Consider the following 60,948-nt stretch of genomic DNA (forward strand, 5'->3'; position numbering starts at 1 on the left):
GATTGGCTAGAGACAGAGAAATTGAGGGGGAGGGAGGTAGAGGGGGAAAGACAAATCGAGAGGGTAGGGGAGATAGAGACAGAGACACCTGCAGCCCTGCTTCACCACCCGTGAGGCTTTCCCCCTGCAGGTGGGGACCAGGGGCTTGAACCCAGGCCCTTACTGTAATGTGCCAAGAGAGCTCTACTTCACTAGGTAGACTGGATAGCAAATATCAAATATATCAAGTCCTAACCCCTGGAATATGTGTTTCCTTAGATGAGGAAACTGGGGCCAGGCGGTGGCGTACCTGCTGAGTGCACATGTTACAATGCTCAAGGATCCAGGTTCAAACCCCCAGCCCTCTCCTGCAGGCGAGGCGGAAAGCTTCATGAGTGATCAAGCAGGGCTGCAGGTGTCTCTCTTGCTCTTTTTTTTTTTTTTTTTTTTTTCAAACCAGAGCACTGTTCAGCTCTGGCTTATGGGGATGCAGGAGATCAAACCTAGAACTTCAGAGACAGGCATGAGAGTGTTTGCATAGCTATTATGCTATCTACCCTTCACCCCTTCTCGCCTCTATTTCCACTTCCCTCTGGATTTCTCTGTCTCTATCCAATAAAATAAATAAATTCTCCTAATGTGATTTTTTTTTTTTTTTGGACTCCAGGAAATTGAGATGGAAGAGGGAGAGAGAGGGAGTGATAAAAAAAAATACCAGCAGCCCTGCTTCACCACTTGTGAAGCTTCCCCCCTGCAGGTGGGGACCAGATGCTTGAACCTGGTTGCTGTAATGTGTGCTCTACTGGCTGTGACACTGACCAGCCCCTCTATCTCTCTATTTGAAGAACTTAAAGAACAGAAAGGTTGAGTGTTGTATGCTTTACATTGGGTTCTAGTTCTCCCCCGCCAAGAGAATTAGATCAGTCCAGTTAATTTCGCGGCCCGCTTGGCCCCGCCCCGAAGGAAACCCGCCAGAGTTCGAGAGTTCCAGAGTAAGAGAGAGAGTGCTTGCGCCGCCGCAAAGAGACAGCAGAGTTCTGTTTGGTGATTAGTTTGCCTTAGTTTATGAATCGTTGTTCCTGAATAAAGAAATACAGCTGCCCTGCCCAGCCGTTGTCTCCGCGTCTCTGTTACCCGCCCGTGAAGCTAGACCCGCCCGGCAAGAGCCGCAAAATTTTAACAACAGTTGAGGTTCCTGCAGTAGAGCAGCGGGTTAAGCGCAGGTGGCACAAAGCGTAAAGACCAGCGTAAGGATCCCAGTTCGAGCCCCCGACTCCCCACCTGCAGGGGAGTCGCTTCACAGGCGGTGAAGCAGGTCTGCAGGTGTCTGTCTTTCTCTCCCCCTCTCTGTCTTCCCCTTCCTCTCTCCATTTCTCTCCGTCCTATCCAACAATGAACGACGTCAACAACAACAATAATAACCACAACAAGGCTACAACAACAAGGGCAACAAAAAGGGGGGGAAAAATGGCCTCCAGGAGCAGTGGATTCATGGTGCAGGCAGTGAGTCCCAGCAGTAACCTTGGAGGAAAAAAAAAAAAAACAGAATAGAAAGGTTGGGCCAGGAGCAGTGGAATCATGAATGCTGGAGCCCCAGCATTAAGAGGAGGAAAGGAGAAGAGGGAAGAGAAGGAAAAAGAAGAGGAGGGGATGGAGGAAGGGAGGAAGGAAAAAGAAAGAAGGAAGGGGGGCCGGGTGGTAGCACACCTGGTTAAACGCACACGTTACAATGTACAAGGTCCTGGGTTCAAGCCCCTGGTCCCCACCTGCAAGGGGGGGAGGGGGAGCTTCCCAAGTGGAGAAGCTGGGGTGCAGGTGTCTCTCTGTCTTTAGCCCTCTTTATCTCCCCCTTTCCTCTCAATTTCTCTCTGCCTCTATGCAATAACAAATATTTAAAATAAAAAGAAATTAATACTTCCAAAAACCTTTTACAGTGACCCAGGAGGTGGCAGAATGGATAAAGCATTGAACTCTCAAGCGTGGGTCCCTGAGTTTGATCCCCAGCATGACATGACAGAGTGATACTGGGTTTCTCCTTTCTCGCCACCTCCTCTTCCCATCCTACCTCCACCCCAAGATTTAGTCTGTGGCTAGATTTCATTTTACCTTCTGCCACACCATCTTCCCTTTCTTTCTTTCTCTCTTTCTTTCTCTCTTTCTTCCCTTTTGTTGCCCTTGTTGTTTTATTATTGTAGTTATTATTGTTGTCGTCGTTGTTGGATAGGACAGAGAGGAAGGGGAGAGAAAGATAGACACCTGCAGACCTGCTTCATTGCCTGTGAAGCGACTCCCCTGCAGGTGGAGAGCTGGAGGCTGGAACCAGGATCCTTACTCCGGTCCTTGTGCTTTGCACCACCTGTGCTTAACCCGCTACATTACTGCCTGACTCCCCATTTTCTTTTTCTAAAAAAAAAAAAAAAAAAAACAACCCAGAAGGTGGGCAGCCAGGGAGACAGCTGACTCAGCAGTAGCGCTCACTGAGTGAATCTGCAGCCTCAAGCCCCAGCACCGAATGAGAGCAACGCCCACTGGCACAGGGAGAAGCACTACAGACTGTGAAGCGCTGTGGTGTCTCTTCCTGCCTCTCACCCTCTCCATCTGCACAGATCTGAAAATGTTAAATCAACAGGTGGGGCAGGGGAGCCATCAGCCCAGAGGAGATGGAATCCGATATGAGGCCCAGCATGGAAGACATCAGCAACAAAAACGGGGGTTAGGGTTTGGGAATAAACAGGACAGCGTGGAGTTCTCTGGCATTCTGGATCAAGGCAGGCTTCCCTTCCTTTGTCTGTCTGTCTGTCTGTCTTCTGTCCGAAGTGTAAAAGGCAAGCTGGAGCAAGGGTAGGTCTGAGGAGAGACCTCCAGGACTCCTGGCCTTCTGTATCCTGGTGGGCTAAACAGAATGCTAGAGTTGTTATCTTTTGCCTAGAGCCATCCACAGGGCCCTCTGCAATGCCCTGTCCCCACCCCTCCCCCATCAAGATGGCCCAGCCTTCCAGAACTTGCACTCCCTTGCACCGGCTACACTTGGCTAAGCCATAAATCTGCGTACATCCTGTTCTTTGCTCTGTTGGGTGGCAAGAGAAACTACCCTCTGCCCTTCTTAAGTTGGACAAGTCAACAGACCTCAAAAAGACAGGTTTTGTTTGTTTGTTTTTTTTTTTTTAACAAGGGAAGGGAATTCCGTTAGTGCCAAGTGCGCCCTCTGTGCTCACGGGAGAGACTCAGAAGGTCTGGGTGACTTCCTGGCACGCTCTGAGCTGGGAGAAAAGTGAGCAAGGAATGGGGGCATCGGTTAGGGGCTTCTCCAGAGCAAGATAAGTGAAAAGAACATGAACTCAAGAGAACAGATACGAGGGTTACATCACCCTCTGTAACATGGGAGAGACTCCCTTACAGTGAATCCTTTTTCTTTTTTGTTTTCATTCGGTTCTGTTGGGTAGGATACAGAAAAATTGTGAGGGGAGACGTAGCAAGAGAGAGAGAGAGAGAGAGATCTGCAGAGTTGCTTGCCTGCTCATGAAGCTTTCCCCATGAGGGTAGAGAGCAGGAGTTTGAACCTGGATCCCTTGCATGGTCATACCTGCACTCTACCAGGTGCACCACCACCCAGCCCCGCTTTTTCTAATATTATTTTTATATTTATTTATTTTTATATTTATATTTATTTATTTATCTTCTTGGATAGAGACAGAGAGAAATTAAGATGGAAGAAGGAGAGGGAGAAAGATGCCTGCAGCCCTGCTTCACCACTCATGAAGCTTTCCTCCCCTGCAGATGGGGACGGGGTAGGAGGGGTGAGGGTCGGGGGCTTGAACCTGGGTCCTTGCACATGATAACATGTGCATTCGACCAGGTGCACCACTATCAGTTCCAATGCTTCCTTGTGTTTCTGAGCCTCTGCTTTCTCCTTCCACATTCTTGGAGAATTGTGTTTCTCTTTATTTCTTTGTTATTTTATTTTTGCCACCAGGGTTATTGCTGGGACTTCATGCCTGCACTACAAATTCACTGCTCCTGGAGGCTAATTTTTCCCTTTTGTTGCCCTTGTTGTTTATTGTTGTTGTGGTTATTATTATTATTGTTATTGCTGTCATTGTTGGATAGGACAGAGAGAAATGGAGAGAGGAGGGGAAGACAGAGGGGGGAGAGAAAGACAGACACCTGCAGACCTGCTTCACCGCCTGTGAAGCCACCCCCCCCCAACCCTGCAGGTTGGGAACCGGGGGCTCGAACCGGGATCTTTACGCTGGTCCTTGCCCTTGGTACCACATGCACTTAACACACTGTGCTACCACCCGGCCCCCATTTCTCTTTATTTCAAGGAACAAATCAAAAGAGAGTTTATGGCAGCTCTAAACGGCTTATCAGAAATGCAAACTACAGGCTCTCTGATGACCTCCCCTGCTCCAGAATGGTTATGACCTAGTGGTAATGTTGACAGCAAGTGGAGCAAGCGGAAGGCTTCTGCCTTGTTTCCTGGAGTGAGACTGATAGGTCACGCTGGGAAAACATAGGAGTGTATTCACGAAAGGTGGAGCTGCCTAGCTGGTGGCACAGTGAGTTCACTCTTAGATGTTCCTATAAAGCACATTCCCAGAAGCTCGCAGGAGCACAATTCTAACAGATAACAGCTGGAAGCCGCCCAGAAGCCCATCAACAATAGAACAGGGTCAGAGGAACAACAAAGAGACAGAAAGAGAGAAGAGAGAAAACAGTAGAATGATCTACTATAGTCATATAATGGAGTATTAGCAGTGTGAATCATTTCACTACTGCTGTACACAACAGCACAGATGAAACTCAAAAGAGACTAATAATAATAATAATAATGGTATTTATGAAAAAGAAATTAAAAACGGGGCCAAAGACTTCTCACTCAGTAGAGCAGGTGTCTTATCAAGCACTAAACCTCAGTTCTGAGCCCCAACACCATGTGAGGACACCACAGGCCCAGGGGAAGCTCTGTGCATGGTGGATTGGTGATATGATGCCTCTCTTTTCCTGTCTACCTAAGAATTTAAATAAGTGAAAAAGGCAAGGATCCCGGCAGTTGCGCACCTGGTTGAGCACACACATTACAGTGCGCAAGGACCCAGGTCCAAACCCCTGCTCCCCATCTCCAGGGGGAAAGCTTCACAAGTGGTGAAGCAGGGATGCAAGTGTCTTTCTATCTCCTTCCCTCTCTATCTCTCCCACTTCCCTCTCAATTTATGTCTCTATCCGATAATAAATAAATAAAATATTTTAAAAAGACATTCCAGGAGTCGTAGCACTGCACATGTGTGAAGCCCCGCGCCATGCTCCCATGAAAAATAGAAAAAAAAAATTATTTAATTTAAAAAACAACCAGTCTGGGATCCGGGCGATGGTACAGTGGGTTAAGCACACATGGCGCAAAGCCATGTTTAATCCGGGTTCGAGCCCCTGGCTCCCCACCTGCAGGGGAGTCACTTCACAGGCGGTGAAGCAGGTCTGCAGGTGTCTGTCTTTCTCTCCCCCTCTCTGTCTTCCCCTCCTCTCTCCATTTCTTTCTGTCCTATACAACAACGACAGCAACAACAAGAATAACTACAACAGTAAAAAAACAAGGGCAACAGAAGGGAAAATAAGTAAATAAATAAGTAAATAAATAAAATAAACAAAAAACAACAACCAATCACAGCACAGCTGGTGATGGGTAGCAGCTAGAGCCAGACTGGCCATTAGGAGGTCTGGTATTGAATCCTCAGCACCCCAGATGCCGGTGTGATGTCCTGGTTCTTTCTCATTTCTCTCCCTCTTTCCTTCTTTTTCATTAATAATGAATGTCTCTTCAGGGATCCGCAATGATTTTCTGTCTATGAAGTGACTTCCCTGCAGGTGGGGAGCCGGGGGCTCGAACCAGGATCCTTACGCTGGTCCTTGCACTTTGCACCACATGCGCTTAACCCACCTCCGCAATGATTTTCTTCAGTGATTGGACACTTAGTAGAAAATGCCTGTTATTCTGGGAGTCGGGCAGTAGTGCAGTGGGTTAAGCACACGTGGCGCTAAGCATAGGGACCGGTGTAAGAATTCTGGTTTGAGCCCCTGGCTCGCCACCTGCAGGTGTTCGCTTCATAGGCAGTGAAGCAGGTCGGCAGGTGTCTTTCTCTCTGCCTCTGTCTTCCCCTTCTCTCTCCATTTCTCTCTGTCCTGTCCAATAACGACGACTTCAATAACAACAACAATAAAAAAAAGGGGGGGCAACAAAAAGAAAAAAAAAAAGAAAATACCTGTTATAGTTCAAAAGGACCTGACCAGGTTCAAGCCCCCACTCCCCACCTGCAGGGGTAAAGCTTCACAAGCAATGAAGCAGGGCTGCAGGTGTCTCTCTTTCTCTCCCCCTCTCTATCTCCCCCTTCCCTATCGATTTCTCTCCATCTCTATCAAATCCATAAATAAAATATTTTGGAGTATAAATCTTTCCTCATTAATAAATCATTAACACTGTGTTCCAGGAGGTGACGCAGTGGATCAAACATTGGATTCTCAAGCCTGAGGTCCTGAGTTTAATCCCCGCAGCACATGTACCAGAGTGAGGTCTGGTCCTTTCTCTCTTTCTCTCCTATCCCTCTCATTAATAGATATAAAAAAAAAAGTTAAAAAATAAATCTTTAACATTCTCAGGGAGACAGCTCAGCAGGAGAGCACAAGACTTACGTGCATGAGGTCCCAGCTCCAATCCCTGGCAGCATAAATGTTAGAGCTGAGTGGTGCTGACTGCCGTACCTCTCTCTCTCTCTTTCTCTCTCTCTCTCTCTCTCTCTCTCTCTCTCTCACACACACACACACACACACACACACCACACACCTACTGCCAGAGACACAGCATAATGGTCTTGCAAGACTTCCATAATGAATAGAGGACCTAGATTCAATCCCCAGCTAAAGTGGGGTTTGTGGGGAAGAGAAGACAAAGAACGGGAAAGGGAAGAAGAAAAAAATGGAAAAAGTGGGAGGAAGGAAGGGAGGGGAAAAAGACATGAGAGAGTTATAAGGGCAGTCGCACACCAGCACAAAGCGCAAGGACCCACACAGGATCCCGGTTCGAGCCTCCGGCTCCCCACCTGCAAGGGGGTCGCTTCATAAGTAGTGAAGCAGGTCTGCAGGTGTCTTTCTTTTTCCCATGCTATCTTCCCCTCCCCTCTCAATTTCTCTTTGTCCTATTAAAAAAATAAAATAAAATAATGGCCACAAGAGCAGGGGATTCATAGCGTTGGTGCCAAGCCCCAGCAATAACTCTGGAGGCAAATAAATAAATAAATAGATAGATAGATAGATAGATAGATAGATAGATAGATAGATAAAATAAACTACTGAACCCAGGCAGAAAACACTCAGTGTCAGGACTGTGGTGATTTGCACAGGTGAGGTTGCAGCTGGAAAGGGACTGGGTGCTCAGGACTCTGAGGTAACAAACATCGTGTTCCTGGCCTGGGTTCTAATCACTCAGGCAAGCTCACTTTGACAAAACAGAAAGAGCTTAATAATTTGGATTTTTGTACCTTTCCATCTGTGTGTTATACCTCAGGTAAGAGGCTGATACGGGAAAAAAAAAAAAAAAGAAAGAAAGAAAGAAAGAAAGAAAGAAAGAAAGAAAGAAAGAAAGAAAGAAAGAAAAAAAGGCCAGACCAGCAGATCCCTCAGCCACACTGCCCTGCCAGTCCCCTCAGACTCCCTCCTGTGACCTGAGGGGGCCCTTCATGTCCCCATCAGGAGCCTCTCCTGGGCACCTCACAATCACAGTGATTTCCCACTAATGTGAGTTCAACGTGAAAGAGGAACATGGGGCTTGTCTGCTTCACCGACTGCCATGCCCCTGGTATATCTAGAGCAGCGTCCATCAAACCGTAATAAGAGCTTAGTATCTGTGACCCGGGTGAATCACTGATCACATGTCACCTAGTCAGACTTCATAGAGATGGGAACTGAGCCTTAATCACTGTTGTGATAAATGACTTCTCAAATGGAAGAAGACAGACCTGATCTTCCATTCAGATCAGGAATACAAGGCAGGAAATTATGTGTCCTTTCCTTTAAAAAGTGAGAGAGGGGCAGGGGAGACAACACAAGTGATTATGCAAATAGACTTTCATGCCTGAGGCTGTGAGGGAAAGAAAGAAAGAAAGAAAGAAAGAAAGAAAGAAAGAAAGAAAGAAAGAAAGAAAGGGAAAGAAAGAGGAAAAAAAAAAAGAAAGGGAAAGGGGGAGGGGAGGGAGAGGGGAAAGGAGAAAGGAACAAAGAAAGAATGAGGAAGAAAAGAAATGAGAGAGAGGAGGAAAGAGAGCTAGAACATCACTCTGTCACATGCAATGCTGGGGTATGAAGTTGGGACCTCATGATGGAGAATCTTACTTTTAATCCACTGTGCTACCTCCTGGGTCACTATTTTTTTTTTCCACTAAAAAAAATAATAATAATGTCAAAGACCAGAGAAACACTCAGCTCTAGTCAACATTGTGCTGGGGACAGAACCTTGGGCCTCAGGCATGCAGGTCCTGTACACTGCCACTGAGCTAACTGCTCTCTGTACACTGGGTCCACCCCCACACCCTCCAGCGGTAACCACCATACTTCTCCCTAGGTATGGGTGGACTATGTCAGTTTTTTTCCTTTTTTTTTCATTTGCCTCCAGGGTTATCGCTGGGGCTGGGTGCCTACACTACAAATCCACTGCTCCTGGAGGCCATTTTTTTCTCTTGTGTTTATCGTTGTTGTTGTTGTTGGATAGGACAGACAGAAATCGAGAGAGAAGGGGAAGACAGAGAGGGGAGAGAAAGACAGACACCTGCAGACCTGCTTCACCGCAGCAAAGCCACCCCTGCCCCCCCCCTGCACCGCCCCCTCCTGTTAGTGGGGAGCCAGGGGCTCGAACTGGGATCCTTACTCGGTCCTTGCACTTTGCACCATGTGCACCTAACCCACTGCGCCACCACTCGCCCCCCCCACCCTGTTTTTTTCCTTTTTCAACTTGATGTGTTTCAATTCTCTATAATCCGCTAACAAGATCATCCCATAATTGTCCTTCCTTTTTCCTCTTACCTCTGAGATAAATCCAATAGTGACTTGACCTCCTGGGGTGTTCTCCAGAATCTCTATCCTCTCAGTGATGGTGCCAAAACAAACATTCCTGATAACAAGAAATCCGGGATCCAGTGGATCTGGAGTTTGGAGCCCTCTGGTCCTCTTCCCCTAGCATTTCCTTCTCTGAGAGTATGGGCCAAAATTCTTCTTGGAGTCTCCGCCATCTAGTTTTAATCTAAATACTTTATTTCCCCAGGTAAATAATTTCTCCAGGTAAATAATGGATTGAACCTGGGACTTTGGAGCCTCAGGCATGAGAATCCGTTGGTGTAACCATTATGCTGTCTACCCTCTGCCCTCCCCCCCCAAAGATTTTTTTTTTTTTTTTTTAGTAAGGAAGAGCAGATCATCACTCTGGCACATGCAGTGCAAAGGATCAAACTTGGGACTTCATGCTTGAAAGTTCAATGTTTTATCTACTGTGTCACCACCTCCTGGACTGCTTTTCCTTCTCCTTCCCTTCCTTTCTTTAACCAAAGCACTCCTAAGCCCTGCCCTATTGTGGCACAGAGAACTGAGCCTTGTCCTTTGTCCTCAAGCCAAGTTATGAGCTGCCTTTTCTTCCTGTCTTAACAAAACCCACCCATTCAAGAGCAGGAATTACCATAGGTAGAGCACATAGCAGAAATGTCCACAAATCCAAAACACACAGGAAGTTCAAACCTTGAGAGGTAAGACAAACATAGCTGCTCAATGCATTTGTAAGCTCTCTTCCTCTCCAGAGAAAAATTAATGAAACTGCTATGACTCAGAGGAAGCGAAAATCCAACAGATCTGTTGGTTTAATTGTCTGATTTCTGAAACACACAAAACAAACTTGGGAGAGATATGACTCTATCGATAAGGAGAACTTGGGTTATTGATTTCTTGCTTTTATATTTTTTAATCAGAGCATGGCTCCGCTCTGGCTTATGGTGGTGCCAGGGACTGAACCTGGGACCGTAGAGCCTCAGTCAAAAAAAAAGTCTGTTGCATAAACTTCTGTTTTACCCCCCTGCCCCTCTAAGACTTTTTTTTTTTTTTTTTTTTTTTTGTACCAGAGCACTAATCGGTTCTGGCTTATGGTGGTGCCAGGGATTGAACCTGGGACTTTGGAGCCTCAGGTGTAAGAGTCTCTGTACATAACAATTATCCTATCTAACCCCACCCAAGACCTTATCTTTTAAGAGTACTTTTACTTACCTGCATATGATTCTCAAGAAATTATCAGCATTTGAAAGATTCCACCGACCCGTCTTCCTCAAAATGACAACCAGACTCCCGTCATTTTTCTTTTAACTTCAGTTTTTGTTTATTGGTTTTAGCTTATCCATATAGCAGTTATCATTTATGCCACAAAAACATGCCCTGAGGAGGCTGACTGTGACACTTGGGGTTCATATATCTTAGGGAGTTCTGTCCTCTCCCTAAAAAGCAGCAGTATGTCCCCTTCAGAGGGGGCGAGGGACAGTCACAGGGCAAGGGGACACGTGGTGAAGTGGAGCACTGTTACAGGCACACACACACACACACACACACACACACACACACACACGGGTTCCCTCGTGAGCATATTCACGGGAGTGTCAGTCCACTCACACAAGGCAGGTTGTGGAGAAGAGCTAAGCTGTGCTTTTCCAGAGCACTTGCCGTGCAGAGAGGCTTCTGGAGCAACGCACAGAGCACCTGTTATAGACTGTCCCTTTCCCATCACACTGGACTGTGACAAGTCAACCACTTCCTGATAGTCCTGGCTCAGGAAGACTGTTTCATTGAGTGACACTGGGGAGGGGAGTCCCCCCCCCCTTTCTGTTGTTTCTCTTCAAGGAAATGTATAAGCCCCGGAACCACCAGAAGTGACTTTCCCATTCAATGACATGGGAGTTTTTATTCAAGAAGCGGAACTATGGAATAACCAGACTTCCAAGATTAGCTAGAAAGTACTAGTCTATTCCTGTCTCCCAACATAATTATTAATAAATAGTTCAATAACCTTTGTCTCCAACTGCCCCCCACACACAAATGTTCCAGATTACCCACTCCCACTCTCACAGGTGGTCAGACTGGACAAATTCCCCTGCTTTTTCCCCTCACGGCAGAGTCGTGAGTCAGAGCGAGGAGGCTTTCACTGAGAAAAGCAGCAGCTCTGCCCCCCGGTCTGTCTTTGACCCTGCTCCTCCTGCCATCAGTCAGAGTGGTCTTAGAACCCGAGATTGTTAAATATTACTAACAGCTACGAGACTGTCAATCACACTGTCCCCTTCTCTTTGGCTTCCTAAGACAGAAAACAGAGGTAGGGCTTTCAATCAAGGACTATTTCTTTTTCACTTGATTGTGTGAAAGGGGGTCTCTCTCTCTCTCTCTCTCTTTTTCTCTCTCTCTCTCTCTCCATGGAATCTCCTTCCCCATGATCCAAGAAGGATCAGGAAGGACAAGCTGACTCCTACCACATTTCACAAGACAAGGTCCCCCCTCTGCCCAGCTTTTCTTGCTAAGAACCAGCTCTTGTGTTCCATCTGAGAGGACCAGTGGAGGGGCTACCAGGCGCCGTAGCAGAAGACCCCACAGCAGATACACTCACCACACTGCAGGGGCAACCCCTGCCCCCACCCCACTCCATCCTGCACGTCTGCAGGAGTCCCCAGTGGCAGCAGCGGCCTCAGAGCTCCTTCCCATAGATGGCCTTGTGGCGTAAGTACTCCTCGAGGCACTGAATGGCATTGTCGTCCACCTTGGGGTCAAACTTGTTGGCCAGCAGGTGATGGGTCTGCAGCATCCAGTGCAGGTCACCCACCCCGTAGATGCAGACGCCCCGCTGGTGGGCCCCCGAACAGGGTCCATAGGGTGCCCCCTGGCTGATGTCCCCCTCGTGGCCCTGCCACTTGACCAGCCTGGCAATGGCGTTCATGTCTGAATTGTGGAACTTGGGGTGATAGGGGTCAGAGCCAGGCATCCAGGGAGCCCTCTGCAGGGTAGCCCACAGGTGCTCGTCAGGGCTGTAGGTGTCCTTGACCCACTCGATGAACCGCTGGGATCTGGGGTTCTCCAGCACCTGCTGGACGAAGGCCCTGGACACCACAATGTAGGCATTGCCAACGAACATTTGGAGGTTTTCTGGGGGAGGGTCCTTGAGCTTGTCGGTGCCGCGCACAGTGTCTGTCACCTCGTAGTGGTATTTCCAGCGGGACCTCTTGTACTCGGTGGGCACCTCTGACTCCATGCTGTTCTTCCCATTCAGCAACCTGAGGGCCAGCACCATCTCGGCGTTGGTCTTGGTGGGGAAGTCGGTCCCGCAGGTGTTGAGGAAGTACTTCCAGGGGACCGGGCTCCGGAGAAGGTCCTCCATGCAGTTGAGGTCTGCTTGCACCCGGGACCAGGAGGCATACACCACCCGCACCAACTTACTGGCCAGGAAGACATTGGGGAAGCAGGAGATGATGCCCTTGACCGCGTCCTTGAAGGAGTCGGGGGACTTCTGGTCCACGTGCACGCAGTAGATGTTCTGGGGGGCATACACAGCCCGCAGCAGCCGCTCGAAGTTCTCGACCTTCTCATGGACCACCATGGAGTAGGCGAGGGGGAAGGCCAGCTCGGCCCTGCTCAGGGAGAAGGTCAGGAACCTCCTCTGGGTCTTGAAGTGCGCACAGTCCCGGGTCAGGTTGAGGTAGTCAGGGTCTGAGAGGGGCATCCGCTTCTTCTTGTGTTCCAGGTTGTTCAGGAGAGCTCCTCTCACCGCCTCGGGGTCCCCCCGTGTGATGGCAGAACAGTTGATGGAGCTCTTGGCCGGCAGCTTCAGAGAGTGGTAGAGGGTGTCTCTGCAGTGCAGACTCTGCAGGTCCCTGGACTCCAGATCCGGGGAGTCCAGGTCACATCTGGACCGGAGAGAGAGTTTGAAGACAACGACAGCCAGCAGCAGGTAGCAACCCAAGGCCCACAGGTAGTGCTGCCGGCACATCTTCTTCCACCAGTTCATCCTGGGGCACCGGCAGTCAGGAGAACCCAGGCAGAGAGCCACAGGTGGAGGAGAAAGACGAGGTGGAGGAGGGTGGAATCCTTGGACAGAACAAAATGCCTTCAGTTACAAACTGCCCCCAAAACATGCTCCTGGGAATGTCAAGTTCACCTCCAAAGTGATGATGGAAAAAAACAAAGAAAGAAAGAGTATTTTCTCTTTCTGTACAAACCTCATCCACCCGGCTGACAGGAGGAGGTCTCTAACCAGACCTCTGCACAGGTGGGGTTGCCCGGCTCCACCTCCACTTCTACCCTGGGAGAGAGGGAAGCAGAAATGAACACCTGCTGACCCAGAGGTGTGATTCGTATGAGGAAGTCTCCACCCTTCATTCCTCCTTCTGCCCCCACCCTCTGGCAACCTGGTCTTTGCCATGGCTCTTATACAGGATGCAGAAAGTGTGCAGTTCTAGAAAACCAAGGGCCCTTTAAAAAAAAAAAAAAAAGGATGGGTGGGTGGGGGAGGGGAGAAGCATTTCTTACTCTGTATTTAGTAATCTATTTACAAGGATGCTTTTGCCACATGTGAATTCATCAGCTACATGTGGCATCAAACTAGTATTTTTTCTTTCTTTCTTTCTTCCTTCTTTTCTTTCTTGCTTTTTTTTAAAAAATTTTTTTTATTGCTACCAGGGTTATTGCTGGGGCTCAGTGCCAGCACTAGGAATCTACCACTCCCAGTGACCAATTTTTTTTTTCCTTTCTAATTTCCATTAGATAGGACAGACAGAAATTGAGAGAGGACAAGGAAATGGGGAGAGGGAGAGAGAAAGACACCTGCAGATCTGCTTTGCCACTCGTGAAGTAAACTCCCTGCAGGTGGGGAGTGGAGGCTAGAACCTGGGTTCTTGTGCTTGGTAATATGTGTGCTTAACCAGGTGTGCCACCACCCAGTCCCCATATCTAGCCACTCTTAAGCTGCGTCTGGGGCTGGAGGCTGGGGGCTGGGGCTAGGGCTGGGGCTGGGGCTGGGGGCTAGGTGCTAGGTCTTGAGGTAGGGGATTTGGGGTTGTGTTTTTTGGGCTGGGGCTTTGCAAACGATGTTCACACCTGAGGCTCAGAGATCAAACCAGATTGAGGGAAGATTAGAATAACTTTACATTATTTTGAAACTCTTCCTGCATGAAATTGTAAAATGTTTCAAGTAAGTTCCTTGGGAAGTTAGACTTGGAGAGAAAGCTAGCTGGGCCCAGAAGTCTTTCACCAATGTCTGTAAATTCTCTAGTTGGTCATTTACCCTCTTACCATTTTCAAATAACCATAACTCATTTGCAATCTACAAGAATATGTAACTCGGGGTTCTTTTTAGCCTAAATTTCATAAAGGACATTGTTAACTTCTAAAATGCATTGGTTGTTTTATGTTACTTTCTTTCCTTTTTTAAAATTATCTGAATTTATTGGATAGAGACAGTCAGAAATTGAGAAGGTAGAGGAGAGAGACACCTGCAGCCCTGCCTCACCTCTTGTGAAGCTTTCCCCTTCACGTGGGGACCAGGGGCTCAAACCTGGGTCCTTGTGCATGTTGATCGATTACTCTTTCCAGTGGAGGTGAGAAAAAAAATCTAACATGTCTGACACTTTTAAGAGATGTGCTTATTCTGTATTTTGAACCAAGAGACAATGCTTAAAAGGAAGTGGCCACAAGGTTTATTTATGCCAATGATAATAATATATTATACAATAAGAACATAATTTATATGCACTATAATTCAACTACTTTTCAAATCAGTAGCTACTTTTAGGATGAATCAATATTTATGAAAAGTTGGGAAAACAGTTTTGCAACCTTTATCAAACCAAAGGTTCATTGCTAGCCACTCAGGAAACTGCTTAACCAAAAGACAGTAGTTGGTGAGCAGAGAGCAGATTTAGTCAGGTAACAGGCAACCCTCAGAAGATAACAGACCCGCATTTCAAAAAAAAAAAAAAACCCAACTTACTCTGCGACTGGGGTTCATGGCTTATTGGGGAAAAGGGTTTCAAAAAAAAAAAAAAAAGAAGAAAAAGTATGGGGACGATGCAAGGATCCAGGTTCAAGCTCCCAGTCCCCACCTGCAGTAGGAGAGCTTCAAGAGTGGTGAAGCAGTGCTGTAAAGTCTCTCTCTCTCTCCCTCTTCAGCTCCTCTTCCTCTCCATTTCTGTCTTTATCAAGTAAATAAAAGATAATACATTTTTAAAATAAGTACATGAATAGAACTCTTAGCCTACCCAAGGTAGAAAATATATTTATTTCTCAGCAGAGACACACAGAGCTATGCATCTATGGAATGGGTGCTTGCTTGTGTTGGGTCAGAATCACTTCTTTCCAATCTTGGGTCCATACTTCCAGAGGGATAAAGAATAGGGCAGTTTCCAATGAAGGGGATGGGTTAGAGAATCCTGGTGGCGGGAATTATATGGAATTGTACCCCTCTTATTCCATGTTCTTGTCAATCATTGTTAAATCACTAATAAAAAAAGGAAAAAAACTTTTTATTGTCTGATTTAATCTTCACAGTATGCCTGAAATAAGGTCTCACTAGGTCTCTGGTACAGAGAGGAAAACAGACTAACATTTGTTTCCAGATCACCAATTCTCACATACATTGTAGGTAGAAAAACTGGAACTCCTTGGAGCTCCTTCTTCTCCAGTTCGGTTTTGCTTGGTGGTAGTTAGGGGGCTGTTTTGTTTTTTTAATATTTATTTATTTATTCACTTTTGTTACCCTTGTTGTTTTATTGTTGTAGTTATTGTTGTTGTTGATGTCGTTCGTTGTTGGATAGGACAGAGAGAAATGGAGAGAGGAGGGGAAGACAGAGAGGGGGAGAGAAAGATAGACACCTGCAGACCTGCTTCACCGCCTGTGAAGCGACTCCCCTGCAGGTGGGGAACCGGGGGCTCGAACAGGGATCCTTACCCGGTCCTTGCATTTTGCTCCATGTGCGCTTAACCTGTTGCACTACCTCCTGACTCCCCACCCCTTTTTAATGCTTGTCTATACGTCTGTTGATGCTCCAAGCTACAGCCACGTCTTCAATACAGTGCAGGGTCCTGAGGACTTTCAAAGAGAACCAGACATTGCCAGGTGGAGAAATCCCAAGAGAAGATGAGGATCCACCTTCTAGCCATAATTGTGTCTACTTTCTGAAAGTATGATTGCATTCTCTTTTGTAATGACTCTTTGTGGGAATCTAAGGTGGGGGCAAAGAAGAGGAGGAGGAGGAGGAAGAAGAAGGTGAAGAGGACGAGGAGGAGGAAGAGGAAAGAAAAACTCTCACCTTTAGAGGCTTCTTTCTTGCTTAGGGGAGCTCTCACAACAGGATGTGTTCCCAGTTCCAGGGGAAGATTTCTTGGGCTCTGTAAAAAAAAAAAAAAAAAAATGTGGATGACATATTCCCGTGGTCTGGGAGGTGGTGCAGTAGATAAAACATTAGACTGTCAAGCACACGGTCCCAAATTCAATCCCTGGCAGCACATGTACCAGAGACCAGAGTGATGTCTGGTTCTTTCTCTCTCTCTCTCCTATCTTTCTCATGAATAAATAAATAAAATCTTTTTTTTTTAAATGACATTATCTCCCTCCCCTCCATCTTCTTTCAGTCCCTTGAAAATATAATTTCTGCTCATCATGGGACATCCAAGAAAGTGGTCTCAAGTTTCTCCTCCATTTCTGCAAGGTAGAAAGTGGCCGGTAGCTCTCATACCCACTTTTTTGGCTTCTGCTCTCAGAGAAGAGAGCAGGCTCAGATTCATCATTCCTGAGCATTTTCACAAGAACCAGTCATTCTGAGAAGTGAGCGAGGCAAGAGAAACACTGGCAATATATGAGAAGGCAAGCAGGTATTTCAACCAGATCAGCCCAGTTTATGCCCAGACTCTCCTGTCATAGGACCATTGTTCAAAAGAAAAATAAAAGGAAAGAAGCAGCTACTCCAAAAAAAAAAAAAAAAAAGATCCATTTGCCTATCTCTTTTTTTTTCTTTCTTTCTTTCTTTCCTTCTTTCTTTTTTTTGCTTCCAGGTTTATCTCAGTGCTGGCACTTTGAATCCATTGCTTCTGGCAACCATTTTTTACATTTTTACTGAACAGGAGAGAGAGAAATTGAGAGGGGAGATAGAGAAGGAGAGAGAAAGACACCTGCAGACCTGCTTCACTGCTTGCAAACCTTCCCCCTGCTGGTGGGGAACCAGAGATTTGAACCTGGATCCTTTCTCAGGTCCTTGCTTTTTGTACTGTGTGCACTTAACCCAGTGTGCCACCTCCTGGTCCCCTCATGTGCCTATATTTCCATGTCTGCTGCTGACTTACAGGGTGGAAAAGTATCACAGGGTTTCAGAGTGATCATCCTTTGTGCCTGTGAATCTAGGTTCTCAACTTTCTGAAGAATGAGTAACACTGTCAAGAGCCCGAGGTGGTGGTTTTGACAATACAGTGTGGAATTCCTTCTACAAGTGGTTGTCTCTCCCTCTTCTGACCAAACCACCCATTCTTCATAAAAGTAACATAACTTGTATTGGCAAATTTTCATATATCATTTCTTTTTAAAAAAAAAGCTGAACTCAGGATTGTGGACTGAAAATACGAGTCTGGCTGCTATATCTGTGTGGCTCTTCTCATTCAACAACATGGCGTCCACAAAGGGACTCAGAGCAAATTATCCATCTGTCTAAGATCATCAAGGACCTGCCGGGAATACTGTGAGAACCAGGTTGAGCATGGTGAGGTTTTTCCCATTGAAAAATGGGGAACTAAGGAAACTTATCTCCCTGTCAGACTCACTCTTTCTGAGGTTCAGCTTGGGAGACAAATGGACCTCAGTTTTCTGCCTCCCTGTCAGCTTACTCCCTGTCTCCAGAGACCCTGCATTTTTCTGCCTCTAGGGGCTCGGCGTTCCTTAAAACATTAAGCTGGCTCCCCTGCTTCACCCTGCATTCCTTGATACAATGGCCAGCTCTCTTAGTAACTACATATCAATGTTCTGCTTTGTCTAACAAATGACTCAAGGCCTCCTCCCTATTTCCCCACCTATTCTGCTCATTTGATATATTCTTTTTCTAACCTCAAGACCCTCCCTGCCTGCAGGGTATTATTAATCCTACCAGTTAAACCCCTCACAACAGTTGCTAAGGAAATTCCTACCTTTCCCAGCCCCTTTTACCTTTCTCCGCCCCTTTGCTAACCATGTATGTTATTGTCAAGCCACTTCTGCTTCCAACTTGCCACTTCCATTTTCAGGCCTTTAAGAGCTTGGGCATGGGAAGGAATACAGAATTTGAAATGCCTCGCCACCATCAGCTCACTTCCTGGGTCATCTCTCTCGCGTCACTAGCCCAGCAGGAATGAGGGCCTTAGTACCAGCAAGGACACCATGAGGGCTATGTGCTCCTCTGGAACTTTCTAACTGTAGAGTGAGTGATTTATAGTCTTGAAGGTGTCAGCTTGGTAGACAGTCCTTGAGAATTGACTCAGAGAACTGTCTATCAGTTTTTGAAAGATTTTGTTAAATTCCAGGACCTCTATGTTGAAAGGTACTGATGAAAATCAGTTGAAAAAACAGTTTGTTTGTTTTTTTGGTGGGGGGGGGGGCTAATTTTCCTCAGTTGAAAGATTCTGAGAGAATATTGTCCAGTTTTCCTCAGCTGAGAGACACATGACCTCTTGTTCAAAGTGTTGTATTGGAGGCCGGGTGGTGATGCACCTGGTTGAGCACATGTGTTACAATGAACAAGGACCCGGGTTTGATCTGCTCCCCCAATCTCCACCTGCAGGGGAAATCTTCACGAGTGGTAAAGGTAGGCTACAGGTGTCTCTCCATCTCTCTCCCTCTATATCTACCTCCTACTCCCAGTTTCTCACTGTTTCTACCCAATAAATAAAGATAATTAAAATAAATAAATAAATGGGCAGAGGTAGATAGCATAATAATTATGAAAGAGACTCCCATCCTGAGGCTTCAAAGTCCCAGGTTCAGTCCCCTGCACCACCATAAGCCAGAGCTGAGCAGTGCGCTGGTGAAAATAAAACAGGATTGTATGTTAATACTTTGTGAATCTGACCAGGTGCCATCATTGTTAAGCCACTTGGGATACAAATATATAAACAATTGGACCCCAAGTCTAGAGGGAATAGTAAATCGATGGTTTTTATCATGGGGTGGGAGTTTTAACAGAAAGTACTACTGTCTTCCCTGATCCAGCTTTCTGGTCCTTTTTCCAACTATGACACCATCCCCTCAGATAACAACTCACCTGCATATTAGATGTCAGGTGCAGGCAAAAGCTAGTAGGGTCACGGGCACCTTGGAATATACCTAAAATAGACCTACTAGCTTTTTCCAAAATGGAGACCCCAAGTCTTCATCTGTAATATTCCAACCTTTAGGTTCATGATGAGTCAACAATTTGTTCTGCTTTATATCTTAATGCTTTTTCAGCCTCTAGGTTCCAGATGCTACCATGATGCCAACCGGACTTCCCAGGGCAGATGACCCCACCAATGTGTCCTGGAGACCCACTTCCCCAGAGCCCTACCCCACTAGGGAAAGAGAGAGACAGGCTGGGAGTATGAATCTACCTGTCAATGCGCAGACCAGCCAAGAGAGACAGAAAGTGGAGAAAGCGCTATGCGTCTGCCACTTTGACCTGAAAACTGACCTTCAGCCAACCTGAGTTTTTCTGCCCCCTTCCCTGTCCAAGTGAGTTCTTGGAGCAGGTTTAAGGATACAGCCTTGAAAAGGAAAAGTAGGAAATGATTTGACTCCATGGGCAGCATATGCAACTGAACACATCCTATCTTCCTGCTAACAGAAGACATACCGAGAGGGCCTGGAGAAGAGAGCACTTTTGAATTGGTCCGTCTAAATCAGTCTTGGAAATGGAACTACCCTGGAGACAACCATGACAGAGTCCTACAAGACTTTCCAAAGTGAGAGAAAGCTTTAAAAAAAAAAAAAAAAAAAGGATGGGGGGGGGGTCGGGCGGTACAACGCAGCGGGTTAAGCGCAGGTGGCGCAAAACTCAAGGACAGGCCGTGAGGATACCGGTGCGAGCCCCCAGCTCCCCACCTGAAGGGGAGTCGCCTCACAAGCAGTGAAGCAGGTCTGCAGGTGTCTATCTTTCTCTCTCCCTCTCTCCATTTCTCTCTGTCCTATCTAACAACAACGACATCAGTAACAACAATAATAACTACAACAACAATAAAAAGACAATAAGGGCAACAAAAGGGAAAATAAATAAATAATAAAATAAAAAAGGGGGGGTGGTCGGGCGGTAGCGCAGCAGTTTAAGTGAGATGACACAAAGCTTAAGGACCCCCTCCCAGCTCCCCACCTACAGGGGAGTCGCTTCACAAGCAGTGAAGCAGGTCTGCAGGTGTCTATCTTTCTCTCCCCCTCTCTCTCTCCATTTCTCTCTGTCCTGTCCAACAACGACAACATCATCAACAACAACAATAATAACCACAACAATAAAACAAGGGCAAGAGAGAATAAACAAATATTTAAAAAATACAGACCGATAACGAAACTGATCTGAACTTTTGGTTATTAAGTTAGGAATACTCGGAAGGTTGAAAGAAAATAAACGCATATGAAAGGCGAGTAAGGAGAGGAGAAAGAAAATGGGATCCGTTTCCGGATAAGGAAAAACCATGTTTTTTTTTTTCCCCCTCCAGGGTTATCGCTGGGGCTTGGTGCCTGCACTACGAATCCACCGCTCCTGGAGGCTATTTTTTTTTTTTTTTCCATTTTATTCGATAGGACAGAGAGAAGTTGAGAGAGGAGGGTAAGATAGAGAGGAGGCGAGAAAGGCAGACCTTCACTGTTTGTGTGAAGTGACGCCCCTCAAGGTGGGGACCAGGTCGAATGGGGATCTTTGAGCAGGTCCTTGCAGGTACTATCTGTGCTTAACCCAGTGCACTACCTTCTGGCCCCTCTGGATTTTCTTTTTACATAAAGACAGGTAAACAAATTATTCCTACCAAAGTAAAATAATTCTTCCCCAAGTCAAAGATAGGCTCAAGCTGAATGATATGGACATATTTAAAGACTAGAGTCTAGGGTGGAGAAGACAGAATAATGGTTATGCAAAGAGACTCAAGCCTGAAGCTCTGAGGACCCAGGTTCAATCTCCCACAACACCATAAACCAGGGCTGAGCCGTGCTCTGGGAAAAAAAAAAAAAAAGAAAGAAAGAAAGAAAGGAAGAAAAAAAGAAAGAAAGAAAGAAAAGAAAGAAAAGATCTGAGTCTAGATAGAAAGGGAACTCTTTGTGGTCAAGCTGATTAAGATCAAGTGAATTATTATAAGATTTTTTTTAATTTTCTTTATTGGGGGGTTAATGTTTTACAGTTGACAGTAAATACAATCGTTTGTACATGTATGCCACTTCCCAGTTTTCCATATAACAATACAACCCCCAAGAGATCCTCTGACATCCTGTTCCAGGGCCTGTACTCTGCCTCCCCACCCACCCCAGAGTCTTTTACTTTGGTGCAAACACCAACTCCAGTCCAGGTTCTGCTTGTGTTTTCTCTTCTGATCTTGTTTTTCAACTTCTGCCTGTGAGTGAGATCATCCCATATTCATCCCTCTGTTTCTTTTCTTTTTGTTTTTTTACCCTTCTCCCATATTTAATCTTGGCTAGAAATTTTGGGACAAAAAGGACGAGCTTGAGGTGAAGATGTCTGATGAAATAGGAACTGGATGGTTTTTCTCATATGATTTTGGATCCCTCTGTTTCTGACTTATGTCACTTAACATGATTCCTTCCAGCTCCATCCAAGATGGGCTGAAAATGGTGGTCACTTTTTTTTTTTTTTGCCTCTAGGGTTATTGCTGGGGCTCAGTGCCTACACTACGAATCCACTGCTCCTGGAGGCCATTTTCTCCTATTTTGTTACCCTTATTATTATTGATATTATTGCCATTGATGTTGTTGTTGTTGGATAGGACAGAGAGAAATCGAGAGAGGAGGGGAGACAGAGAGAGGAGAGAAAGATAGACACCTGCAGACCTGCTTTATCTCCTGTGAAGTGACACCCCTGCAGGTGGGGAGCTGGGGGTTCAAACCGGGATCCTTACACTGGTCCTCGCGCTTTGTGCTTCATGAAATCACCATTTTTAATAGCTGAGTAGTAGAATTTTTTTTGTAAATATCAACAGTATACTTACATAAAACCAAGCATTAATTTCTCTAATCTGCTAAAAGTACAAAGGTACTTTTGATAATGCCATGAACTATTTAAATAGTAAAGACATTTGTTATCAAATTGATTTCATGTTATCTTTTTTTTTTTTTTTAAGAGAGGAAGAGAGGGAGGGAGAGAGAGAGAGAGAGTGAACACAGCACCAAGACTTCCTTTAGTGCAGTGGAGGCTGGGGCTGGACCTGGGCCGTGCAGATGGCAAAGCAATGTACTACCCGAGTGAGCCTTGGCACGAAGTCTTCCAGATCTTTGAAGAGCTAACTACTATTTGCAAACATGGAAGTCTTTCCTATTTACTTTTGGAATCTGAGTCACTTTGTTCCTAGCAGATGAATCATAGCTGGTGATTGTTACTTTATAGTAATCTGAGGAAGAGTTTTAAACTATCTTGATTGGGGCCACTTGGAAACTATGTTCTTTCGTCAGGTGTGTGACCCTTGACTGCCTTCAAGGAAGTTTTTTTAAACTTTATTTATTTATTTGTTATTGGATAGAGTCACAGAGAAATTGAGAGAGAAGGGGGAGATAGAGAGGAAGAGAGACAGAGAGACACCTGCAGACCTGCTTCACCGCCTGTGAAGTGATTCCCCACAGGTGGGGAGCCGGGGGGGCTTGAACTGGGATCCTTATGCCGGTCCTTGTGCTTTGCACCACGTGTGCTTAACCTGCTGCGCTACCGCCCAACTCCCTGAAGGAAGTTTTCGATGCTTTCATTCTCTCTCTGATTTCTCTGTCTGTTGGAGTAAGTAAATTAAATATTTTGATTTTTTTTTAAATGACAAAACTTCCCAATATAAAATTCTAAAGAAGGGGCCAGGCGGTGGCACACCTGATTAAGTGCACACAGTACAGTGTGCAAGCACCAGGGTTTAAGCCCTTGGTCTCCACTCTTTGTGGTCAAGCTGATTAAGATCAAGTGAATTATTATAAGAATGATTTTTAAATGTCAACGTATACTTACATAAAATCAAGCATTAATTTCTTTAATCTGCTAAAAGTACAAAGGTGCTTTTGATAGTGCCATGAGCTATTTAAATAGTAAAGATATGTGTAATCAAATTGATTTCACACCACAAGTGGCGAAGTAGAACTGCAGGTGTCTGTCTCTCTTCCTCTCTATCTCCCCCCTTTCAATTTCTCTTTCTGCAACAAAAAATAAATTAAATAAAAATAAAAATATTATATATATAGTCTCCAGGGTTATTGCTGGGGCTCTGTGCCTGCACTACGAATCCACTTCTCCTGGAGGCTATTTTATTCTTTTGTTGCCCTTGTTGTTTATCATTGTTATTATTATTGTTGTTGTCGTTGTTGAATAGGACAGAGAAATCGAGAGAGGAAGGGAACACAGAGAGAGGCAGAGAAAGATAGACACCTACAGACTTGCTTCACTGCTTGTGAAGCGACCCCCCTGCAGGTGGGGAGTCAGAGGCCCAAACCGAGATCTTTACACAGGTCCTTGCACTTTGCACCATGTGCGCTTAACTCGCTGCGCTACTGCCCAGCCACCCACAAAATAAAATTCTAAATAAAGTCTTTTTGACTTAGAACTACTATTTTTTGGATTTTTCTAGCATAATCTCTGGTATATCCTCAATGATTTATTTCCTCTCCTTACGAAAAGATAAGTGTTGTATGAATTGAGTGTATTTGATATATTCAGTTCAGTGGAAAGTATGATTGGTGTGATTGTGTCAGAACTAGCGTAAGTGTACTAGAAATCATAGGAACTCCAAATTTCAAATATCCTGATATAATGTCTTTACTAACTTAAAAAAAAATTATGATACAGAGAAAAATAGGGAGGGGGAGAAAGAAGTGAAGACCAGAGGGCTTGAACTCTGGTCCTCGTGCATGGTAACTTGTTTGCTTTTCCTGCTGCACCACTGTCCAGACCCCTTTAATAACGTCTCTGAGCATCCCAGGAGACGGAATAGTGACAGAGATTTGGACTTCCAGGCTTGAGCTCCTGAGTTCAGTTCCCTGTACCACATATGGCAGAATGCTACACTGACTTCTGTTTCTTCTTCCTCCCTATCTCTGTTCCTTAAAATAAAATGAAACTTGAAAAAAAATAACTTATTTTATTTGAAACATTGTTAAAATTGAATTATTTCATTTCCTCTAAGGAAGTGTAAAATGTATTAGCAAAAGAATAGCACAAGGAAATAGAAATGTTATTAAAACACAACTCTAAAAGAAAATGATATTAAGGAGTTGCTGGGTAGTGGCATACGTGTTACAATGCTCAAGGATCTGGGTTCAAGCCCCTGGCCTCTACCTACTGTGGAAAGCTTCTTGAGTAGTGAAACAGTGTCTCTCCAAGTCTCTCTCTCTGTTACTTTTTTAAAAAAATTTAAAAAAATCTTTATTTTTCCTTTTTGTTGCCCTTGTTTTTTTATTGTAGGTATTATTGTTGTTCTTATTGATGTCATCGTTGTTGGATAGGACAGAGAGAAATGGAGAGAGGAGGGGAAGACAGAGAGGGGAAGAGAAAGACAGACACCTGCAGACCTGCTTCATTGCCTGTGAAGCGACTCCTCTGCAGGTGGGGAGCCGGGGGCTGGAACCGGGATCCTCACGCCGGTCCTTGCACTTTGTGCTACATGTGCTTAACCTGCTGCGCTACCGCCCGACTCCCTCTCTCTCTGTTTCCTAAATCCCACCATGGAATAAGACCATCTGGTGTTTGTCCTTCTCTTTCTGGCACATCTCACTTAACATGATTTCTTCAGTTTCTAGCAAAACAGAAGATTGTAGCATTTCTCACTGCTGAGTAGTACTCCACTGCATGTATATACCACAACTTTTTAAGCCACTCATCAGTCCTCGGACATCTGAATTGTTTACAGATTTTGGTTATTACATGTGGAACTGCCATAAACATAGGAATGAGTAGATCTCTTCTGCTAAATGTTTTTGTATTCTTAAGATTAAGATAACCAGGAGAGGAACTGCAATTTTCAACATTTTAAAATGATAAAATATTTTGAGGAATCTCCAGACCATTTTCCCCAGGGTTTGAACCAATGTAAATACCTACCAACAGTACTCTTTCTTTCTTTTTTTCTTCTTTATTGGGGGGATTAATGGTTTATAGTCAACAGTAAAATACAATAGTTTGTACATGCATAAAATTTTCCAGTTTTCCACATAACAATTCAACCCCCAGTAGGTCCTCCTCTGCCATCATGTTCCAGGATCTGAACCCTCCCCTCACTCCAGAGTCTCACTTTGGTGCAATACATAAACTCTAGTCCAAGTTCTACTTTGTGTTTTCCCTTCTGTTCTTGTTTTTCAACTTCTGTCTATGAGTGAGATCATCCCATATTCATCCTTCTGTTTCTGACTTAACTCATTTCACGTGATTCCTTCAAGCTCCATCCAAGATGAGGTGAAGAAGGCGAATTCACCATTTTTAATAGCTGAGTAGTATTCCATTGTGTATATAGACCACAACTTGCTCAGCTGCTCATCTGTTGTTGGACACCTGGGTTGCTTCCAGGTGTTGGCTATTGCAAATTGTGCTGCTATGAACATAAGTGTACACAGATCTTTTTGGATGAGTGTGTTTGATTCCTTAGGATATACCCCCAAGAGAGGAACTGCAGGGTCATAGGGTCGGTCCACTTCTAGCCTTCTGAAAGTTCTCCAGACTGCTCTCCACAGGGCTTGGACCAATTTACATTCCCACCAGCAGTGCAGGAGGGTTCCTTTGTCCCCACAACCTCTCCAGCATTTGCTGCTGCTGCTTTTTCTAATGTATGACATTTTCACAGGAGCGAAGAGTTTGCTCATTGTTATCTCTACTTTCTCTGACAGTCAATGACTTGGAGTATGTTTTCATGTTTCTCGGCCTTTCAGATCTCTTCTGTGGTGAATATTCTGTTCATATCTTCTCCCCATTTTTGGATGGGGTCTTTTTTTTTTGCTGCTGAGTTTGGTGAACTCTTTATATATTTTGATTATTAGCCTCTTGTCTGATGCATGGCATGTAAAGCTCTTCTTCCGTTCTGTATGGGGTCTCTTTGGGTAGTGGCTTCTTTTGTTGTGCAGAAGCTTTTTTTTTTTTAAGGACTTTTAAAAAAATTATTTATTCCCTTTTGATGCCCTTGTTGTTTTATTGTTGTAGTTATTACTGTTGTTAGGATTGATGTGTTGTTATTGGATAGGACAGAGAGAAATGGAGAGAGGAGAGGAAGACAGATAAGGGGAGAGAAAGATAGACACCTGCAGACCTGCTTTACCGCTTGTGAAGCGACTCCCCTGCAGGTGGGGACCCGAGGGGGCTCAAACTGGGATCCTTATGCCAGTCCTTGTGCTGTGCAGAAGCTGTTTAATTTGATGTAGTCCCATTGGTTTATTTTTGATTTAGTCTTCTTTGTAACTGGATTTATATCATTGAAAATATCTTTAAAAATTAGATGGAAAAGAGTTCTGCCAATATTTACCTCTGAGTATTTGATTTTTTTATTTTAACATCTAAGTCCTTGATCCATTTGGAATTTACTTTTGTGTTTGGTGAAGTACAATGGTTCAGTTTCATTCTTCTGCATGTTTCAACATAATTTTTCTAACACCATTTCTTGAAAAGACTCTCCTTTCCCCCATTTAATAGTCTGGGCACCTTTGTCAAAGACAAATGTCTATATGTGTGTTAACTCCTTTCTTAGGAGAAAGTTTTCAGTTTCTCATCACTGAGTATGATGATAGCTGTGGTTTTCTTGTTAACAGCTTTTACTAAGTTAAGAAATGTTCCATCAGTGGTCTGGGAGGTGGAGCAGTGATAAAGCTTTGGACTATTTAATTAATATGAATGAGAGGGGGGAAAATTGATTGTGTGTCTAACAAAGGGACTTTTCAAAGCTAACCCAATGACCAAATAATGTGATGACAACAATAACTATCCATTGTCTTCTCAAACTCTAAGACAGCAGGAACCTCACATCTCCACTATGTTCACAGGTATCCATAAACTAGCGCAAATATATACCTGAAAGCAGTAGTACACTAGAGTTTGCAGTGAGTACCCCCCAACACTTCCTCTCCACTATTCCAACCTTTGGGTCTATGATTCTTCAACAATTTGTTTGGCTTTGTATGTTAACTCTCTTTTCAGCCACTAGGTCCCTAAATTTTTGTAATGTAGTGTTGATTCTGGTTTGCTAAGACTTTGTTCAGGATCTTAGCATCACTGTTTGTGAATATTGTCTTGTAATTTCATTTGTGTGTGTGATGTCCTTGTCAAGTTTTGGCATCAAGTTAGCGTTGGCTTCATAGAAAGTGTTAGGATATTCCTCATCTTCAGTTTTTTAGGGGGTGGGAAGAGTTTGAAATGGATAAGAGGTCCTCTTTAAAAGTTTGCTAAAACAATCTGGTTTTGAACTTTCGTTTCATGGGACATTTTTTACTAGTGTTTCAATTTCCTTGCTCCTAATTGGTTTGTTCATGTTTCCTATTCCCTCCTGATTCAGGAGGCATGTGGCGCCAAGCACAAGGACCAGCATAAGGATTCCGGTTCGAGCCCCCAGCTCCCCACCTACCAGACATCACTCTGGTATATGTGCTGCTGGGGATTGAACTCAGGACCTCATGCTTGAGAGTCCAGTGCTTTATCCACTGAGGAACCTCCTGGACCACTCTGTCTCTCACCTCCCTCTCAATCTCTGGCTGTCTCTATCCAATAAATAAATGAAGATAATTAAAAAATTTAAAAAATTAAAAGGACTGTACCAGTTATTCTTAACCAATCCCATGATTCCAATTTCAAAGGGCTCGTGTTTCTTTATTTTTTAAAAATATTTATTTATTCCCTTTTGTTGCCCTTGGTTTTTTTATTATTATTGTTGTAGTTATTATTTTGTCGTCGTTGTTGGATAGGACAGAGGGAAATGGAGAGAGGAGGGGAAGACGGAGAGGGGGAGAGAAAGATAGAAACCTGCTGACCTGTTTCACCTCCTGTGAAGTGACCCCCCCCCTGCAGGTGGGGAGCCAGGGGCTTGAACTGGGATCCTTATGCCCGGTCCTTGCTCTTTGTGCCATGTGTGCTTAACCTGCTGTGCTACCATCAGACTCCCTAGGGCTCCTGTTTCTAAATGGACTTCTGAAAAAATAACAAGCCTACAGTTGGAAACCCCACCACATTCCCAGGCAGAATCAGACTTGGGTGTTGGACCAAGAGAATGACATAGATGGCATTTGAGGTAGACGGTTACTGAGCCAAGACTCAGGACCTGTGTGATTTATGGATTTATTTTCTAGCATTTTCCTCATACCAGCTCCACAGGCTGTAGCTTATCACAATAATACTCTGCAGTGGGCTTGGTCATACGCTGTTTTTTAAAAAAATGTTTCACATTATTGGGTTTGTGTTCGACTGCTAATGCCAGTCATTGTAGGTTTACCTTGGTGAGTGTCTTCCTGACAGATAACTGACTGAATTTCATACAAAAACCATAGTCACTAAACACCACAAATTCATATAAAAACCATAGTCACTAAACGCCACAAATTCATATAAAAACCATAGTCACTAAACGCCACAAATTCATATAAAAACCATAGTCACTAAACGCCACAAATTCATATAAAAACCATAGTCACTAAACGCCACAAATTCATATAAAAACCATAGTCACTAAACGCCACAAATTCATATAAAAACCATAGTCACTAAACGCCACAAATTCATATAAAAACCATAGTCACTAAACGCCACAAATTCATATAAAAACCATAGTCACTAAACGCCACAAATTCATATAAAAACCATAGTCACTAAACGCCACAAATTCATATAAAAACCATAGTCACTAAACACCACAAATTCATATAAAAACCATAGTCACTAAACACCACAAATTCATATAAAAACCATTCACATCAGACTCCATACTCTCTTGCGGTAAGCATGTCTATGCTTTTAACATTTTGTCTTCTGCACAAAGTAAACATGTCTGTAGCAGTATAACCCCACTAGGTAGATGACTGACTGACATTCTGATAAGTCTCGTCATCCTCTTTACTTTGAGAATCGGTGATTTTGACCACACAAGTCAGATGCTAATCTGATTGTGGGAAAAGAACCAGGCACAACCGGGATCTTTCTAGAACGGATTCAGATGCAGGATTTTCTCACAGGGAGACGTGAACAAGAACATCAACTTGGTTATGATACAAACCTCAAAAGTCAAAGAGATGGGGCTGGGTGGTGGCACACTCAGCTGAGTGCACGTGTTACCACGCTCAAGGCCCTGGGTTCAAGCCCCCAGTCCCCACCTGAGGCGGGTGAGGGAAGCTTCACAAGTGGTGAAACAGTGCTGCAGATGCCTCTTGTTTTCTCTCCCTTTCTGTGTTCCCTTTCTATCACAGTTTCTCTCTGTCTCTATCCTATATCTACTCCTGGAACAACAACAAAATCAGGAGCAAAAGAGTTTTGTTATAAAGATGCCACAAACCAAAGTCAGCCTCCCTTTTGTCATGTTGGGAGTTGCTAGGAGGAAACTGAGAGAAACTACAGCCTTGTCTCCGTGTCCACAAAGACACTCTCTAGGATAGAAATAAATCTTTATGAGCGTCAGTTTGTGTGCCCTTTCCACAGACAGGTGATATCTGACTGCAGAATAAGAGATCACTTTTTGATATTATATATGACATTCCTGCTCTCTCAGGTATCCAGATGTCCCTCTCCTCCCCTCCTTTGTTACAAGAACTGTGTATTTCTTTCTATGCATATAAAAAACTATATTAAGGGAGTCGGGCTGTAGCGCAGCGGGTTAAGCGCAGGTGGCGCAAAGCGCAAGGACCGGCGTAAGGATCCCGGTTCGAGCCCCCGGCTCCCCACCTGCAGGGGGAGTCGCTTCACAGGTGGTGAAGCAGGTCTGCAGGTGTCTGTCTTTCTCTCCCCCTCTCTGTCTTCCCCTCCTCTCTCCATTTCTCTCTGTCCTATCCAACAATGACAACATCAACAACAACAGTGAAAAACAACGGCAACAAAAAGGGAAAATAAATAAATATAAAAAAATAAATAAAACTATATTAAGGGAGTCGGGCGGTAGCGCAGCAGGTTAAGTGTACATGGTGCAAAACGCAAGGACTGGCATAAGGATCCCAGTTCAAGCCCTCGGTTCCCCACCTGCAGGAAGGTCGCTTCACAGGTGGTGAAGCAGGTCTGCAGGTGTCTATCTTTCTCTCCTCCTCTCTGTCTTCTCCTCCTCTCTCCATTTCTCTCTGTCCTATCCAACAACAATGACATCAATAATAACAGCAATAATAATACAACAACAATTTTAAAAAAACCAAGGGCAACAAAAGGGAAAATAAATAATATAAAACAGATAATTAAAACACTATATTAAAAAAAAAACTGTATAACTGTGACCAAGCTTCAAAGGGTGAGACCAGCACTCAGAGAAATCTAACACCCTCTCTCAGCTTAAATCCCCTCAATTTGCTCTGAATCATCTTTCTAATAAACGTCTCTTTGAATTGTTTCACATAGGTGTGACTATTTGGGGGCTGACCGGATAAAGTTGGTAAGTAAGTAACTGAAAAATGGGGAGTGGTTAGATGACATGAAATTATTAGACAAATAGCAATTACCAGAAATACCTACCATCACTAGGTTAGAGGAACAAAGGGAAGATCTAGGCATTATTAAGTTTAGTCTGTTGAGCAGGGGCCAACACGTTGAAACTCAGACCTCTGAGATGAGGACACTACTCAGTCAGTTCTGGGATCTCTGAGCTCAAAAGATGGCCGGCCCCCTGGTGCTGAAATCCAAGTCTGTTAGATCACTGGAATGTCTGTCAAGTTGCTTGTAACTGGATACTGTGAAGTGACATAATGGAACCCTTTCCTAGGCAACACCAGGCTGGTGATAGCCACAGAAGCAGGAAGTAGGTAGCAGCAAGCAGGAAGTCCCATCCCCAGCTTCACGTACCCGCCCTCCAGCACTTTCTGTGGGCAGAATCTAATAGCTCTGACTCAACTGATGAGTTTCCCTTCCTCCAACATCAGGCAGAGTAAAGCTGAGTCTGGGAGGATGGGCTTCATCTGAAGGCAACAGCAGAATCAGGCAGACCCGTCAGAATTGTCTTCTTCTTACAAGAATTGTCTTCCTACAAGAATTGCTTAGGCAGCCCCCAATACAGCAGAGGGAATTTAGGACTTTTCTTCTTCCCTTCAACCCCTTCTGCCATCTATAGATGAAAATAGACCAATGGCAGAAGACAGGGGGTGCTCTGTGCCCCCACTTTGATTGGTCTCACTGACTGTCTTCTTTGGTCATTGGACTTCTAAGTCATCATTGAGCTAGAACAATGTAGAGGCAACATTTGTAGTGTCTCAATCTAGAAAAATCTCTGCAATTTCTTTTCTTTGATCATTCTTTGATTCTTTCATTCTTTGATCATCAATTTCTTTTCTTTGATCATCAGCTCAAAGAGCCACTTTCTTTCCTATAGTCATGTTACAGACTCTCAAGAAATTGGGGGGGGCCTCAGGGCAGGCAGGTGATAACACAGGTAATGGTTGGGCATACATGTCACATTACAATGCTCAAGAACCCAGATTTAAGCAACTGGTTCCCACCTTCAGAGGGAAAGCTTCTCAAGAAGTAAAGCAGTGCTTTGGGCTTCTCTCTCTCCCTCTGTATCTCCCTCTTTCCTCTCAATTTCTGTCTGCATCCAAAATTAATTAATTAATAATTTTAAAAAATATTTATGTACTTTTGTTGCCCTTGTTTTATTGTTGTAGTTATTATTGTTATTGATGTCATTATTGAATAGGATGGAGAGAAATGGAGAGAGAAGGGGAAGACAGAGAGGGGGAGAGAAAGACAGACACCTACAAACCTGCTTCACTGTCTGTGAAGCAATTCTCCTGCAGGTGGGGAGCCAGGGGCTCGAACCAGGATCCTTATGCTGGTCCTTGCACTTTGTGCCACTTGCATTTAACCCGCTGCACTATCGCCCGACTCCCATTTTTAAATTTTTTGAATAAATTTTGAATATTGGTTTGCTTCACTATATTTTTTTTCCTGCCACCTTGTGCATGCCTGCTTCCACTTCTCCCAGTGTATTTCTCTCCTCTTTTATGTTCAGAGAGAAAAAGAGAAAGAGACACCACAGCGACTCTCCACTGTGAGAACGTGGGAGCTCTACCAGGTGAGCTATCTTGTGGTCAGTGGGTGTTTGATTTTTAATTTCACTCTCTTTTATTATCTTTATTTATTGATTGGATAGAGACAGCCAGAAATTGAGAGGAAAGGGGGTGATAGAGAGGGAGAGAAACAGAGAGACCTGCAGGCCTGCTTCACCGCTCTCTCAATTTCTCTCTGTTCTATCAAATTCAAAAAAAAAAAAAAAAATCAGGAGGAAAAATGGCTTCCAGCTCTGGATTCATCATGCAGCAAGCCTCGATAACCAGGTGGCAGTTAAAAAATATACATATATATATATATATATATATATATATATATATATATATACACATATACATATAATCGAACTACCTGAAAAGTTTCCTCCACTTACTACACCACAAAAGCACTTGCTTCCTCACGCCTTGTTATCAGCTGGTGTCATCTTTCCTCTTTGTCTTTTCCACAGCGGAGAGATAAGAAATGACATCTTCTACTTAAGGATCCTGGTTCAAGCCCCCGGCTCCCCACCTGCAGGGGAGTCGCTTCACAGGCGGTGAAGCAGGTCTGCAGGTGTCTGTCTTTCTCTCCCCCTCTCTGTCTTCCCCTCCTCTCTCCGTTTCTCTCTGTCCTATCCAACGATGATAATAATGACTACAACAATAAAACAACAAGGGCAACAAAAGGGAATAAATAAATATCTTTTTTAAAAAAAGAAATGACATCTCACTGCAGTTTTCATCGATACTTCTTCAACGATTAATAAGTCTGAACTTCTGGTCTCCATGTTTTTTTCACCATTCACGTTTGTTCTTCAGTTTCTTTCCTGTTGATTTTTTTTTCTGCCCATTTTTTTTTTTTTTTAGTATTGATCTTTCTTACTCATTTGTAAGAGCTCTTTGAATTTGCCACTGACTTGTCCTTTTGTTGGTTTTATGGATATTTCAGGTGGTATGCCATTTGTCTTTTTACATTATAGGACTTTTTGTTTATTTCCCTAGGGTTCATCCCTTACACGTAGAAATTTGTGGTTATGCGGAATGAATTTTATGTATGCTTCCTTTTCGGTTTTTGAGAATCAACTGATGCTTGGAAAAACCTGTTTTCACTCCAGTCATGAAAACACTTTGAGGAGCAGAGACAGCAGCCCGGTTCACATTCAGGTCTGCTGGAAGCAAACACAGTGCTCTGTGGAGCACACCCGATGGGTAGGAGGCTTGTCCAACAGTGATGGGTCCAGTTTCAACCCTGGGTGGCCAGTGGCTACCAATTTCATTTAGTTTCTTTGTTTCTTAGCTGGGCAGTACCCTCAGATGCCTCCCAACTCTGTCTTAGTTATCGATTTTCAAGTGGTTCCAAAATGTTCCTTATTTCTTGTGAAAGCCAAGATGTTCACTTCCAGGTTCCTAGGCAATCAAGGCGTGGTGCCCTCACTCCAGTGTGAGCCCTAACAACTGCCCCTTCACTAGGTCTGCAGGCTGGGTGCAGAGAACAAGGAGCCACCACTAAGCTCAGGTTGAGAGGGATAGGGAAAAGGGAGAGAGACAGAGAGAGAGAGGGAGAGAGAGAGAGAGGGAGAGGGAGAGGGAGAGGGAGAGGGGCAGGGAGAGGGAGAGGGAGAGGGAGAGGGAGAGGGAGAGGGAGAGGGAGAGGGAGAGGGAGAGGAAAGGAGAGGGAGAGGGAGAGGGAGAGGGGCAGGGAGAGGGAGAGGGAGAGGGAGAGGGAGAGGGAGAAGGAGAGGGAGAGGGAGAGGGAGAGGAAAGGAGAGGGAGAGGGAGAGGGAGAGGGAGAGGGGCAGGGAGAGGGAGAGGGAGAGGGAGAGGGAGAGGGAGAGGGAGAGGGAGAGGGAGAGGGAGAGACAGAGAAACGCCAAGTGGTGGTTAAACGCACATATTACAGTGTGCAAGGACCTGGATTCAAACCCCTGGTCCCCACCTGCAGGCAGAAAGCTTCACAAGTGGCAAGGCAGGGCTGCAGATGTCTCACTCTCTCTCTCTTTCTCCCTCCTCTCTATCTCCCCCACCCTCTCAATTTCTCTTTGTCTCTGTACAATAGTAAATATTTTAAAAGAGAGAAAATGTCCAAGATGTACTGACTCCCCTAAGCCATCGGGTCACTCAGGTCATGGGGCCACTGTCCTCAAGTGATTCGATAAAGAAGTACCAGGTCTAGAGTATGGACCGACCAGTCAACGCCCATGTTCAGCGGGGAAGCAATTACAGAAGCCAGACCTTCCACCTTCTGCAACCCTCAATGACCCTGGGTCCATGCTCCCAAAGGGATAGAGAATAGGAAAGCTATCAGGGGAGGGGGTGGGATATGGAGATTGGGCGGTGGGAATTGTGTGGAGTTGTACCCCTCCTACCCTATGGTTTTGTTAATTAATCCTTTCTTAAATTAAAAAAAAAAAAAAAAGAAGTACCAGGTCTGAATAATGGTGCAGGGGCCAGGCTGGAAGGCAGTCATCATGCCTAAGTTCATTCTAGTTTTCTTTTCTTTTAAAGAATTTATTTACTTATTCATGAGAAAGATAGAAGGAGAGAAATAACCAGCCATCACTCTGGTACATGTGCTGCTGGGGATCAAACTTGGGATCTCATGGTTGAGAATCCATCCAGTGGTTTATCCACTGTGCCACCTCCTGGACCACATCCATTCTAATTTTCTTAGGCAGCTTTTCTTATGAGAAACATGGTAGGCATGGGTAATAATAGGCTTCAGTGGCTGTCGTTAGAGAATTGTTGAACCAATATACTCTGTAAGCTGTGACACCCTCTAGGCCAGTGGAGAGAACAAAACAGCTAGATGGTCCTAACTATGGAAAATGGAATATATCCACTAGACCTTGAGAGGGAGTATTATAAAAATAAAGAGAGAGATAGAGAGAGAGAGAAATCACCAGAGGGTTCAGAGCGCCCTTGGAGAGGAAGAGGCATTGAACACCAGAAAATCCATCTGACTTCCGATCTGCAAACTCCTATGATTGGCTCTGAAAAACCACACAGTGCCAAGATATCAAGACCTAATTCATCAGCAAGACGGCAAACAAGCCAAATCTTAATTGGCCTGGCTCGCGGGGTTTTATTACCTCTGCTGCAAGTATCTTATCTTGGCCACACTCAGGTGGCATAGTCCACGTAACTCAAGATACTTTCAGTAAGATAATTTGTGTGGTTTCTCATTCACGCATGAGCAGATGTGGCACAAGGCCTGTCTGCTTGGGAGAGAGAGAGAGAGGGAGGGAGGAAGGGAAGGAAGGAAGGAAGGAAGGAAGGAAGGAAGGAAGGAAGGAAGGAAGGAAGGAGGGAAGGAAGGAAGGAAGGAAGGAAAGAGAAGGCAGACATGGAGTCTGAAATGCAAGCAGTCTAAACTCTGGGAGTACCAGGAAACTCCAGTCAAGCCACTGACTGAGGTGACCCTCAGACACCACTCCCCCTCCATTTCCTGCCTGTATTTGTCAATGGGAGGTTCTGTATATTCCTGATTGGTGCTCTGGTCTCTCTCTCTCTCTCTCTCTCCCTCGCCCAAGTACTAACCAGGTTTGACCCTGCTTAGCCTCCAAGGTCAAGGTAGTGTGTAGTGTTCTCTCTCTCTTTCTTAATTTAAACAATCAAGCAATTCTTTTAAAAAGTAACAAAAGGAATTTATTCTTGTTTCTTTAGTTCTTTCAGCACTTTGCCCAGATGTACGCAGCTCATATCCTTATAATTATAGAGGGCAAATAATCTTGACATCCCTCCCATTGACAAATACAGGCAGGAAATGGAGGGGGAGTGGTGTCTGAGGGTCACCTCATTCAGTGGCTTGACTGGAGTTTCCTGGTACTTGCAGAGTTTAGACTGCTTGCTTTTCAAACTCCGTGTCTGCCTTCTCCTTCCTTTTTTCCTTCCTTCCTTGTTAAAATTCTTCGGAAGCTCTTGCTGGCCGGGTTGGCTGGCTTCACGGCGGTAACAGAGACGACCAGAGACAACGGCTGGGCAGGGCAGCTGTATTTCTTTATTCAGGAACAACGATTCATAAACTAAGACAAACTAATCACCAAATAGAACTCTGCTGTCTCTTTGCAGCGGCACAAGTACTCTCTCTTACTCTGGAACTCTCGAACCCAGGAACTCTCCAACTCTGGCACTCTCCGAACTCTCTCTCCAACTCTGGAACTCTGAAACTCTTCAACTGTGGAACTCTCTCTTACTCTGTAACTCTGAAACTCTGGCACTCTGCAACTCTTCAACTCTCCAACTCTGGAGCTCTTCAACTCTCCAAACAAGCCTGTGTTATCACACTGTCTTTGGGGAATAGAAGCTCATTATTATGTAAATATGGCTACCAATACAGTCATACCTCTTCAGTGCAATGGAAAAAATATTACTTAGGCAGTCAGAATTCTAGGTTCCTTCCTCCCTTCTTTCCTCCCTTCCTTCCTTCCTTCCGTCCTTCCTTCCTTCCTTCCTTCATTAGATACTGAGTTGATTAAAGTCCTAAAAGTCACATAGCCACAACCTCTGAGGTGATCTCACCCACCCACCTGGCAGGAATCATTTGCACCTGTGAGAACAAGCCCTGTCCTTAGGTAGCAGCAAGTAGCAAGACCAAGTAATGTCCATCCTTTGAAATCTGAGAGTCTTAAGCCAGGAGAGGGGCTTTGCCTTCCAGGAAGCACTTGGCTGTTTTTGTTTGTTTGTTTTGTTTTTTGGAGACATTTTTAGCACCACTGAGTAACTCTGGGAGTGGTGGTAGTCTAGTAAGTAGAGGTCAGTTATCTGCTAAACACGTAGTGGCCAAAAAGATTTTTGTACACCTCTATTCATACAAGGATTTTTTTTTTAAACCAGAGCTCTAGTTTATGGTGGTGTGGAGGACTGAACTTGGGACTGTGAAGCCTCAGGCATGAGAGTCTGTTTGCATAACTATTATGCTATCTACCCCACCCCATAGAAGCAAATTTGTCATAGCCCAATTATAGAAACAACCCAGATGTCCAATGACAGATGAATGGTTAAGAAAGTTGTGATATATATGGAGATAGAGAGAGAGAGAGAGAGCGAGAGAGAGAGAGAGAGAGAGAGAGAACTACTACTCAGATATTAAAAATGAAGTCATCATCTTGGAGGAAACTCGAAGCTATCATGTTAAGAGAGACAAGTCAAAAAGAGTACAAATACCAGACCATCTCACTTACAGGCAGGACTTCAGAAATAAGATCAGAAGGACAGGGGTAGACAGCATAATGGTTCTGCAAAGAGATTCTCATACCTGAAGCTCCAAAGTCCCAGGTTCAATTTCCCATACCACCATAAACCAGAGCTGAGCAGTGCTCTGGGGGGGGGGGGGGTAAAAGAAAAAAAAAAAGTGGAAGAGGAGGAGGAACAAGAAAGGGAGGAAAGAAGAAAGAAAGGGGAAAATCAGGAAAGGAAAACACAAAGTTAAGCCTGGGTGAGGTGTGCTGGGCCAAAGTAAAAGACTCGGGGAGAGCGGGGCTGGGAGAGTGTGAAAAAGGTCCTGGGATACTAGTGTATGATGCACTGATGATATATGCCAACAGCCAGACGATAAGCCACGAACCTCCCAATAAAATGAAAATAAATAAAGACTCATCCTACTCAAAAATGGCAGCAAAGACTGAAGAGCCTCCTTCCACAATTAGCCCTTGTTTGGGTGGGTTCATTAAAGATTGCCCCTGTAGAACAATGACATTGGGAGTCGGGCTGTAGCTCAGTGGGTTAAGTGCAGGTGACACAAAGCACAAGGACCGGCATAAGGATTCCGGTTCGAGCCATGGCTCCCCACCTGCAGGGGAGTCGCTTCATAGGCGGTGAAGCAGGTCTGCAGGTGTCTATCTTTCTCTCCCCCTCTCTGTCTTCCCCTCCTCTCTCCATTTCTCTCTGTCCTATCCAACAACGACAACATCAATAACTACAACAATAAAACAACAAGGGCAACGAAAGGGAATAAATAAATAAATAAATATAAAAATTTACAAAAAAAAAAAAAAAAGAACAATGACATTACCACAAAGAAGCCTTACTCTATTATACCCAAGTTCTAAACCATTTTCCTTCACAGGAAAACCATTGGCTCCTTCATAGGAGCCAAGCATCTGCCTTTAAGGAAGACCAGCTTCTCTTTTGGACAAGTATCTCACCTAAGTTTTTTCTGTGGTTTTTTGTTGTTTTTTTTTTTTTTTTTTACCAGAGCACAGCTCGGTTCTGGTTTATGGTAGTATTGGGGATTGAATCTGGGACCTTCAATGCCTCAGGCATTAAATTCTTTTTTGCATAACTGTTAGGTTATCTCCCCTGTCCCTAGGGGCATTTTTTAAAATTTATTTTCTTTCTGCCTAACCCAAAAGACAACAGAAAGATTATATTAAACTGCTGCACCAAAGTAGAGGACTCTCAGGAAGGAAGGAAGGAAGGAAAGGGAAGCTGGTGGAAGATGGGGGAGGAGAGTGTCTTACAGACACTTCTGGGGAGATGAAAAGGTGCACCTATGTGTTAACAGCTATACTCTAAACAATTAAACCCGTCCCCAATAAAGTGGAAAAAAATTACCAAACAGAACACCCCGGTTATTTCATCTTATGGCAGTTGTGATGGGAAGGCTGTGGTTTTTTCCTAGGGAACATAAATTACTTCAGAACAATTGAATTCAACTAAACAGCAAGGGAAAAAATTCAAAACTCTGATGTAACTGGAGGCAACTGATCAAAGGGCAGTGAAAGTTATAAGGCTATAAGAAGCACAGAACTGGGAGTCCGGCGGTAGCCCTGCGGGTTAAGCGCACATGGCGCAAGCACAAGGACCAGCATAAGAATCCTGGTTTGAGCCCCCGGGCTCCCCACCTGCAGGAGAGTCCTTTCACAAGCGGTGAAGCAGGCCTGCAGGTGTCCGTCTTTCTCTCTCCCTGTCTTCCCCTCCTCTCTCCATTTCTCTCTGTCCTATCCAATAACAATGACATCAATAACAACAACAATAACTACAACAATAAAAATTAACAAGGGCAACAAAAGGAAATAAATAAATTTTTTTTTTTTTTTTTAAAAAAAGAAGCACAGAACTAGAACACAAAGACAGAAAGACCACATCCGCTGACCCAATCTAAACACAGCCCCTTCCCTCATAATGCTGCTCCAGCCCTCTAGTTCCAGATCCCTGCCACCACCACCCCTGCCACCACCACCCACACAAGCCAGACTTTTCGGAAAGTCATGAAGTCTCGGGCTCCTGAGTTAGGAGCCAATCTTCTCCCATGATCACATCAAAACTTCACCAGAACAGGTATCAACCTTCACAGAAAGGGACCTGACACCCAAATGAACAAGTTTCCACAGTAAGGGAGCAAAAGGAGAACATCCAGGCAGCAAGAGACCGAGAGAAACCAAGGTTTCTCTCCAAGAAAGAAACCTCAGGGCGCAAGAAACTGCGATCAGGAAGAGACCTCTAAGATGCAGAACTTCATTCTGGAGAATAGGGGGATAAGTTGTACCAAATTTACAGCACCCTAACCCTGTACTTACAGTACTGGAACTGGAAGCAGGAAGTTAAGCCAACTGAAAGTGGTGGTAGGAACCATTCTTATGACCTGCTCTGCAGTCTTTCTGAGAAGGTATCTAATAAATGCATTACTGACATTTTGTCTCCATAGTAACAGACCTTCAGGGCAAATTCTGAGAGGTGAGTTCCACCCATCCTTATGAAGTAGCTGAATAGCTGGAGGCTGAGAGATATTTATCAAGAATGCAATCTCCTGACAGACAGACTAAGCTCCTTGTAGCCCACACCCGACTGCTAGCAAGTAACACCCTAAAAACCCTCCCAGAGAATAACTTGTTAGCCAAAGAGCTCCACTGCCAGCTATGTTCCCTGTCGGGTCCACTGTCTATCAGATTCTGCTCCCTGACAGCCATGGAATGTGCATTCTCACCTCTGGGAGTGAGCCAACACATCTGGGTAACCCACAAAGAACTGGGGAGGAGGCAGATGGAAAGTTCATGGAGGATGGGATAGTTCTCTGAGTACGTACATCTTTTAAACAGTGCCGACTTCAGGAAGCATGGCCATCTTTCCTGTAATAATAAAAAAAAAATTTTGAACTCAGTAAGGGGGATGAGGAAACTAAAAGTAAGTACAAATAGAAACCAGTAAGTTCTGGTAGATATATTAGTGTATTTGAAGTAGCCCTTTTGTTGAATTTCAATATCCCTTGTACTTCAAATGATGAGTATAACCACACACAAGGAGGTAATTCGGAGAACTCAACCTGGAGACTCCAGGTGCAGCACTAGGCTGCGTCTTTAACATCTTAAGACGAAAGAACTACAAAGGAATATTGAATTATTTTGTAGTTTGCTTTTTACAGTGTCTGAGCTTGCAAATCTAAAACTTAATTTTTTAAAAGATTTATTTATTCATGAGAAAGAACCAAGGCATCACTCTGGTATATGCAATGCAGGTGAGCAAACACAGAACTTTATGTTTAAGAGTCCAGCATCTTATCCACTGTGCCACTTCTCTGGTCCGTGTCCCACACTTTATCCTGGACTCTCTAGTGTGAATTGTATTGTAGAGCTAGTGAGTAGTCTGTTGATGTCTCGAGTTCTGGGTTTCTCACTGTAGTGCTTAGCTAGGGCTTCTTTTATCTGGGCTGTGGGGTGAAGACACATGGAAGGGGTGAGGGTGAGGCCAATGAATGGAGGTGAGGACTGGAATCAAAGACTTCAAAGCAAGGAACTACCATTTCTAGAATGTATGCTAAAAGTGCCTGCATATAGGCGGTTACCAGTGGCCAGGCTTGGGTGAAGCTAAGGAGCTTGGGGCCTAAGGTCAGCAATCAGAGCAGCTGGTTATTGCCACACTGCTCCACCTCTGGGTCACTTCATGGTTTCACAACCTCCTGCATATTCTTTCCTCTCCACTCCTCTCAGGAATGATAACATTCTCCCAGGGGTCATTTATTTACCCCCATCTTATTTATGGGATAAGAATCCAGTATCTCCTGACTCCATAATTCTATGAGGCAGGCTAGAGTCCTGGGGTGATGGGGAGGCCACCAAAGGACCAAGTGGTTCCAAGATCAATGGTTTTCACCCCCCCCCCAAATCTCTCTCAGTCTTTTCAACCCCTGTTCCTATTCCAGAGCATTGGTTTTGACTGGTTTTACAGAGATTGGGCAGGGGGACTAACATTGTTTGTCCCACTTCCCCTATCACCCTCTTTCCTCCCTTTTGGTTCCCCCAGTCATTCAAAGACCTTTTTTTTTAAAAAAAAATAATTATTTATTATTTATTCCCTTTTGTTGCCCTTGTTGTTTTATTGTTGTAGTTATGATTGATGTCATTGTTGCTGTATAGGACAGAGAGTAATGGAGAGAGGAGGGGAAGACAGAGAGGGGAAGAGAAAGATAGACACCTGCAGACCTGCTTCACCACTTGTGAAGCGACTCCCCTGCAGGTGGAGAGCCGGGGGCTCGAACCGGGATCCTTATGCCGGTGTTTGTGCTCTGTGCCACATGCGCTTAACCCGCTGGGCTATCACCCGACTCCCTCAAAGACCTTTTTAACAGGTTGCATTACTAGGAAACTAACAATTTGACAGCAATTATTTCAAGAGCTAGCTGGATGTATAAGGAAACACGTATGACATTATTTGAGACATAAACACAGGTGACAGAGAAAAGAGATGTCAAGATTATTTGCCCTCTATAATTACAAGGATATGAGCTGCTACATCTGGGCAAGGTGTTGAAAGAACTAAAGAAACAAGAACAAATTCCTTTTGTTACTTTTTAAAAGAATTGCTTGATTGTTTAAATTAAGAAAGAGAGAGAGAACACTACACACTACCTTGACCTTGGAGGCTAAGCAGGGTCAAACCTGGTTAGTACTTGGGCGAGAGAGAGAGAGAGAGAGAGAGAGAGAGAGAGAGAGAGACTAGAGCACAGTCTGGAATATACAGGACCGAAGTTGGGATTAAGAGTTTTCAACATGCAAGTCCTGAACTCTACATGATGAACTGCCTCTCCAGTCATTCTCATTTGTTACTTGGTAAAATTTATCAACTACGTGGTCCGGGAGGTGGTGCAGTAGATAAAGTGTTGGACTCTCAAGCATGAGGTCCTGAGTTCAATCTCCAATAGCACATGTACCGGAGTGATGTCTGGTTCTTTCTCTCTCTCTCCTCCTATCCCTCTCATTAATAAATAAATAAATAAAATATATTAAAAAATTTATCTACTACTTGCTGTATGACAACTTTTTTTTTTAACTTTTTTTAAATTAGTGATTTACAAGATTATAAGATAATAGTTGTAGTTCTGTGCCCACCACCCCCAATGGTAATAATAATAGTTTTTGCCAAGGTCATAGTTATGGGTTGACTAGATATATATTCTTTTTTTCCTTTTTTTTCAAGTTCATGTGTATCAATTGTCTGTATTTCACTTATGAGTGAAATCATAGTTGACCTTCCTTTTCCCTCTTCCTTCTCAGATAAGAGAATCAGCTCTTGACTTCCTCAAGTGTTCCCCAGAATCTCTTCCCTCCCAGTAACAGTGCAAAAACAAAGGTTCCTTGTCACAAAAGTTCTGGGTCTCAGTGAAACTGAGGTTCAGGACCCTCTGGTCCTCCTCTCCTAACATTTCTCCCTCTGGGAGTATGGACCAAATTCTTCTTTTTTCTTTCTTTTTTTTTTTTTTTCCGGGGGTGGGGCATGCAGGAGTTCTGTCTTCTGTAATTGCTTCTCTGCTAGACATGGGTGCTGGCAAGTTGATCCATGACCCCAGGCTGCCAGTCTTTCTTTTTACAGATTTGTTATTATCTTTATTTATTGGATAGAAACAGCCAGAAATCGAGAGGGAAGGGGGTGATAGAGAGGGAGAGAGACAGACAGACACTTGCAGCCCTGCTTCACCGCTCACAAAGCTTTCCCCTTGCAGGTGGGCACTGGGGCTTGAACCTGGGTCCCCGAGCACTATAACATGTGCGCTCAACCAGGTGTGCCACCACCCAGCCCCCAGACTCTTTTCTTTTTTAAAAATATTTGTTTATTCCCTTTTATTGCCCTTTTTAAAAATTTTTGTTGTTAATGTTGTTGTTGTTGGATAGGAGAAATGGAGAGAGGAGGGAAATACAGAGAGGGGGAGAGAAAGACAGACACCTGCAGACCTGCTTCACCGCCTGTGAAGCGACTCCCCTGCAGGTGGGGAGCCGGGGTTCGAACCGGGATCCTTATGCCGGTCCTTGTGCTTTGTGCCACTTGTGCTTAACCTGCTGCGCTACCACCCGACTCCCCAGACTCTTTTCTAAAGATGTCAGAAATATTAATTTTTCCTCCTAACAACCTTGTAAGGTTGGGACTGTCATTTCCCCTCTCTTCATGGAGGAAAACAGAGATTAAGTTGTTGAAGACAATAATTGCAGCTGTGGAATTGGGGCGGGGGGTTGGAGGTCCATTTTACTGTTCTGCCGACTTGGGGTCTACTTAAACTCCCTCATAAGCAAATTCTTTGGAAGTACAACTACTCTGAAAATTTGACAGCATCTAATGATTACATGGAATCTACCTCCTAGTGGAACCAGAACTTGATCCCAGGTGTTCTAGTTCCATATTTCATGTCCTTAGACTGCTCCAGTTCATCTCTTAAGTTAGGAATTACTTCTATTTTCTATTACCCTAACTTTTTAGTACCTAAAATTTTAAAACAAATAAAAAGATGAAAATCAATATGCCTCCTTTGGATCAAGTGAATACGTATGTATGGTTTTAAGAACAGATCTATTTTTTAATCAGTTTTATTTACTTCATGAGTGAAGTCACACATCTTTTAAAAACTAGGAATCCCGGCTAGACAGGTAGTATAGTGGCTGTGCAGAAAGCAATTCATGCCTGAGGCATCAAATATCCCAGACTCAATCCCCAGTGCCACCATAAGCCAGAGCTGAGAAGTGTTCTGCTTAAAATAAATAAATGAGGTGAAATGAAAAGAATAATGCACTTACAGACATGTCTAAGAGTAGGGAGATAAGTCACCCGGTAGAGTGCACTCTTTGCCATGTACAGGACCCCGGTTTGAGTCCTTGGCACCAACCACAAGCAGCATCATATACAGCACCAGGAGAAAAGCTTTGTGAGTGATGAAGCCATACTGTGATCTCCCCCCTCTTTCTTGCCCTTTCTTTCCCTTTCTATATCTATCTGAAATCAAACCTCCTCTGTGTGTGGCACCAGGGAAACAAAATGGGGGGGGGGGGGACTGTCTTCTAGAATACTTCAAATTAGTTAAATGGCAGTATGAACATAGCAGGACTGCCCAATGGGGTGAAGCGATATAATGGGTTGATAGAGGCTCTTTTATATATATTCAAATTCCTTTATAAATAAGTTCTTTATTTTATTTTTATTTATTGATTTAATAATGACTGGCAAGACCATAGGATAAGAGTGGTGCAATTCCACATAATTCCCACAACCAGAGTTCCATATCCCATCCCCTCCACTGGAAGCTTTCCTATTCTCTCTCTCTCCCTCTTTTTAATTTCTTTATTGGGGGATTAATGTTTTACATTCGACATTAAATACAATAGTTTGTACATAACATTTCTCAGTTTTCCACATAACAATGCAACCCCCACTAGGTCCTCTGTCGTCCTTTTTGGACCTGTACTCTCCCCGGCAGCCACCCCAGAGTCTTATTTTGGTGCAATACACCAACTCCAGTTCAGGTTCTACTTGTGTTTTTTCTTCTGATCTTGTTTTTCAGTTTTTGCCTGAGAGTGAGATCATCCCATATTCATCCTTCAGTTTCTGATTTATTTCACTTAACATAATTTCTTCAAGCTCCATCCAAGATGGGCTGAAAATGGTGAAGTCACTATTTTTAATAGCTGAGTAATATCCCATGTGTATATATACTACAACTTCCTCAGCCACTCATCTGTTGTTGGACACCTGGGTTGGGAAGCTTTCCTATTCTTTATCTCTCTGGGACCATGGACCCAGGATCATTATGGGGTGCAGAAGGTGGAAGGTCTGGCTTCTGTATTTGCTTCTTTGCTGAACATGGGCATTTTCAGGGTGATCCATACTCCCAGCCTTTTTCTACCTTTCCCTAGTGGGGCAGGATTCCAGAGAAGTGGGGATCCAGGACACATTTGTAAAGTCATTTGTCCAGGGAAGTCAAGTTGGCATCATGGTAGCATCTGCAACTTGGTGGCTGAAAAGGCGTTAAGATATAAAGCAGAACAAACTGTTTAATAATCAGGAACCTAAACGCAAGAATACAGTAGAAGAGATTTGGGGTCTCCATTCTGGGAAGTTTATTTTAGGTATATTCCCAGGGGCCCATGGCTACTAATTTTTGCCTGAGCCTGAGAGCTAGCATGCCTTTATTTTGATTTTTAAAAGATCTTTATTTATTTATCTATCATTATTTAACCAGAACACTCTTCAATTCTGGCTCATTGTGATGGTTCAAGAGATTGAACCTGTGACCTCAGAGCCTCAGGCATGAAAGTTTGTTTCAGAAATTGCTATTATCTCCCCAGCCCATAACCAAGGCTTTCCAAAGCACAATTGCTATGAAAAAAATGATGATGTCCTATGTTATTGTTGCACTTGCCGCCGTGATTACAATTCTCAAAGACGGGCTGGGTAGTGGGACACCCGGTTAAGTGCACGTAGTATGACAAGTGCACAAGGACCTGCTCAAGGATCCAGGTTTGAACCCCCAGCTCCCCACCTGCAGGGTAGAAGCTTCACAAGCAGTGAAGCAGGTCTTCAGCTGTCTATCTTTCTCTCTCCCTCTCTATCTTCCCCTCCCCTCTCAATAAAATGGAAAAAATGTCTGCCAGGAGCAGTGGATTCGTAGTGCTGGCACCAAGCCCCAGCGATAACCCTGGAGGCAAAACAAACAAAAACAATTCTCAAAGGCCAATTCTGGGCACTTCATAGTCACATGTGACTTTAAATTGAATAGGTATGGACAAATGTGATTTTGAGGGTGCTCCCCTTTTAAAAATTCAATACGTATGGCCTTGGAAGCAGCACAGTAACTAAAGCATTAGACTCTCAAGCATGAGGTCCTGAGAGAGACAGAGAGACACTTGTAGACCTGCTTCACCACTTACAAAGCTTTCTCTCTGCAGGTGGGGACCAGGAGTTCGAACCCAGGTCCTTGCACAGTACAACATCTGCATTCAATCAGGTAGCCCTTTCTTCTCTAGCTGAAGACAGGAGTTAAAAAATATTCAAATTGTTGAACAATCATGTACCTAAAAGCTGGAATAGTACAGATGAAGTCTCCACAGACTCTTGTGTACTTCTGCTTTCAGGTATATATTTTTCCCTGGTTTGTGGACATGTGTGAACATATGCTCTATCTCAGGGGACCTGGTCTATATCTAGGTTTTGGGACTTTATTGGGGAGTGATCCACCTGGAATGGAATTAGAGAATACTGTGAAAGGAAAGGTCTCACCCGAGTGATGAAGCTGAAGGGTTGTCATTCCACAAATTTACCTTATCCTCTCTGAAATGAGTATACGGTTAAAAAAAAAAAAAAAAAAAAAAACCACAATTTCAAGACAGCTACTACATATGGAAATACTTGGTGCTTGAAAGAGAAATTGCTGAACATACAATAAAATTGATGCTGTGATTACAAGATTAATCACAAACTTGTGTGTATGGACTAAGAATAGAATAAAAATGAACAACCCCTTTATTAAAGCAAAAAAAAATTTCAAAAGAGACACTAGGTTCAGACCTTGATAAGACACACAGCATGTGTTTACTATATTCAGACATTTTCTTTCTTTCTTCCTTTCTTTTGTATTTTTATTTATTTTTTTCACCATTCCCATCACCAAAGGTCTATGTCCCCCATTCCCAGACACATAGATAACCACTGTAATTCTCCCACAGTCTTGGAAATAGGTTGACATTTTTTCCCATTCATATATTCAGTTGTCTGTATTCCACATATGAATGAAACCATCTGTAGCTGTCCTTCACCTCCTCACTTGCTTCACTGGGCATCATCTTCTCCAGTCCCATCCACTTTATCCCAAAGGATACGAGATCATCTGTCAAAGGGCATTTTGGTAGTTTCCAGGTTTTTGCTATTGTAAATAAAGCTGCTATAAACATAGGGGTACATGTGTCCCTTCGAATCAGTGTTATTACATCTTTTGGGTATCTGCCTAGTAGCGGAATTGCTGGGTCCTATGGTATTTCCATGTGTATTTGTTTAAGGATTCTCCATCCTGTTTTCCATAGTGGTTGTACCAGTTTACATTCCCACCAGCAGTGTAGTAGAGTTCCTCTCTCTCCACATCCTCTCCAACACTTACATTCTCTTGTTTTATTGATGGAGCTCCTTCTCACAGGTGTGAGGTGGAATCTCCATGTGGCTTTAATGTGCATTTCTCTGATGATGAGTGAATTGAAACATTTCTGCATATGTCTGAGAAATTCATCATTCTTTTTTTTTTAAGATTTTATTTATTTATTAATGAGAAGGACAGGAGGAGAGAAAGAACCAGACATCACTCTGGTACATGTGCTGCCGGGGATTGAACTCCGGACCTCAGGCTTGAGAGTTCTGTTTTTTATCCACTGTGCCACCTCCGGGACCACAGAAATTCATCATTCTTAATAACTGAATAGTGGTCCAGGAGGTGGCGCAGTGGCTAAGGGACTAGACTCTCAAGCATGAGGTCCTGAGTTCAATCCCCGGCAGCGCATGTACTAGAGTGATGTCTGGTTCTTTCTCTCTCCTATCATTTCTCATGAATCAATAAATAAAATCTTTAAAAAATATAGCTGAGTAGCAGAAGTTGAAAAACAAGATCAGAAACGAAAACACAAGTAGAACCTGAAATGTAATTGGCGTATCGCACCAAAGTAAAAGACTCTGGGGTGGGTGGGTGGGGAGAATACAGGTCCATGAAGGATGACAGATGACATAGTGGGGGTTGTATTGTTAAATGGGAAACTGGGGAATGTTATGCATGTACAAACTATTTTATTTACTGTTGAATGTAAAACATTAATTCCCCAATAAAGAAATAAAAAAAAATAGCTGAGTAGTATTCTATTGTGTATATAGACCACAACTTTCTCAACCACTCATCTGTTGTTGGATACCTGGCTTGCTTCCAGGTTTTGGCTATAACAAATTGTGCTGCTATGAACATAGGTATACACAAATATTTTTGGATGGGTATGTTTAGTTCCTTAGGATATATTCCCAGGAGAGGAATTTCAGGTCTTAGGGTAGGTCCACTTCTAGCCTTCTGAGTGGGCTCCCCCCCCACCCCCCCGACTGCTCTCCACAGAGCTTGGACCAATTGGCATTCCCACCAGCAGGGCAGGAGGGTTTCTTTGTCCCCACAACCTCTCCAGCATTTCCTGTTACTATACTTTCTGATGTGTGACATTCTCACAGGGGTGAAATAGTCTCTCATTATTGTCTTTTGAAAGGCATTCTTGTCTCTCCTTTACTCCTTTTTGTGTATGACCACCCAGGAATTCACAGTACGGGTAGGGATCAAAGGGAATTGTGCTGGGCTGACCAAAACTAGTGTCTGGGCATATTAGGTAAGTGACAGGCAGAGGAGGAAGAGAGATGCAGGAAGAGGAGCAGGTCAGTAGGCAGGAAGTGGGGACAAGGGGTGGGTGACAGCTTTGTCTGGAGTCTGAAGTGCCCACAAAGCATGTAGTACAGGGACCAGAGAAAAGGGTGGTTGGGGGGTTTATCAGCAGAGCTCGGGGGGCTTAAGGTCATGGCTGATGGTGACCAGAGAGAGTTTGTGAAGTCCAACAGCCAAGAACAGACTCTCTGGGTTCTCTCTTTGAGAGGTCAGAAGAAGAGCAAGGAGGGTTGCCACAATGAGCCCACCTCATGCTTAGCTGAGGGCAGCGTACCTCGGTGTCACCAGCAGGGCCTGGCCTCGGAGAGACGTGAAGATTCCTGGAGTGATGATGAGTGTGTGCAGCTAGCTCAGCCTTGGAGAAATCCCAGACTTGGACTGGCGAAGTAACCTACTTGGATAGGGTCCTGCTTTACTACATCCACAGCCCAGGTTCAAGCCTGGTCTCCATCACATTGAAGGGAGCTTTTGGCTCTGTGGTCTTTTTCACACACTCTCTCTGCCTCTTTGCCTCTACCAAAAACAAAACAAAACAAAACACAGAAGGAAGGAAGGAAGCCCAGACTTTATCATTTTCCATAATAGTATACATTGACGGAACCAGTTGGAGGCTTATATAATAGTTCTGGCATAATTGGTTATTTGTCTGAGAAAAAGGTTAAGTTAGATCCATTCGTCATGTGATACAGAAGATAACTCAATTTGGTTAAAGTTCTGTCTCCTCGCTCAGGTCCTGGAACATGATGGCGGAGGAGGAGACCTAGGTAGGGGGTTAGAGTGTTATGTGGAAAACTGAGAAACGTTACACATGTACCAACTACCGTATTTTACTATTGACTATAAACCATTAACCACCACCACCATCCCCCAATAAAGAAAATGAAAGAAAAACTCGGGGGCCAGGTGGTAGCGCAGCGGGCAAAGCACACGGTGTAAAGAGCAAAGACTGGTGTAAGGATCCCAGTTCGAGCTCCTGGTTCCAGCCCCCAGCTCTACACCTGCAGGGGAGTCGCTTCACAAGCAATGAAGCAGGTCTGTAGGCGTCTATCTTTCTCTCTCCCTCTCCATCTTCCCCTCCTCTCTTGATTTCTCTCTGTTCTATCCAACAACAACAATAAGGGCAATGAGGATGTGAGGGCGATCTGGCTGCGACATCTGTCACCCCATTGATCGCCAGGGTTGATTCGGCTGATCTGGCTGGCTAGGCGGGTGTCCCCTCCCTCCCTCACCGCTCCATGTGCGTCCCTCCCCGAAGCTGCGCGCTCGGTCGAAGAGGACGGCCTTCCCCGAATAGAGACGGACCGGTCTTCGGTCGAGGGTATACGAGTAGCTGCGCTCCCCTGCTAGAACCTCCAAACAAGCTCTCAAGGGCAATGAAATGAAAAAAATGGCCTCCAGGAACAGTGGATTTGTAGTGCAGGCACTGAGCCCCAGCAATAACCCTGGAGGCAGAGAGAGAGAGAGAGAGAGAGAGAGAAAACTCTATATAAAAGTATAAGAAAATGAAAGATCCTTGTAGTGCTTAAAAGGAAAAGTGACTTTTTTTTTTAATCACTTTCTTGGGAGAGTAATGTATAGTTGACACATGGGTAGAATTTCTCACCTCACTGTGATAGGTGTCTGCGAAACACTCTCCCCTCCAACTTGTCTTTCTCTACCTTCATGCACCTTGACCCCAAAGTCCCTCCCACAACCATCAAGCTCCAGTTTAAGTTTTACTTTGTGTTTCCCCTTTCTGTTCTTGTTTCTCCCCCCCCCCCTTTTGTTGCCCTTGTTGTTTTATTGTTGTAGTTATCGATGTTGTCATTGTTGGATAGGAAAGAGAGAAATCAAAAGAGGAGGGGAAGACAGAGAGAGGGAGAGAAAGACAGATACCTGCAGACCTGCTTCACCGCCTGTGAAGTGACTCCCCTGCAGGTGGGGAGCCGGGGACTCAAACCGGGATCCTTATACCAGTCCTTGTGCTTTACACCATGTATGCTTAACCCACTGTGCTACCTCCTGGCTCCCTCTGTTCTTGTTTCTTTCTTCTTCTTCTTTTTAATATTTATTTATTTATTCCCTTTTGTTGCCCTTGTTGTTTTATTGTTGTAGTTATTATTGTCATCGTTGTTGGATAGGACAGAGAGAAATGGAGAGAGGAGGGGAAGACAGAGAGGGGGAGAGAAAGACAGACACCTGCAGACCTGCTTCACTGCCTGTGAAGCAACCCCCGTGTAGGTGGGGAGCCGGGGGCTCATACCAGGAACCTTACACCGGTCCTTGCGCTTTGCGCCACCTCCTCTTAACCCGCTGCGCGCTGCCGCCCAACTCCCTCTGTTCTTGTTTCTTAAACTCTGCCTGTGAGTGAGATCAGCCCATATTTACCCTTCTCTTCTTGGCTTATCTCAATAAATAGCAGCAACAACCCAGAGAGTCTGCAGTCTGAAAAACAAGTACTTCAGTGCAAGCGTGGGCACCACACAGAGGAAGGCAGGTGAGAGATGTTCATTTGATGCCCGTAGTAAATCCGGAATTCCTGTGTGACACTTAGAGACAGCCATGTCCCGACGAAATGAGCAAGGATGGGCCTCATGGCCTGTCCTTGGTGTCCCCCTCAGGTGAGTGTAAGGGTTGTGGGACAGTCTCTAGGAGAGATGTGAATTAAACAGAATAAATCTGGGCTGTGTGAATGGACTACACAAATTTGGTTTTGGTCCCTCTAGCAACACCTGGGATTTGCAAGGTGTTTTCCCATGCAGGATGTTCCGGGCCTGACCCCTGACCCCTCTCTAGCTCTGTCTGTAGCTCTACCCTCTCTCCCTCACTCTGCTCCCTGCTGACTAGCTGTGCTAGTCCTCAAACGCTCCAGCTTCTCCTGCCTCAGGACCTCTGCACAAACAGTTTCCTTCTCTTGCACATTCTTGCCCCTCACATCCTCATGTTTGGTCCCTCCCTGTGTTTACACCTCTCTCCTCCAGGTGTGTCCCCCTCCCTGCCCTCCACCCCCCAACCATCAGGACCACTGCTCTGTTTCACTTCTTTTTGTTTGTTTGTTTTTTTTTTTTTTTTAATATTTATGTATTCCCTTTTGTTGCCCTTGTTGTTTTATTGTTGTAGTTGTTATTGTTGTCATTGTTGGATAGGACAGAGAGAAATGGAGAGAGGAGGAGAAGACAGAGAGGGGGAGAGAAAGATAGACACCTGCAGACCTGCTTCACCGCTTGTGGAGCGACTCCTCTGCAGGTGGGGAGCCAGAGGCTCAAACTCTGTTTCACTTCTGATGTTCCCTGTGCCCTGCCCCTAACAGAAACACAAATAAAAATCCTATGATTCACAGTGACTTCTTTACTTAATTTGACTCTTGCAATAGAAAAACCTGTTCATCCAGGAGGTTTTTATTTCTTGACTTGAAAGCAATACACACCCTGTGGAGATGTTTTTCTTTCTTTTTTCTTTTCTTTTCTTTTCTTTTCCTTTTTTGGGGGGTGGGGGTGGGGCAATAATTCCTCTCCTGTCAACATGCCTGCTTCCTTGAAGCACTGAAAGTTCCTTCCTTCCCAAATCTGATGGAGTGAGTTTTCCCATGGCAGAGAAGCCTCTCTGTGAACAACTCTTATGAGGGGAGCACTTGTAGCAAGTGTTACTGCAGGGAACACTTCTTTCTCCCTTTTGATTGCAGGAACTTTGCATTATCCCAAGCGTTTCACTAAAAGCAGCTTATGTCTACAATACATCCAGTTCACTACTAGAAGTCCAACACATGACTTCTGCCTCCTCCTTGTTTGTGAATAACAACAATCTAAACACACACACACACACACACACACACACACAACACCTGAGAAAGAGAGAGGGAGAGAGAGAAAAAGAGAGAGAGAGAGGGGACCAGAGCATCACTCTGGTTCAATGCAATGCCTGGGATCAAACTTGGAACCTTATGTTTTCAAGTCCAAAGTTGGTAAGATGTCACATCCCAGGTTGTGATCTCCTGTAATCTGACAGATGTTAGCAAGTTGGAAGTTAAAATACACAGTGACACACCTGACTGGTAAACCCATTACTATGTGCCAGGACCGGGGTTCTAGCCCTTGGTACACACCTGTAGAGTGGAAGCATCACAAGTGGTGAAACACAGCTGTGGGTCTCTTTCTCACTCTTTCTCCCCCATTTCCTCTTTCTCAATTTCTCTGTATCTATTCAATAAAATAAATACACTCAAAAATAAAAAATAAAATTTTTATAACATTTTTTTTTATTATTTAACTTTTGTTGCCCTTGTTTTAACATTGTTGTGGTTATTGATGTCATTGTTGTTGGATAGGACAGAGAGAAATGGAGAGAGGAGGGGAAGGCAGAGTGGGAGAGAAAGACAGACACCTGCAGACCTGCTTCACAGCTTGTGAAGGGACTCCCCTGCAGGTGGGGAGCCAGGGGCTCGAACCGGATCCTTATTCCGGCCCTTGCACTTTGCACCACTGCCTGACTCCCCCCAAAAAGAAAAACTTAAAAAGGAAGTTAAAATACAATATAGGAGGTTTAAGTCACAAAATCAGGTTTTCCTTTTCCCCTTCCTTCCTTCCTTCCTTCCTTCCTTCCTTCCTTCCTTCCTTCCTTCCTTTCTTCCTCTTTCATATTTTGTTTAATAGGACAGAGAGAAATTGAGAGTGGAGAGGACCTAGAGAGGGAGAAGGAAAGATAGACCCTTGCGGACCTGCTTCACCACATCTCCATCACATCCTTCAAGTCCTCTGTGTCTCAGAAGAGGATAGACCCCTCCTCGTGCCTGAGACTGTCCTGCCCACTCAGCACCCTTTCACCAAAAGTCACCCTTTTCTTACTTCACCTGAAACTTCTCACCAACCCTCTTAGTCTACTACAATTTACCTTGAATATCTTTGTCCTTAAACACAAATAAATCTTTTTTTTTTCCTCTTCCCCTTCCCCCCTTTTTAAGGAGCATAATTGTAATGGGGGTACAATTCCATACAGTTGCCACCACCAGAGTTTCGCATCCCATCCCCTCCACTGGAAGCTTCCCTATTCTTTGGTCCATTCTGGGAGTATGGACCAAAATTTTTTGGGGGGTGCAGAGGGTGGGAGTTCTGACTTCTATAACTGCTTCTTCATTGGACATGGATGCTGGCAGGTTGACCGTGTATTACCCCCAGGCTTTTTCTATCTTTCCCTAGTTGGGTAGGGCTCTGGAGAGGTGAGCTTCCAGAAAGCACTGATGAGGTACTGATGAGGTCTTTGGCCCAGGGAAGGTTCATCTACGCAGCTCTTCTCTCCCTCTCTCTCTCTCTCTCCAAATCTTTAAAAACTAAGGCCCAGAGAAGGTTCATCTATGCAGCTCCTCTCTCTTTCTCTCTCTCTCTCCAAATCTCTAAAAATTAAGGCCCAGAGAAGGTTCATCTACGCAGCTCTATCCTCTCCCTCTCCCTTCTCTCTCTCCTCCCTCTCTCTCTCTCTCTTGGCCCAGGAAAGGTTCATCTATGCAGCTCTACCTCTCTCTCTCCCCAGGAAAGGTTCATCTATGCAGCTCTGTCCTCTCTCCCCCCCCTCCCACCAGGGAAGGTTCATCTACACAGCTCTTCTCTCTCTCTCTCTCTCCAAATCTTTAAAAATTAAGGCCCAGAGAAGGTTCATCTATGCAGCTCTATCTTCTCCCTCTCCCTTCTCTCTCCTCCCTCTCTCTCTCTCTCTCTCTCTTTCTCTCTCTCTCTCTCTCTCTCTCTCTCTCTCTCTCTCTCGGCCCAGGAAAGGTTCATCTACGCAGCTCTATCCTCTCCCTCTCCCTTCTCTCTCCTCCCTCCCTCTCTCTCTCTCTCTCTCTCTCTCTCTCTCTCTCTCTCTCGGCCCAGGAAAGGTTCATCTACGCAGCTCTATCCTCTCCCTCTCCCTTCTCTCTCCCCTCTCTCTCTCTCTCTCTCTCTCTGCCCAGGAAAGGTTCATCTATGCAGCTCTATCTTCTCCCTCTCCCTTCTCTCTCCTCTATTCTCTCTCTCTCGGCCCAGGAAAGGTTCATCTACGCAGCTCTATCCTCCCTCTCTCTCTCTCTCTCTCTCTCATCAAATCTTTAAAAACTAAGGGGCTGGGTGTTGGCACACCTGATTAAGGGCACACATGACCATGCACAAGACCTGGGTTCGAGTCCCCACTCTCCACATCCAGGCACTGGTCTAGAGCACACCCCCAGCCTGCCACAAACCTCCCTAACCCCTCCCTTTCCTCATGGGGGTTGGGCTTCTTCATCTAGTTGGAAGTATCCATAGGGGCTTCCTTGCTCTTTGCCCAGATGAACTTTCAAGGCTCATTTCCTAGGCTAAAGGGTCAGAGGGAGAACTTTGTGTACTCCAAGCTATGGGATAAGGAATGAACTCCACAAGGACTCTGCTGTCACTGCAGTTGCATGTTAAGGAATGGACCCCCCCCCCCCACACACACACACACGTGGAATCTCAAGAGTATCCTCCACTGGGCAACAGCTCTTAACCAATCAACTATCAACAAGGAAACATTGAAGGAGAAGTCAAATCAGGAAAGAATCCGAGAGCCAATCATCCCTGAGCAGCTCAGAGCTCTTCTTCAGTCATCAGCTGCCCCTGAATTTGCGTTCCCATAGCTGAAAGCTTGGAAACCCTTTCCTTGAAGGGGTTCTCTGGCTGCCAGGAGGTCAAGCTGGTTCACTCATGCTCTGATGTAGCTCTACCACCTCCTCAACTTTTGAACAAATCACATCATTTTTTTATAAAATTCAATATCTGTGCCTCTAAGGCAGGATGATAATAGTATTTTTTTTTAAATATGGGATGCTTCATGAATTTGTGTGTCATCCTTGCGCAGGGGCTATGCTAATCTTCTCTGTGTCGTTCCAATTTTAGTATATGTGCTGCCGAAGCAAGCAAGATAGTAGTATTTAATTAGTTAATTAATTTTTGTGTGGTGCCTGCACTACAAATCCACTGCTCCTGGTGGCCATTTTTTTCCATTTTATTGGATAGGACTGAGAGAAATCAAGAGAGGAGGGAAGACAGAGAGGGGGAGAGAAAGATAGACACCTGCAGACCTGCTTCACTGATTGTGATGTGGTCCCCCTGCAGGTGGGGAGCCACAGGCTCAAACCGGGATCCTTGTACCAGTCCTTGAGTTTGTACTGTGTGCACTTAACCCAGTGTGCTACTGCCCGGCCCCCAATAGCACTTAATTTATTTAGGGCTTTAAGAATGATTTACTAATGAGACAGAGAGAGAACCAGAGCATTGCTGGCACACTGGATGCCGGGGATTTTTACCCAGGACCACATGCCCTGCATGTGTGAGGCCTAGCAGTACACTCCCAGCAGCTTTCGTTATCTTCTTGTGTGAGAGAGAAAGAGAGGGGGAGAGGAAAAGTAAAAAGAGAAAGGGATTCTTTGAGTGGCTGGAAAGGTGGCTGTACAGAAAGAGTGTAGGATTTGTATGCATAAAGCCCAGGGTCTCGCCACCTCCCCCAGCCTTTGCTGGAGCAGTGTTCTGGTCTTTCTCAATCTCTCTCATAAACTGAGTGACCTTAGTGTCCCCACACACCCTCACTTATATCTGCCCTGTGGGAATTAATGCCAATACACTTGATGAATGCTATCTCTGGACTATTGGACATGTAACAATGAAATTAAGATCACTGACATTCATTGGTTACACTTTCCATAGAAGCTCTAATCATGATGATTTTATGGTCCTTTATGGTCCTTTCTGTTATGCCTTTTAATGCCACCCCAATATATTTAATCTGGGACAACATCTAGTACTCTCAATTACTGATAAAAGATAGCCTTCGCTTTCAACTTGCACAGATGGCAAAGTTGAGTTGGAGGGCAGCTGCCAAGCACCTACTAAGTATTAATATAAATTTATTCCTGTGATGATCTATCTTGGACCTTCCCATCACAAAGTACAGAGTGGAGATAAGAAGAGACCAACCCAGATGCCTTAACCCTTTGTTTTTTCTTTAATATTTATTTATTTATTTATTCTCTTTTGTTGCCCTTGTTTTGTTGTTGTAGTTATTATTATTATTGATGTCGTCGTTGTTGGATAGGACAGAGAGAAATGGAGAGAGGAGGGGAAGACAGAGAGAAGGAGAGAAAGACAGACACCTGCAGACCTGCTTCACTGCTTGTGAAGTGACTCCCCTGCAGGTGGGGAGCCGGAGCCTGGAACAGGGATCCTTACACCGGTCCTTGGACTTTGTGCCACCTGCGCTTAACCCGCAGCGCTGCTGCCCAACTCCCTAACCCTCTGTTTTGTAACACACCAGAACACCTGCTCTGAACATTCTGAAACAGAATGAAGGGCCAAATTTCAGTTCCTAGCCCCTGGACTCAGATCTCTCCATTTCCCTCCCCTCATATGCTTTGCGTGTCCAAGACTCAAAATGTCTAAAGTTATACTCTTGCTAACTCTTGACTAATAAGATCTTCTGCCACTCAAATCAGCCCTTCTCCAGATCTCCCTTTGGTAAGTGATTCCAGAGGTTTCCTTTGGAAATTTTTATTTGCTTATTTATTTATTTTTAATCATTATTAGCTTACAAATTTGTAAGATTTCAGGAATATATTTTCATATCCACACTTGGTGCATGTAAGTTACCACACCTTTCACCAAAGTTCTGTGCCTGCCCAGTGGTTTCTATGAAAAACTCAAGTTTTCGTTGGCACACTGTTTTGTCATCATCCCAGGGCTTCACAGCTCCAGGCTGACTTTCTTTTTTAATGAGAGTCACAGAGATAAAGGGAGAGAGAGAGAGAGAGGTGTGGGGGGGGGAGAAATAGGCCAACCAGAGCACTGATCAGCTTGGGCTAATGATGGTGCTGGGAATTGAACCCAGGATCTCAAGCCTTCAGGCATGAAAGTCTTTTGTATAACCATTATGCAGTTTCCCCAGCCCCAGGGTAAACCAGATATAGAGAGTAAGAGACAAGGAGACAGAGGTAAAGACACCCCAGCATGGAAGTTTCTCTCAGTGTGGTGGGGTCCAGGCTAGAACCTGGATCAAGTGCAAGACAAAACAACTCCCTTACTAGACAAACTACCTTGCTGGGACCAACTGTTTCTTCATGGTAGAATGCCACCAGGTGCCATTAACTCTACCTAGCGACTTCATAGCAACATTTCCTCAATTCTAATATATTCAGATTGTTCCCAAAGCAGAAACATGTCATGAAGATTAAATTGAATAGTAGAGAAACTGACTAATATTATTATCTCCTTTTTCCCTTTATTTTATTTTATTTTTCCTTTATTGTGGGATGAATGTTTTACATTGATAGTGAATACAGTAGTTTGTACATAGCATTTCTCAGTTTTCCACATAACAATACAACCCCCCTGGGTCCTCTGTCATCCTTTTTGGACCTGTACTCTCCCCCACCCCCCCACCCCAGAGTCTTTTACTTTGGTGCATTACTGTCGCTGTCGGCCCGCAACAATGACACGGACACCAGAGTCTTCTTCCTCAATTCCCTTTATTTCCTTCTTATGGCCACCTTAAGTACCTTTCACTGTTACATAGTCAGCCAATGGGCATTAAGCAAGCATACAGCATTCATAGATCATGCAGCCTTCTACCAATCATAAAACAGTTCACGTGTACAGCACGCAGTCTGTGAAGTTGGATCGTCCAACTTCCGCAAAGTTGTTTACCACTTTACTGGTTTAGACACCAAGTGGCCGGCGCCATCTTAGGGGCGTGATGTGCAGTGTCATTATGGCTCCGGACACATTACACCAAGTCCAGTTCAGGTTCTACTTGTGTTTTCTCTTCTGATCTTGTTTTTTTTTTTTTTTTTTAATTTTTTTATTTTATTTTTAATTTTTTTATAAATTTCTTTATTGGGGAATTAATGTTTTACATTCAACAGTAAATACAATAGTTTGTGCATGCATAACATTCCCCAGTTTCCCATTTAACAATACAACCCCCACTATGTCATTTATCATCCTTCATGGACCTGTATTCTCCCCACCCACCCACCCTAGAGTCTTTTACTTTGGTGCGATATGCCAATTACATTTCAGGTTCTACTTGAGTTTTCGTTTCTGATCTTGTTTTTCAACTTCTTCCTGAGAGTGAGATCATCCCATATTCATCCTTCTGTTTCTGACTTATTTCACTTAACATGATTCCTTCAGGATCCATCCAAGATGGGCTAAAAACGGTGAAGTCACCATTTTTAATATCTGAGTAGTATTCCATTGTGTATATAGACCACAACTTGCTCAGCCACTCATCTGTTGTTGGATACCTGGCTTGCTTCTAGGTCTTAGCTATTACAAATTGTGCTGCTATGAACATAGGTACACACACATCTTTTTGGATGAGTGTGTTTGGATTCTTAGGATATATCTCCAGGAGTAGAATTTCAGGGTCAATAGGGTAGGTCCATGTCTAGCCTTCTAAGAGTTCTCCAGACTGTCCTCCACAGAGGTTGGACCAACTGACATTCCCATCAGCAGTGCAGGAGGGTTCCTTTGTCCCCACAACCTCTCCAGCATTTGTTGCTGCTACTTTTTCTGATGTGTGACATTCTCACAGGAGTGAAGTGGCATCTCATTGTTGTCTTTATTTGCATTTCTCTGACAATCAAAGACTTAGAGTATTTTTCATGAATTATATCCTTTTTATTTATGTATTTTTATTTATTTATTTGTTTTCCCTTTTGTTGCTCTTTTTTTTATTATTGTTGTAGTTATTGTTGTTGTTACTGATGTCATTGTTCTTAGATAGGATAGAGAGAAATGGAGAGAGGAAGGGAAGACAGAAATGGGGGAGAGAAAGAGACACCTGCAGACCTGCTTCACTGCTTGGGAAGCGACTCTCCTGCAGGTGGGGAGCCAGAGGCTTGAACCGGGATCCTTATGCCGGTCCTTGTGCTTAACTGGCTGCGCTGCCGTCTGACTCCCGTATTATCTCCTTTTAAATTCATTTTTATAAGAGTACTGCTCAGTTTTGTCTTGAAGTAGTCCCAGGGACTGAATCTGGGACCTCAGAGCCTCAGGCATGAAAGTCTTGTTTCTTATATTGCTGTGATATCTTGTAGGGCGGTAGCGCAGCAGGTTAAGCTCAGGTGGCACAAAGCGCAAGGACCGGCGTAAGGATTCTGGTTCGAGCCCCGGGCTCCCCACTTGCAGGCAAGTCGCATCACAAGCGGTGAAGCAGGTCTGCAGGTGTCTGTCTTTCTCTCCCCCTCTCTGTCTTCCCCTCCTCTCTCCATTTCTCTCTGACCTATCCAACAACGATGACATCAACAACAACAACAATCAAACATCAAGGGCAACTAAAAGGGAACAAATAAATAAATAAATAATTTTTTAAAAAATGCTGTGATATCTCCACAGCCCAAGTATTATCTCTCACAGCTTGTTTCACGTGGCCACTAGGCAAAAAGGTGGGTTGTTTCGGAGGTTTGTATGACCTTAAGCAGCTTTTACAGGTGTCCCCAGAGCTATGATCTCATTTGTATAATTTTTATGTTATTCATTATAATATTTCATATGACACCATTTCACATGAGAGAGGGGGAGAAAAAGAGAGCTCAGTGCACCACTCTGGAATGTGAAGTATTGGGGGTACAACTAGGAGCCTCAGGACTCACACAAGTCCTGTGTTCTGCCAGCTGAGCTAGTTCCCTATTTTTTAAAATATATTTTTGGATTCTTCATTCTTTTCTCAAGTATCCACAAAGGCATCATATCATAATTCAGCTTTCTTTCAAATTTCTTTTTTTTTTCAAAGAAACTCTTCTTTTAAAAAAATATTTATTTATTCCCTTTTGTTGCCCTTATTGTTTTATTGTTGTAGTTATGATTGCTGTCATTGTTGTTGGATAGGACAGAGAGAAATTGAAATATGAGGGGAAGACAGAGAGGGGGAGAGAAAG

General features: G+C 44.3%; 1 protein-coding gene and 1 non-coding gene across 4 annotated transcripts; both read right to left on the bottom strand.

The window, feature by feature from the left end:
* Positions 1-9,846: 9,846 nt before the first annotated feature.
* GCNT3 (glucosaminyl (N-acetyl) transferase 3, mucin type) lies at positions 9,847-39,968 on the bottom strand. Of its 3 annotated transcripts, none has more exons than XM_060174411.1 (3): positions 39,919-39,968; positions 16,338-16,416; positions 9,847-13,119 (listed from the first exon to the last, which is right to left on the bottom strand). In XM_060174411.1, the coding sequence occupies exon 3, from the start codon at positions 13,037-13,039 to the stop codon at positions 11,726-11,728; it is 1,314 nt and encodes a 437-aa protein (XP_060030394.1). In that variant the 5' UTR covers positions 13,040-13,119; positions 16,338-16,416; positions 39,919-39,968; the 3' UTR covers positions 9,847-11,725. The 3 variants fall into 3 exon arrangements, with proteins under 3 accessions (XP_060030394.1, XP_060030393.1, XP_060030395.1); XM_060174410.1 differs by lacking the exon at positions 39,919-39,968 and adding an exon at positions 30,876-30,942; XM_060174412.1 differs by lacking the exons at positions 16,338-16,416; positions 39,919-39,968 and adding an exon at positions 13,251-13,348.
* Positions 39,969-55,829: 15,861 nt separating this feature from the next.
* Positions 55,830-55,936, bottom strand: LOC132533575 (U6 spliceosomal RNA). The gene has a single exon (XR_009545439.1). It is a non-coding gene; the product is annotated as a U6 spliceosomal RNA (small nuclear RNA).
* Positions 55,937-60,948: the final 5,012 nt, after the last annotated feature.

The sequence above is a fragment of the Erinaceus europaeus genome, chromosome 16 (genome assembly GCF_950295315.1).
Source record: "Erinaceus europaeus chromosome 16, mEriEur2.1, whole genome shotgun sequence".
Classification (NCBI taxonomy): Eukaryota; Metazoa; Chordata; class Mammalia; order Eulipotyphla; family Erinaceidae; genus Erinaceus; species Erinaceus europaeus.

Excerpts from the sequence above, each read along its gene's own strand:
- GCNT3 (XM_060174410.1), bottom strand. The coding sequence starts at position 30,914 with ATGCCTAGATCTTCCCTTTGTTCCTCTAACCTAGTGATG. Across the intron at positions 16,417-30,875 it reads GTTCCTCTAACCTAGTGATG|AGCCCAAGAAATCTTCCCCT; the intron begins GTAGGTATTTCT and ends TTTTTTTTACAG. Across the intron at positions 13,120-16,337 it reads CAAGAAAGAAGCCTCTAAAG|GATTCCACCCTCCTCCACCT; the intron begins GTGAGAGTTTTT and ends GTTCTGTCCAAG.